The 71,188-nt window shown below is 48.4% G+C and overlaps 2 protein-coding genes and 1 long non-coding RNA gene across 4 annotated transcripts; 2 read left to right on the forward strand and 1 right to left on the reverse strand.

Annotated features, from left to right (window-relative positions):
• Positions 1–1,759: 1,759 nt before the first annotated feature.
• Positions 1,760–6,103, forward strand: neflb (neurofilament light chain b). The gene is made up of 4 exons (XM_048523181.1): positions 1,760–2,807; positions 3,156–3,280; positions 4,296–4,564; positions 5,470–6,103. The coding sequence occupies exons 1-4, from the start codon at positions 1,782–1,784 to the stop codon at positions 5,691–5,693; spliced, it is 1,644 nt and encodes a 547-aa protein (XP_048379138.1). The 5' UTR covers positions 1,760–1,781; the 3' UTR covers positions 5,694–6,103.
• Positions 6,104–20,355: 14,252 nt separating this feature from the next.
• LOC125447993 (neurofilament medium polypeptide-like) lies at positions 20,356–26,308 on the reverse strand. The gene is made up of 3 exons (XM_048522842.2): positions 25,172–26,308; positions 23,008–23,132; positions 20,356–22,090 (listed from the first exon to the last, which is right to left on the reverse strand). The coding sequence occupies exons 1-3, from the start codon at positions 26,225–26,227 to the stop codon at positions 20,914–20,916; spliced, it is 2,358 nt and encodes a 785-aa protein (XP_048378799.1). The 5' UTR covers positions 26,228–26,308; the 3' UTR covers positions 20,356–20,913.
• A 93-nt stretch (positions 26,309–26,401) lies between these two features.
• LOC125447995 (uncharacterized) lies at positions 26,402–54,430 on the forward strand. Of its 2 annotated transcripts, XR_007246633.2 has the most exons (4): positions 26,402–26,638; positions 46,746–46,961; positions 51,538–51,726; positions 53,225–54,430. It is a non-coding gene; the product is annotated as an uncharacterized LOC125447995 (long non-coding RNA). The 2 variants fall into 2 exon arrangements; XR_009443072.1 differs by lacking the exon at positions 46,746–46,961.
• Positions 54,431–71,188: the final 16,758 nt, after the last annotated feature.

The raw sequence follows: 71,188 nt of genomic DNA on the forward strand, positions 1-71,188 counted from the left end.
ACAGAAAATAGCCCCAGCCTATTCAGCCTCACCCTATAGCTTGCACTCTCCAACCCTGGCAACATCCTGTTAAACCCTTTCTGAACCCTTTCAATTTTAACATCGTCTTTCCAATTGAAGGAAGACCAGAACTGAGTACAGTATTCCAAAAGTGGCCTCACCGATGTCCTGTACAGCCACAAGGTGATTATCCAACTCCTAGACTCAATAACACTGACCATAATTTGTCATTCAGATCCATCTCCCCTCCAATGCCCACATGTGGTCAGATCGGTTTGGAGGAGCGAGACCATTGCTGGCTTTCCAGGACCACCTATGCAAAGAATTCATTCTTGAATTGCCCATTTCTGACTGTAAAGAGATCTCCCACTATTTTAGCTATCGGAGTAATGACAGTAGTCAATCTGTCTGTCTTTGCAGTGTATGGAATCTCTTTATAGGCTTTCAAACACCTCAGTTGAAATTTTTCCTGAGTCTATGGCACAGCAATCAAGATTCTCCTGCTCTGAAGCCTGGTAATGACCCTCATGGGGGCAAACAAAGTACTACTGGGGGTGCCATTCAGACCAGAGAGAAATACTGCAAAGCATCACCAGCAAGCGATATTCGCAGCTGAAGATAAAAAAGGAAAGGTCCAGATAAATTATTCCCTCAGCCAGGAGAAAGAGGCATGGGGCTGTGCAGCAAAAAGCAGCAAGGTGGGCTCTGGGATGAGGAAGGGTATGTTGGAGCTGTACAGGAGTTTGGTTAAACCACAGCTGGAGTACTGTGCAGCAGCTCCAGTCATTTCACTGTAAGAAGGAATTGATTGCACTGGAGAGGGTGCAGAGGAGATTCACCAGGAACATCCTGGGCTGGAGTGATTCAGCTACCAAGAAACAAAAAATTGGGATCCTTCTATCTGCCTCCCCCTCTCTCCCTATTTATTCCAGAATCCCCTTCCCCTGCCCCATTCCTGAAGAAGGGTCTCAACCCGAAACGCCAGCTTTCCTGCTCCTCTGATGCTGCTTGGCCTACTGTTTTCATCCAGGTGTACACCTTGCTATCTGGGATAGGGTGGGGTTGCTTCTCATTCAGTAAGGAAGCCTGGCTGGGAGGGTTAGGGATGGATCCGAATGAGGTGTACAGAGTACTGAGGTCCGTAGACAGGATAGATAGAGAGAAATGTTTTCCCCTATCGCCGAGGGAGGGGTGACGGGGGTGGGTGTCGATAACAGGAGACACAATTGTGAAGCAAGGGGCCAGGAGGGGATTTGAGGTGAAGATTTCTCGCCCTCCCTAGCTCACTTTAAGGGGCCCTGAAGAAGCGAACGCTTGAAATGCCACAGCAGACAAGGCTTGGGAGGGAGGGTGAAGTGGATGGGGGGGGGGTGGGTTGGGGAGGGGGCAACTGCTGGGAGATAGGATTCCTCCAGCATTCTGGATGTGAGTTTGCTCGCTGAGCTGGAAGGCTCGTTTTCAGACGTTTCGTCACCATTCTAGGTAACATCGTCAGTGAGCCTCCGACGAAGGCTATTCCTCCAGCATGTCAGGCTGTCTGCATGCCTTGGCAAACTGGCGTTGAGTGGCAGTGCTTGAAATATACCCCAACTCGCTACAGTCAGTCCCGCAGCTTTCCAGGCACGGTGGGAGTGGCAGCATATTTTTTTGCTGTCGAGCAGGACGGCGGAGGAATTGGGGGGGAGGGGGAGGGGAGGGTCTCCGGTTCGCTGTGGGCTGGGTCTGCTATAAAAGGGACCGTGCAGAGCGCTCAGAGCACACTCGAGCGAACGAGCCCAGCCATGAGCACCGTCAGCTACGAGTCCTACTTCCACAGGAGGCGCTATGGAGACAGCGCAGCGCCCAGGACCTACGGAGCTGTCCAGCATTTCAGGAGCAACTACGGCGGTAACGTCAAAGCGGTGTACAGCCCGTACTCCAGCCCGGCGTTCACGGCCAGGAAGGCCCACAGCATCTCGTCGGCCCTGGACAACTTCGACCTGAGCCAAGCCAGCGCGGTGAGCAGCGAGTTCAAGGCGGTGAGGACCCAGGAGAAGGCGCAGCTGCAGGAGCTCAACGACCGCTTCGCCAGCTTCATCGAGAAGGTCCACGAACTGGAGCAGCAGAACAAGGTGCTGGAGGCCGAGCTCTCCCTGCTCCGCCAGAAGCACGGCGGGCCGTCCCGCCTCAAGGGCATCTACGAGCAGGAGCTGCGGGAGCTGAGGTTGGCGCTGGACGACGCCAGGCACGAGAGGCAGGCAGCCCAGAGCGAGAGGGACCACTTGGAGGAAAGCGTCAAGAACCTGCAGGCCCGCTACGAGGAGGAGCTGCTCAACCGGGAGGACGCCGAGGGACGCCTGATGGAAGCCAGGAAGGGCTCGGATGAAGCGGCGCTAGCCAGGGCCGAAGTGGACAAAAGGATCGAGAGCCTGATGGATGAGATCGCGTTCCTGAAGAAGATTCACGAGGAGGAGATCGCCGAGCTGCAGGCTCAGGTCCAATACGCCCAGGTGTCCGTGGAGGTGGACGTGGGCAAGCCCGATCTGTCCTCTGCCCTGAGGGAGATCCGGTGCCAGTACGAGAAGGTGGCAGCCAAGAACATGCAGTCCGCCGAAGACTGGTACAAGACCCGGTTCGCCGTGCTGGCCGAGAACGCTTCCAAGGACAACGACGCGACCAGGCAAGCCCGGGACGAGGTGATCGAGTACCGGCGTCAGGTCAAAGCCAAGACCCTGGAGATCGACGGCGTCAGGGGAATGAACGACGCCCTGGAGAGGCAACTGCTGGAACTGGATGAGAAACAGGGCGGAGAGATCAGTGCTTTACAGGTAAGAGAATGGAACCTGGACCAACAGGGTAAAGGCCGATACGGGGCTGGGAGCGGGAAAGAGAGAGAGACACACAGAGGGTCCAGCGGGGAGAGACCGAGGGAGAGATTCTCACACAAACAGCCAGGATCTGTGGCAAGGGGGGGCAGAGAGAGAGAGAGAAAAATGGCGGAGGGAGTGTGTGCGAGTGGAGGGGGGAGAAGAGAGTGTCATTTAGAATCTAGTTCAGTCAAAGAGGACGTGGGCGCTGACCCTGAGATCAAAAAGAGAACAGAGCAGGAAACGACAGAGAGAAACCCAGGGGCTCTCTGACAATCTCTCTCCTCCCACCCATGTCCCCCTCCACAGGACGCCATCAGCCAGCTGGAGAATGAGCTCAGGACCACCAAGAATGAGATGGGCCGCTACCTGAAGGAATACCAGGATCTACTGAACGTGAAGATGGCCCTGGATATTGAGATCGCTGCTTACAGGTAGTTGACGGCGGTCCCCCGGTTATGGGTGGGACTGGTACAGGGACGGGCCGCTGGGAACTTACGCCCCTTTTCCCACGGATGGCAGTGTCCCTTCCTTGATGGGTGGAGTGCCATGCTTCTGCCTGTTTGATTAACCAGCCGGGACGTGGGGGTGGGGGGGTTGGGGACGGCTTGGTGAAGAGGACCGACCATTCGGCCCTTCCATTCTAGACCTCAGCCCCACCCAGAAGCCGGTGACAGAGCCGCTGGGTCCAATGGTACCAGCCCCTCTCCCAGCCCTTTGCCCACACCCCACCCCTCCCCTACTGCAGGGGGCTGCATTGCACCAGTAAGGTGCGCCGCAGGGGGGCGTATCCACACAGGTCTGGCGCAGTCTTTCAAGTAGCCTGAGGGTGTGCCAAGTGTGTTCCAGAGGAGAGCCCCGCAGGCTGAAATACACCATTTCAATCGGGAAGGGTTGGTCTGGGTTGGGGTGCGGGACAGAGGCCGAGGGGGTGAGATGGTTGAACGTGACAGCCTCGTTGTGTCAGGTACGTGTTAGCCTCCACTGTCTCTCACTGTAAGGCCAACATTCCCATCGTAGAGCCCCGCAACGTGGGGTTTCACAGGCGCGGTGCGGGGGTGGGGGGCGGGCGAGGTTGGTGACGATTCTGAAAGGCTTTACTCAGTGCCTTTGCGGGGTAGAACAGTGAACAGCTGAAGCCGTGAGCAGGGTAGGAACAGTCGAGCTAGACACGAGAAGTGGGCAGTTCGAGAAACAAAACGGGCTGAGCGGTTCCTGCGTCGAACGCGCACATTCACTGGTGTAACTCCCGAAAGGAAATGTGCAGTAGATAGCAATATACAGCGACACTTCAAAATAAACTACCTGACCAGGCTGCGGGGAAAGAAAAAGGAACTGCCCCCCCCCCACCCCCTGACTATGTACGGACACAGGCACAGCGCCATGTCATTGTACAAGCCTGCAGCACGATTCTGAAATGCTCTCACCGCGTTGCTGTTCCGCCCTCAGGAAACTGCTGGAAGGAGAGGAAACACGCATTAACTACGCCAATGTGGGCAGCTTGATCGGTAACTACGCCCAGACTGCCACTGCCCCGGTCTACAGCCGCTCGAGTTACTCTCTTCAGACCAGTGCCTACGGACTGTCCAGCAGACCCGTACTGTACAGTTCCTACGGCAGCAGCAGTCAGATAGAGGAGGAGGAGGAGGTGGTGCAGCAGACCCGCGCTTTGGCAGCACAGCTGGAACCCCCTGCTGACAAGGCAGAAGACATGGAAGGTAAGAACTTTCTCTCCAGGCCAGCAGCTCAGCACCGAGCTGCCAACTCAGTCGCTGGCACACCCCAGAGCCAGAAGGGGCGGTTTTGAAGTGGCACTAGAGGGTACTGCTCCCAAATCAGTAAGTGTAAGAGAGTTGAACCATTGTAGGAACGTCCCTTAATTGAGATGTGAAACTCAAGACCCTTCTGGTCTTGCAGTGAACATCAAAATAGTGTCTCACTCCTCTTTCATCAGAGAGCAGAGTAGATCTGTCTCCTGTCCTGGGAAAAATCGATCTCACAACAGTGAATCACCGATACAAAACATTGTATCCCTAGCTTCACTGTCTTTCCTGGCATTGTGCAAGTTGGTGTACCCCAACATGACAGCTGTAACTGCACTTCAAAACTACACAGTTACCTGTAATATTTTGTGATTATAGAAGGTTATCCCAGTTGCTGAGAGAATTTTCACTCATTGAAACAGAATGCATTTCCTGCAACATGCAATCACTTAACACTCATTCGACATGGAAACAAATTGTTAGGTCCAACTTGTCAATGCCAAACTACATCCATTTGTCTGAAAATAACATTAATAAAATCTAAGGACCAACGATGTTAGGCCAGAATTAGCAGTTTAAATCTGAAATTTGCTTGGTTGTGGACTAGGGGATAACTTTTTGACGTGGGATTATTTGTGTATGGAATGAGCTGCCAGATGAAGGAGTAGATGCAGGTACAGTTACAACATTTTAAAAGACATTTGGACAATAGACACTATTTGTATTCTTGGGTATCAGCATATACACTCATGTGTGCATGGTTTCATATCTACAATGCAATCTTCAATGAGAAAATGCAATCTTCGGAGGGAACATGCTTGGCACTAACATTCTGCCTTGATTGCTGTTTTATTTTTCAGATGAAGAGCAGGAAGGAGGAGAAGAAAATGGTGAAGAGGCAGAAGCAAAGGAGAATGGAGAGGAAGAAGAAAAGGAAAATGGAGGGGAGGCAGATGAGGAGAAGGAGGAAGGTGAGGCTGAAGGAGGGGAGGAAGAAGGGAGTGACAAACAGGAAGAAAGCGAAGAAAAAGGAGATGATGCTGATGATGAAAAGAGTGCAGGGAAGGAGGAAGAGAAGAAGTAGGCAGGCCAAAATATGGTCAACAAGGTATTGAATTCAGAGTGGGCAAACAAGTCCAGCCATCCAATCAAATCTGAGCCAAAGATACAAACAAAGATGATCCACTGAAAGGTTATGCTTTATGTGTTAAGATTGACTCCATAAATAATTTAAGAAAAACAAAGAAATGCTTGTGCAGATTGTGAATTTAATGATGCGTAAGCATGGTTAACTTTTGAGGAATGCAAGCCATGTGATGTATTGAAATTCTAAAGTACCTGGTTATATTATCTTGTCATTATGCAGTCATTGTTAAACAAGGATCAATGTGCAATTATCTAGAAAAGTAACACAGGACAATATGATATAATTTTGTGACGGGGTCAATCACAATGGATGGTGCAATCAACAATAAATGCAACTCTCAGCAAATACATCTTGTCTGGTTGTTTAACTCAATCCCAGCCACATAATATTTATATACACAGTCTCTCATAAATGTGTTCAAATTACAACATGGGCAATCATTCTAGAAACAGGAGTGGGATGTTATTCACAATTCAATGGGATTGCAGTGTCAGTGACTGAAACAGAGGCAATTGAACAATGTGTGTTAGATAGTTTGAAGGGATATGGCCAAGTCAGTTGTAGGGGTGATCAAGATGATTTACATGGGGAATAATAACAAATATGGTCTGTTTGGGTCCAATGGCCAATTTAAGTCATTTTTCTTTCCTGATTGTGTTTCCAAACTTGGTCTAAGTTGAAATAAAAAGACCTCAGCACGAAACACACAAGTTGAGGATCTAGCCAGTCCTTGGAAGTTTACATCTGCACTCATTAATGCAGTGAAAAAGCAGAATTATTTGCAGTGACCCAGGAAATGTTGAGGGATCCATGTTCAATTTTTCATTTCAGCTTGTCGCACAACACATTTCAGAGATGAGACTCCTAATTCCGAATTCTCAATAATCTCAGTTGACATTAGACATGACTTTGGATTCCATCTCCCAGGACAAGTAACAAAATTCACATTGAGCAAATGCTCCAATCCAATTTTTTAAACCCAGCATACATTTTTGTGAGCTTTTCAATGCATGAGATCTCTTAATTTCAGAAGGGAATTATCAGTTCCTGAGTTACTACATTAGCAATTCAAAGCTAGAACCACCTTTAGTCATCATCACCTTTCATTTGAAACTCAATTTTGAAAATATTTTGTTATCTAGGAGTGCAGTCCTCTGCAGAATTTACCCAATTACCAGAACACATCTTCCGTCTTAAATTCTAGATGGTTTTGTTTTATTTCTTTCCTCGGAGACACTAAAAGCACATGAAGAAACAGAAAGATAAAAGAAATTGCCAGGTCCATTTTGATTTTTCCCCATCAATCATATTTCTCCTGAAAAGCACACTTGCCTAGATCCTGAGCCCATATGATCTCACAGAAACAAAGTCACTGAGACATATCATGGAAAGGGATCCTTCAGCTGATGAAAAGTGACTTCCAAAAGAGAGCAATGTTCATGAGGAGCACCTCTTGTCCCCTTCATATACATGGATACATAAACATTGACAGTTACTCTACATCTGCTGCATGAGTCAGCAAACTGATCCAACCAGTAACAAGTTTTATAGAAAGGAATCACTAATATCCAAGCTGGTCCCTTGTTTCTGTAAAGTATAAACATGTACCAAGCATTCTTCTCAACAGAGAAGCAAATAATCTGTGTGAACCCACACTATTTTCCTCAACTAATTCAATCATGTTACAAAACTCACATTCTTCTCTTGACAACTAATCCATTGCTTTATAGCTATTATGATTACCAAATATAGTCAGACTGGTTCTTAATCTTCAGTTGTCTAGGAGTTGCAAAGGCGTTTTTGATTTTTCACTTTTGGGTGACCTGAACTGGACAGACTATTCTGGATTTTTAAACAGTTAACCTTGTGTCTGCAATGCTCCTTTCGTGATCATCATGCAGTAAACATATTGAGGGCTCTTGTGATACAGTGGTAATGACTTTTCCTTGGAGCCAGACGGACCTGGGTTCAAGACTCATCTACTCCAACATTTCTGAACAGATTGTTGGAAAATACAGCCAACAAGCATCCAATGATATCTCCATACAAAATTTCAACTTCCAAGTAAAACCAACAGTGTCAAGAACAGTTTCTTCCCTGCTGTTATCAGACTGCTGAATGGACCCCCTAACCTCAAATAATGTTGATCTTGTTTACTGCACCTCCTGCATGGCCGTAACCTTGTATGCATCAAATTGTCTAAGCACCCTATGGTCTGTACTTCCTTGTTTGATGTGATCTGCCTGGACTGCTCGCAATACAAAGCTCTTTACTGTACTTAGGTACGTGTGATTATAATAATTCAAATCAAATCAAAATTGTCACTAATCTTTAATATCAGTCCAACATTAAACTCACTTCAACTGCCAAAGTTAAGCATCAATGTAAGGGGTTTCAATTTCTGAAATTGCAGACCAATGTCACCTCAATTTGATTTGAAAATCCCTACCTCCTTCAAGACTGGTTCTGCATCAACTTCACCACAATTAACTTTAGTGTCAACAACACACAATATAAACAGTAACTACTCACAGGCTACAGGGGTGAGGACAATTGCAAAGCACCCATTTAGAACCTGCACCCTACCTCCAAAACACACCAGAAGTTACACTGGGAAATCTTTCCATTGCCTTGTAATTCACTCCCATTTGACTGACAGCCACAACCAAAATATAACAGCTGACTAATTCCATGATTTTCAACAATTTAGTGCACTGACCTTGTGTCCTCCTGCAGCAGCTTACAATGCTTTAAGAGCAACAAATTATTTCTTCTCCAAAGTGTTTCTTTTTACAGTGCAAATGTATTTCTGTTCAAATCCTCAGTGATTTCGCACATGACCAGTCAGCCATCTTGTTTTTATCTTGCGACCTATTTTGACTAAAAGGGACTACGCCAGTTCATACTTGGAATACTTTATACGTGTTTTATTTCTCATCTGCTTTTGTGCTAACCCCATTAATTGCCCCATTTAGATTTGATTCCTTTAGCTCCTGCAAATCAAAAACTGTGGTTGACTATTCAGGTGTTGTACTGAGATCACATTACTGTGATTCACATAAACTTTGAACTGATCACAGAACCTTACAAATTAAGGTGAAACATTTGGCTATGAATGCATGAATCTGGAACAGAGGTAGTCCATTCGGTCTCTTGAGCCTGTTTTGCGATTCAATGATATCAGCGCTGTCTGATTGTAAGCTCAAATCCACATTCTCACCAAAGTCAGATAATATTTCACCCTTTACTTCAAAAGAATATATCTACCATTGCCTTTAATATGATGAAATATTTCACTTCCATCACCTCTTAAGGAAGAGAATTCCAAAGACTCTCCACCTTCTCAGAGATATAATATTGCCTGATCTCCCTTTTAAATTGATGACCCCAGATTTTTTAACAGTGAGCCCTAGTTTTGGACGCTCCCACAAGAGGAAATATCCTGTCTGCATTCACTCTGATGTGATCAGTTGGGATTTTACTTGTTTCCTCTCGCTCTTCGAAATGCCAGCAGAAACATGCCGAGCCAATTCCAGCTTTCTCATTAGACAATCCACCCATTCCAAGTGTTCATCCAGTACACCTTCTGCTGCTTTTATTTATATCCTTCCTAAAATAAGATGACTAATCATCTAATTGGGGCTCCAAATTCTGCTCCGGGGAAAGGAGCAGTGCTCTCTACAACTGAAGAATAATTCAAATGAGGTACGGAACAAACATTCTGCCACAACTCAGCACTAAAGCCATTTCAGCATCACACTCCTTTCTTGTAATACTAGCAATGACATGAGATGATAATCTTGTTGGAAGATGCTTTCTGATGAAGGGTCTAGGCCCGAAACGTCAGCTTTTGTGCTCCTAAGATGCTGCTTGGCCTGCTGTGTTCATCCAGCTTCACACTTTGATATTTCTATTGTTGGAAGATGCCTTGTTTTTGCCAGCTGATTGTTTGCTGTTCAGATCTACTTTACTGCAATATGCAAACTCATTCATCTGAGGTATGACTGTACTATGGCTTGAGAGGTCTATTTTGTCCTTTTTTCAATGAAGAGGGGTAAGACAAAGGGAGAGAGTAGTCTGTTCAAAGCCATTAAAGTAAATAGCTTGTGACACCTTGTGGTTTTTCAGAAGCAGCCTGAATGGGTGGCGACAAGCTCCCACAGAACCAGGATGTTTAGTTTTAGCTTTCTGCAATTGCTGGGGTCTTGAAGCAGAATGTGGAATCTCTTTTTTCTCTCTCTCTGTTCCTGATGCTAGAATTGCATGTGAGACAATCTATCTTACTGAATTTACCTTTGCCAAGGGTGTGTTTATGGGATGTTACTATAATGGAACAGTTAATTAGTAGTCATTAATAAGCCTATTACTTTGTTAAGCATTGTGATAGTTACAGTTAAACTTTTAAAAATGTTTTTTTCTTGGTTTTAACTGTAGTGTATAAATAAAGTGTATTGAGTAATTTGACCAATCAAATTGCATCTGGAGTGCAATGCCTTATACTTATCATTAAAAAAGGGTAAAGTTGGGGTTTGGATATCTTCTTCAGTTATTTTGAAGGGGTTGGCCTGGTCCCTAACAGAGGAATTTGTTTCAAATCTGTTTAGCTGCTTCTTTCAGTGATCTTGTTTTTCTTAACTATTTAGTGTCCCAAGTAGGCATTTACTTTTCTCATCCTGTTCATGCAACGTTAGCCGAAAGTTAAACACCCCGGCACCCACCTCAACATAGAAAAGTGCCATCAACACCGACAGCCCATTCTGGGCAAAGGTTGGTGCACAGATTGTGTGAGCAGAGGACATGGTTTACTGATGCCAGATTTAATAAAGTTGGAACAATGTTAATTTTTCAGAACAGGAAGGAATACCATCAGCCTTTTTCATGGCTTTCAATGATAACATGGTTTCAATGGTCAAACACAGTGGTTTAGTTTCCCAAGCATTATCATGACTGACAGCCTGGGGATTCGATTGGAGGCCATTAAAATCTTGCTAAAATGTGAAGGGAGATCACACTTCTTTCAATCTCTGACAATCTTTTCTTTGACCATTGTACAAACTGTTACCCATTCCCTTGTTGTCTCTTGCTTTCTTTAACAGGGGAAAGCAGAGCACAAGAATTCTTTGTCCCAAGAGGACTGAGCTGCCTAGGATTCTTTCAATGGTTCTCAATTCGACAAGTTTGACCCTATTGTTCTTTTTCTCCACAATATCTAACACAGGTTAAACAGTGTTCTGCAAGCAATCATTGGAAAGCAAGTATTGACAAGACTATCATTCATAATATGAGTGGGATTAAACTTTGATATTCATGCCTGGCCTCACTGAGTGACATTTACCCCTTATCCAGCAATACTTGGGTTTCTAAACTCCCATCTCCATGCTTAAATTCCTTCAATGTCTCATCTCCTCTCTATCTCTGCAAACTCTTCCAGTTATTCAAATGTCTCAGAATTCTGTATTGCCCAATTCTGGTCTCTTATGCCTTCCCAGTGTCCATTTCACCACCAGTGGAGGCCATGCCATCAGTTTCCTACACCTTAAACTCATTCCCTGTAAGTAATTCCTCTGTGCACCCTCACCAAGCTGATATGTCCACAAACTTTCTCCATCTTTAAAGAGTTTGATGAAGCCTTCTCATTGACCACATTTCTGATCATTTGCCCAAATGTCATTTTTTTCTAATCTGGCAAATTTTATTTGATGACATCCTTGTGAAGCACAGCACAACATTTTGCTACATTTCAAGTAGAAAATAAATCTAGGTGTTTACTGAAACAATAATTAGGACAAGATGAAGTACAGTCTGAAAGATTTGGTCAGCTCATGTACCAACACAGAAACTGTAATGCACTGTTTCAAATGATCAAACAAGTTAATAGGTTTGAGCAACAAAACGCACTCAGAATATTTGTACAGATCATATATTTTAAATATATATTCATGTTATATTTATATTAAAGTGTCTTGTTCAGTGTATTGTCAATAAGGATGCAGCTCTATTGCACCATCACATACCAGCTACTCCTCCCAAACATTTAACTTTCAATCACAACAAGAAGACAGTGAAGCTGAGAACTAGCAGCAGCGGCCTCAGCATCTTTTTATTCTGCAGACAGCTGTTCCGTTCTGTGTGAAAGGAATGTGACTTTGCATACAAGCAGTACACAGAATATTTAGTTCAAAAACAAGCCTTCCAGCACAGCGAATCAATGCTCCACCAACGCTATGCCAATGAAGGCAATCAACGAACCCCTTCATTCTTTCTGCTTTCTGTTTGTAACTAGCTGTGGTTATGGGTTCCACATTTTCACCTCTCAAAATGCTGTAAAGGTCAGTGCAGACAATGGGCTGAAGGGCCTCTTCTGTGTTGTGTGATTCTGTTCTTTTCATCCACGTTCGCTTCCAATTTAATGTTTCTCTCCATCACCAAATCACCCGTGTTGCCTCTTTTTCCGTCTTGCCTACCGGGGAGGAAGCTCGTCCTGGATTCTCGACTGGATTTCTTGAAGACAACCTGATATTTATTGGTATAACATTTAGTCTGCTCAGAAGTAGCAACATCTTCTCTGCATCTACCCTGTCAAATGCATTGCTCACATTTTGTTTTCATCTGCAGTCTGCTTCCATGGCGAAAACCCACTTTTATTTCCTTCTGATCTTTGAAGCTTTGCTGGGAGGCAATTAGTCCTTTAGCTTTTCTCAAATCAGTCTTAGCTCTCCGTGAGTTTCCAGACTTTGCTCTCTCTCACTTACTTAGAGAGGTCCCTTGCTGAAACAACAGAGCGCATTTGTACCGATTTTTACACCCCGGGGACAGGATAACGATGTAGTTGGCTAAACATTTCATGGCGCGGTGATGGGGAAATCACAGGGCGAGGCTCCCCATCTCAATTGGCCTAACGGATGATGAGGGGCTAAATTTCAGTTCACAGTGTCTTGCTTGTGCAGGAAGTGATCGTGAAGCCGTGCATGCATTCTGCAAAAAGACAGGTTTTTACCAGCCCCGCGGGTATGCGTCTGTGTGTGTGTGTGTGTGTGTGTGTGTGTGTGCGTCTGTGTCTCTGTACGTGTCTGTATGTGCGCGTGACTGTGTCAGTGTATCTGTGTGTGTGTGTGTGTGTGTGTGTGTCTATCTCTCTCTCTGTCTCTCTCTGTTCGTGTGTGTGTGTGTGTGTGTGTGTGTGTGTGAGAGAGAGAGAGAGAATCGAATCGACCTGCCTTCTGGGGGTCCAGTTGTAAAGTTTTCAATCTGCCCGCTGATTTCATTTGTCAGCACGATTTCAAAAATGGTTCCAAACACAACGCGGGAAATAGATAATAAAATGTGAGGCTGGATGAACACAGCAGGCCAAGCAGCATCTCAGGAGCACAAAAGCTGACGTTTCGGGCCTAGACCCTTCATCAGAGAGGGGGATGGGGAGAGGGTTCTGGAATAAATAGGGAGAGAGGGGGAGGCGGAGCGAAGATGGAGAGAAAAGAAGATAGGTGGAGAGAGTATAGGTGGGGAGGTAGGAAGGGGATAGGTCAGTCCAGGGAAGACGGACAGGTCAAGGAGGTGGGATGAGGTTAGTAGGTAGATGGGGGTGCGGCTTGGGGTGGGAGGAAGGGATGGGTGAGAGGAAGAACAGGTTAGAGAGGCAGAGACAGGTTGGACTGGTTTTGGGATGCAGTGGGTGGGGGGGAAGAGCTGGGCTGGTTGTGTGATGCAGTGGGGGGAGGGGACGAACTGGGCTGGTTTAGGGATGCAGTTGGGGAAGGGGAGATTTTGAAACTGGTGAAGTCCACATTGATACCATTAGGCTGCAGGGTTCCCAGGCGGAATATGAGTTGCTGTTCCTGCAACCTTCGGGTGGCATCATTATGGCACTGCAGGATGCCCATGATGGACATGTCATCTAAAGAATGGGAGGGGGAGTGGAAATGGTTTGCGACTGGGAGGTACAGTTGTTTGTTGCGAACTGAGCTGAGGTGTTGTGCAAAGCGGTCCCCAAGCCTCCGCTTGGTTTCCCCAATGTAGAGAAAGCCACACCGGGTACAGTGGATGCAATATACCACATTGGCAGATGTGCAGGTGAACCTCTGCTTAATGTGGAAAGTCATCTTGGGGCCTGTGTTAGGGGTGAGGGTGGAGGTGTGGGGGCAAGTGTAACATTTCCTGTGGTTGCAGGGGAAGGTGCCGGGTGTGGTGGGGTTGGAGGGCAGTGTGGAGCGAACAAGGGAGTCATGGAGAGAGTGGTCTCTCCGGAAAGCAGACAGGGGTGGGGATGGAAAAATGTCTTGGGTGGTGGGGTTGGATTGTAGATGGCGGAAGTGTCGGAGGATGATGCGTTGTATCCGGAGGTTGGTGGAGTGGTGTGTGAGAACGAGGGGGATCCTCTTTGGGCGGTTGTGGCGGGTGCGGGGTGTGAGGGATGTGTTGCGGGAAATGCGGGAGATGCGGTCAAGGGCGTTCTGGACCACTGTGGGGGGAAATTTGCGGTCCTTGAAGAACTTGGACATCTGGGATGTGCGGGAGTGGAATGTCTTATCGTGGGAGCAGATGCGGCGGAGGCGAAGGAATTGGGAATAGGGGATGGAATTTTTGCAGGAGGGAGGGTGGGAGGAGGTGTATTCTAGGTAGCTGTGGGAGTCGGTGGGCTTGAAATGGACATCAGTTACAAGTTGGTTGCCTGAGATGGAGACTGAGAGGTCCAGGAAGGTGAGGGCTGTGCTGGAGATGGTTCAGGTGAACTGAAGGTTGGGGTGGAAGGTGTTGGTGAAGTGGATGAACTGTTCGAGCTCCTCTGGGGAGAAAGAGGCGGCGCCGATACAGTCATCAATGTACCGGAGGAAGAGGTGGGGTTTGGGGCCTGTGTAGGTGCGGAAGAGGGACTGTTCCACGTAAGCTACAAAGAGGCAGGCATAGCTGGGGCCCATGCGGGTGCCCATGGCCACCCCCTTAGTCTGTAGGAAGTGGGAGGAGTCAAAAGAGAAGTTGTTGAGGGTGAGGACGAGTTTGGCGAGGCGGATGAGGGTGTCGGTGGAGGGGGACTGCTCGGGCCTGTTGGACAGGAAGAAGCAGAGGACCTTGAGGCCATCTGCATGCGGAATGCAGGTGTATAGGGACTGGACGTCCATGGTGAATATGAGGTGTTGGGGGCCAGGGAATTGGAAGTCCTGGAGGTGGTGGAGGGCGTGGGTGGTGTCATGGACGTAGGTAGGGAGTTCCTGGACCAAAGGGGAGAAAATGGAGTCCAGATAGGTGGAGATGAGTTCGGTGGGGCAGGAGCAGGCTGAGATGATGGGTCGACCAGGGCAGGCAGGTTTGTGGATTTTGGGAAGGAGATAGAAACGGGCCGTGCGGGGTTTGGGAACAATGAGGTTGGAGGCTGTGGGTGGGAGGTCCCCTGAGGTGATGAGGTCATGAATGGTGTTGGAGATGATGGTTTGGTGCTCGGGTGTGGGGTCATGATCGAGGGGGCGGTAGGAGGTGGTGTCGGAGAGTTGGCGTCTGGCCTCGGCGATGTAGAGGTCAGTGCGCCATACTACCACTGTGCCACCCTTGTCTGCGGGTTTGATGGTGAGGTTGGGGTTGGAGCGGAGGGAGCCGGCTGCCCGTTCTGCGGGGGAGAGGTTGGAGTGGGTGAGGGGGTGGAGAGGTTGAGGCGGTTAATGTCTCGACGGCAGTTGGAGATGAAGAGGTTGAAGGAGGGTAGGAGGCCTGTAGGTGGTGTCCAGGAGGAGGACTTGTGTTGGAAGCGGGTGAAGGGGTCAGTGAAGGGAGGGTTAGGTTCCCGGTTGAAGAAGTAGGCATGGAGGCGAAGGCGGCGGAAAAACTGCTCTATGTCCAATCGTGACTGGTATTCCATTGTAACTGCAGCTCCTGCGCATCATTGAATAAGCCAGTTAACGCTGACCATTACTGCAGCGTGGATGCCCCCAGCGGAGGGCAGGACGGCATTGATCCCCGCCTTTGGTGGCTCGTAGCACCGGAGCTCAGAAGTGACTCTGCTTGGGGCTGGAGGAGGAAGGGTGTTTAAAGACACGGCTGGAGAAGATGTGTGGCAGCCTGGGAGGTACCACTTGACCACGAGCCGCTCACACCGACCCCCAGTTCCCGCAGGATTGGTGATGCCTGGAAGTGGAAGCGAGCCTTTGCTCCCAGAATGACGCGGCAGATTCGGCGACGGGAACTGACAGCTTCTGCCAGCCCTTCTCTTTTTGTTGCTTTCACTCAGAGCCACATTCAGTCGACGTCCTTTGCAATTTCTCACACGCCGTCAGGCCGCCTTCCAGAATGAATTGGATTTCATTCAAATTCCTCCGCTGGGGGCATCCACGCTGCAATAATGGTCAGCGTTAACTGGCTTATTCAATGATGCGCAGGAGCTGCAGTTACAACGGAAGTCCCATCTTCTCCTTGCCTGAAGAAGTGGTGACCCCCAACTTAAACTCACGACTGGTCATCTGTCTCTCTCTCTCTGTCCCTGAGGAGAGCTCGGTTCTGTGGCTTTAGTTTTACCTTCCGGACCAAGCCTTCTGTCAGCCCATGTTACTTATCATGAACCTCCTCCAAATCTCCCCTGCCCACATTCAAATTGGTATCATGCCCTGTTCACCAACACGATTTTGCTGAGTCATGTTGGCTCCCTGGCCAAGTTGAGAGCGACCTCATGCCTGTTTGAATCCCTGACTCCCTCTAAAGACTCACAATCTGAGTCGCACCATCAGGCAGACTCCTCCTGTCCCCCTACCCATCCTTGCCTCTTTCGACCTCAGATCGTTCGAGGCGACCCCTTTCTTGGACTCGGATTTTGCAGATTCCAATTCAGCAGCGTTGCCCTGTGAGGTGCCTCGGTGCAATGGATCAGGTTAAAGTGGCCTGAGAGCAACATGTCGGCCGAGCCATCATAACCTGCAAACTCCTCTCCCTGCTCACCTCCCTCTGTGAGTCGGGTTTCTTGTGTCTGCCTCTACGTCCCCTCCGCCAGGTCACTTGGTGCTAAACTCTGAGGGACCAGAGGCATGGCCCGGAATAATTCTCCAGACTTCAAACGGGGCACAACTCGCCCGCCGAAAGCGGCGCAGTGAGTTGCATGGGGAGGTGGCACTGAACCAACAAGCTCAGGGAAGGGAGGACAAGCCTCACTTTTCCGGGTTTGGGGATGTCGGTGGGCGCCTGCACAGACTCAGAGAGAGAGAGAGAGATATGAGGGCGCGGCCCGTTTAAATTCTGCAGTTGCCATTATCTCTAAATACTGCTGCTCCCGGGGAAGTTCCCAGTTCCTCGGAGAGCCAGAAAGCAACATTTTGTCTCGATGTGTCCAGCTGTCTGACTCATTGACAGCCAACTATTGGGGAAATTCACTGCAAACTCACTCACTCCCCAATGCCTCCTTCGTTTAACCTTATCACACTCAAGATTATGGCTGGGGGGTGGGGGATTGTCACATTTCCTTCCTTTGTCATAACCAACATTCCGCATTGCTGCTGCTTCTGGTGGGGGTGAGTGTTCGCTGCTGGCCTCCGTGCGTGTGTGTGGGTATGTATCTGTGTGTGTGAGAGTGTGTGTGTCTGTGTGTGTGTGTGTGTGTCTGTGTGTGAGTGTGTGAGTATGTGTGTGTGTATGTGTGAGTATGTGTGCGTGTGTCTGTGTCTGTGTGTGTGTGAGTGAGTGTGTGTGAGTATGTGTGTGTGTGTGAGAGTGTGTGAGTGTGTGTGTGTGTGTGTATTGGGATTTGGGGGACAGCCCCCTCTCCCCATTTGACCATCAGAATAGAGTGAAAATTGCAGCCTGGCCCACTTTTCTTGAAATAAGCAAACGGCTCCAAACGCATTTGAAGCACCAACACCGCTCTCCGTTTCCTTTTGCCTCATGTTGACTGTATCAAACTTCAGCTGATCGCGTCCCCTAAGCATCACCCCAGACCTCCCACCCAACCCCACTAAACCCCTCACACCCAACCCCAAAACGGAGCTATGGCTATCAGAGCAAGTGAGGCCGGTTGGATGGGAAGCTGTTGGCTGCCTGGCGGGGCAGGGCAGTTCACAAGAGCAGGCTTCCAGCCTGGAGGAGGACCCTGGCACAGAGCCAGGAGACAGCGAGACGTGCGAAGGGGAATGCAGACATTTCATCTCTAGTCCCTAAACTCAACTTCAATCCGTCAGCCAGTGGGCGGCCCGCCTTTCTTTGGGGGGGGGGGGGGGGGGGGGCGTGGCATTAAGAAATTTGCTGCAGTCAATGCATTTTTTTTAGAAAAACGAACGCCCCTTCAAAGAAACGGACGGGGGATAGGAGAGATTGCGGCCGGTTTATGAGATAATTAAAGGGCCAGGGAGGAAAGTGCGGGAAAACTTCACTGCTGCAGCCTGGGAACTGCAAAATGTTTACGAAGTCTGCAAATGCTAGGATCTGAGCGGCAATAAACCCCAGAGTGGATCAGCAAGTCCGGATTTTTGCTGTGCCACACCCCAGAAATTGTTGGAGCTGTTCTGTAGGACTGGCAGCACCTTTGTGGAGAGAGTGTCCGGTTACACTTCCTCAGAACCATATTGTTGCTGGTCTGGCGAGCTCAGCTCAGAGCGTCTCTTGTCTGGTTAGAAGAGATAGTGGAAGAGATCTAATCACTGCGGTAAAAAAAAAATTCTCTTGCGCTCCCCCTCACTGAGAACTGCCATGGGACAGCAGAGAGCTGAAAGCCGTCAGTTTTAAACCTATAATGGGAGAACAATGAGTCTTGAGAGACTGTGCACAATTGCAGTGCGTTGGCGCTTTGCCAAGCTGTGGAAGTACTGGTTTGCGGTACATCAATGTATTCTCTCGAGTAGTTCGCCTCCACCCCCCCACCCCCCCCCCCCCCCACACACCCTCTCGTTGGACCTGTGCTGTTTGATTAAAGTTCAAAATCTTCCTGTCTGAGTGGCTCCTGGGACACGGCCGGATGGATAACACTGTACAAGAGCTGACAGGAGCACCGGTGGGAATCCCTAATGGATTTTCCTGGTTGGTTTGTTTGGGTGTTTGGTGGGGGGGGGGGGTAGTGTAATAAGGTGGAGGGTTTGGATTCTATGTCAGGCCAGCTGGTCCCTCAGTCCGCAGCCATAAGTAACTCACTAAAAGCGAGGGAAAGCTTTCAGCTCTTCCCCATGCGGTTTCATTTTTTCCTCATGTGGGAATCCTTGTCTCTGTTAGGACTGAGCCCTGTCGGATGGTGCTTGACTGTTAGAGCACTCCTCACAATTCCTATCCAGTGGGTTTACCATCAGGGTTAACGGGCGTTCTGCTCGAGTGGTCGATAGCACGTTTCAGAATCAACTCGAGTACCACGGCTGCACTGCGGTGTCCGGGCTGCCCCTCACCCCACCCAACTGGTTACCGAGGAAGAAACAGGAAGGACTGCAGATTGCTGGAGTTAGGGGTAACACAGTGTGGAGATGGGAGAACACAGCAGGCCAGGCATCATCGGACGATCACTTTGCCTCCATCCCTCAGGGAGCTGTCCAGACAAGCGTGGTGCTGATACTTCTCCGAGCTTTTGAAAGACCGAAACGCCGCGGTTTGGGTTATCCGTCGTTCAGACGGGGGAGGGATGGGGGCGTGGGGGGCGCTCCTCAAAAAAAAAATCTGCGAGAGCCCACAGACCCTTTTAACTCTCTGACACGATAATGGTTGAATACCTACTTCTCACCTCTTGAGGCATTGCGGCCGTGAAACGGTTAATTCCGCGTTAGTTCATGTTTATTGCTGCATTGACAGCCTGCACTGCTTCACGCCCAGCTGGTCTCCAGCAACCCCCGCCAACCCACTGCCCCCAAAGCTGCAGGAATCAGCAGACACGTTAAAGAGAGCCGGGTGTGATTTTTAATTACATTCGCATCCAAAAGATGCGAGCCAGCTACAAGGAAATTAGAACTTCAGAAAGACCCATTTTGCAAATTGTGACTAGCTTCGGGAATGTGTTCCAGGTCACAGATGTTGTATTGACACTATATCATTGTACATTGCTGATGACGGCGTTGGGAATGGAAAAGGAAGTCGTGAAAGTGGTGTTCAAATGCTTGAGAAAGCAGAGTGGAGGCTAGGTGAAACTTGATTTATTTCAACTGGTACTATATCAGAATGACCCTTATTTCTAATTCTGAAAGGACACGAAGCTGGAACGATTTTCTGATGTTTATTCCCACTGACAAATCCTGCAGACTGCATTGCCAACAGAATCAGATTCACGTTAGTGAATCCAGAATTAAATCGAAACAAAAATTTTACCTTGATGCATATGCACATGTCAGCAGCAGCCAGTTTCAAAAACTAACACCTACATTTTATTTGGAATCTCCCCAAATGTAAGAGGGTGAGATCGAATACTGCCTCATCTTTCTTTCAAGTTAATCCATGAATAAACTGGTTAAAATAGTTCACCCATGATTTGGCAGCATGGGAAATTGAAGGCACTCAAGGGAATAAGATTGTTCTGAGATTGCACACAAATTTTTGTCTCCCTCTTTACTCATGATGTATCAATGAAGCTTAATGAAGGGTAAGGGATGTTTATAAGTTAACAAGATCCCACCAACTCCTCCCTCCTCTGCATTTATTTGAACTAATAAACCAGACATTGAGATTCAGAATATGACTTTTATTCAGCAAATACTGCAGTGAAGTTGCACATGGGGCGATACAGTGTGACGTGTTGGTGAATGATCAGTAGTCCCTCCCTCCAATGGAAGTCCATTTTAAAAGCACTCGTGAGGTAAACATAGATTAATCAATGAGCAGTTTAAGGCTAAGGATTTTTTTTAGTTTTTTTTTAACTTTTTGACTTAGTTTATTCTTTGCATAATACATCTTTAGACTTTCTCCAAAGCACCCCCCAACAGCTCACAACCTCTCTTGAACATTTTGTTGTTTGTTCTGAATCAGTGCATATGCCCTCCATGCAATTGGGTTTTCAGTTGTGTCGGATTTTGCCCATTCTGTGGTTCCTTGTGTTTCAGCACTGTGGAGGGCACATTTTTTTAAAACTTGCATGCAGTTTCTTCTATTGCACAAAAAGGAAAAAATAAACAGGAAGTCTGGAGCTCCTCAAGGGAGGACCCACTCTGCTCAAGGCTCGAAAAGCTGTCACACCCATGCATCTTTAGCTGTCAAGTGTCATCCCCTTTGCTTCGTGTGGTTCACTTCACGCGCTGTCCTCCTCCTTCTTTATGACTGAGTGTGACGTTTTCTCAACCGTCTTAGTGGACACTATTGTCTCCTGGACAACCTCTTCTGTCTCCTCCATTGTCTGAGTTACCGTGACAGATTTGGTGATCTCCTTGATGTGTTTGGTCATGCCCTCATCATCATCGATGACTTTATGGATAGTTTTGGTTGCGGTCTTCATGTGAGAGACTATGTCAGAGTCCTCCTCCTTTGTAGGACTCTGATCAACACCATTGGAAATGATTTGCGACTCTTCCTCCTTTTTCTTGGTGTCATCCCCTTTCTCTTCGACCTCTCCATTGATGATTGTGCCTTCATCTTTTGACTTGGCTTCATCCTTCTTTTCTTCAGCTTCTGGGGCTCTCTCTTCTTTTGGTGATTTGTCCTCCAATTCTACTTTGACCTCCTCTTTCTGTGGTGATTTGACTTTTGCAGATGCTTCTTTGACCTCTTCAACTGCCTCAATCTTTTTCTCAGAAACCAGCGTCTCTTTAACTGCTTCCTTGCTCTTCTTAACATCTTCCGGTGCTGCTTCCTCTCCATTTTCTACGAGTTCTTTTTTTGGCTCTTCACCAGCTTCTTCTTTCTTGATGACTTCTTTTTCTTCCTCCTCCTCACTTGCCTCCTTTGCCTGATCCTCTGGCAGAGCTTTCGATTCCTCCAGCTTCACACTTTCAATCTTCTCCTTGACTTCTTCACTTTCTTCTGCCCCCTTGGCCTCACCTTCTGCTTCTTCCTCCTCCTCCTCTCTTTCTTCCTGGTCAGCACCCCCTTCTCTTTCACCTTTCTCCTCTTCCTCCTTTTCCTCCTCCTCTTCCTCACCCTTTGCTTCTGGCTCAGGCTGAATTGCAGCCTTGACTGAGCTTACAACTACCTCCTTGACCACCTCCTCCTCCTCAGCACTGGATTCGGCTGCAGACTCTTCCACTGCCACGGCCAGGTCCAGCTCATCCCGTTCTGCTTTCTCATTCTCCACTTTGGTTTCTTCAATGATCTCTTCCACGAATTTGTGCTGCACTTTCAACTTGGGGGCTTCTTTGGTTTTCTGCACTTTGACCGGGGCTGTGGGTGTGGTCGGAGGTCTATAGGGGAAGGAGGGGCCGGTGATGCTTCCAGAGAAAGTATATCTAGATTCTTCACCTTCCAACAGTTTCCTGCTCAGAGACAGAGGGAGAAAAAGGGAGAGTGGATAGAAGCGAGAAGGTTTAATCCTTACAGTAGGAAGGGGGATACACACTGGGAGCACAGATAGGGACTACGTTGCCAACCGAGTGTGCTATTCTCCTGAAAGATTCCTGTAAAGGACCAGTCTATAGCTTTGGGGCCGAATGTCCTGTTCTTGCGCTGTTAGATTCTACAACTGTCATGGCCCGTTATTGGTGCAGGGTGGGATAGTTCCCGAAGGGAGTGGCTTTCAGAAGATAGGCTGCAGAAAGGCGCACAGAGGAGCTTTTGCATTTATCAGAAGCTGGCGGGATGGGGTGGAGGGGCGGGGGGAATTGTAATGGGAGGGGCGAAATGCGGCGCAGAGACACACAGAGAGAGAGATCAGAGATGGTTTCGCGTCATGATTTGGGGAGCGCCTGGTTATGGCTGGGGGACAGACGCGCTCGCTGCCGAGTGGCCTGTTTCAGTGACACTCGCTTCCCATGCACCTGCCCCCCAACCCCCAGCAGAAAGCGGTGGGCCCTGAGAAGTAGTGTAAACGGGAGAACTGTCTGCCCCCGCCCCGCGCTACACGGTACTCCGGCTGAACTGAGACACTGCACAGCACCGTCACCCTTCTCCACCTCCATCAACCCCACCTCACCTCTCTTTCCCCCTATTCCTTTGCAGAACACCCAACCCGGGAGAAAGGTCAGCCAAGCAATCCCACCCCACGAAACGCTGTAGCCTGAGTGGGAGGGGGTGGTCCACCTGTGCCCCACTCCCATTGATGGTCCCGGGACAACAAGCTCAATGACTCGCCCATTTGCCCCGAATGGCGGCCCCGACACCGCTCGCTGGCCGAGCAGCGCCCCCGGGCCCCCAGATCCCTGTTTTTTTTAGGAGCCGCGGACGGTCCGGTTACCTGTAAGCGGCAATCTCGATGTCCAAAGCCATTTTCACATTCAGCAAATCTTGGTACTCCCGCAGGTGACGGGCCATTTCCCATTTGGTGTTGCGGAGCTCATTCTCCAGCTGTTGGACGGTTTCCTAAAATATTCCACACACACACACACACACACACACACACAGATAAGAAACACATCCATAAACTACCAGCGACGAAGCCCCTACGACCCTCTCAGCCAAGCGGAGCCCCGGGAGCAGAGCGTACCTTTAGCTGGGCAGGTCTGAGAGCACGCCTTCCCCCCCGGACACTGCTCCAGCAGAACCGCCCAGCTCCGTTCCCGGCAAATCTTCCGGACAAGCCGGAGCCCCGTGAGCTACAGGCGGACAGCGCGACTCATCAACCGGCAGCGGAGCTCCGGAGGCCAGCAGTTTCCTCACCACCGCCCCCTGCCCCCACGTCCTCCTCCCGCCACTTAGGGAGGCGCTGAGGCTTGCAAACGGGTGGAGGGAGGGGGAGGGAATGGCCGACTTATGAGAGGACTGGGGAAGAGAGAAAGACAGAGAGAGAGATGAGAAAGGGAGAACACACAAGAGGGCACACACACACACACACACACACACACACACACACACACACACACAGAGTGAGAGGGAACTTGGGAAGGCCGGGGTGGGGGGGGGGCGGCGGTGAAGCTATTACCGAGTCTTCTACCCCGAGGTGGGTGAGAGGGTTGGATGGACGTGGGGGAGGTGGTGGTATCTCACGTATTTTGAGGGTCATTCGGTGGTAATTTGGGGTTTGGGTGAGTGGGCATTGGGAGCGTCGGGTGGGATATTTGGAAGAGTTGTCGGATGGATATTAGGAGCGGTCCCACGGATACTGGTGGCGGTGGGAGGGGACTGGATAAGTGCTGGAGAGAGGGGTCCTGTAGTGGGATGGGGGTGTTGGATAGATACTGGAGAGAGGGGTCCCATCGTGGGGTGGGGGAGTTGGATAGATGCTGGAGGGAGGGGGTCCCGCGGTGGGGTGGGGGAGTTGGATAGATGCTGGAGGGAGGGGGCCCCGCGGTGGGGTGGGGGAGTTGGATAGATGCTGGAGGGAGGGGGTCCCGCGGTGGGGTGGGGCAGTTGGATAGAAACTGGAGGGAGGGGGTCCCGCGGTGGGGTGGGGGAGTTGGATAGATGCTGGAGGGAGGGGGTCCCGCGGTGGGGTGGGGGAGTTGGATAGAAACTGGAGGGAGGGGGTCCCGCGGTGGGGTGGGGGAGTTGGATAGATGCTGGAGGGAGGGGGTCCCGCGGTGGGGTGGGGGAGTTGGATAGATGCTGGAGGGAGGGGGTCCCGCGGTGGGGTGGGGGAGTTGGATAGATGCTGAAGGGAGGGGGTCCCGCGGTGGGGTGGGGCAGTTGGATAGAAACTGGAGGGAGGGGGTCCCGCGGTGGGGTGGGGCAGTTGGATAGAAACTGGAGGGAGGGGGTCCCGCGGTGGGTTGGGGGAGTTGGATAGAAACTGGAGGGAGGGGGTCCCGCGGTGGGTTGGGGCAGTTGGATAGAAACTGGAGGGAGGAGGTCCCGCGGTGGGGTGGGGGAGTTGGATAGATGCTGGAGGGAGGGGGTCCCGCGGTGGGGTGGGGGAGTTGGATAGATGCTGGAGGGAGGGGGTCCCGCGGTGGGGTGGGGGAGTTGGATAGATGCTGGAGGGAGGGGGTCCCGCGGTGGGGTGGGGCAGTTGGATAGAAACTGGAGGGAGGGGGTCCCGCGGTGGGGTGGGGCAGTTGGATAGAAACTGGAGGGAGGGGGTCCCGCGGTGGGTTGGGGGAGTTGGATAGAAACTGGAGGGAGGGGGTCCCGCGGTGGGTTGGGGCAGTTGGATAGAAACTGGAGGGAGGAGGTCCCGCGGTGGGGTGGGGGAGTTGGATAGATGCTGGAGGGAGGGGGTCCCGCGGTGGGGTGGGGGAGTTGGATAGATGCTGGAGGGAGGGGGTCCCGCGGTGGGGTGGGGGAGTTGGATAGATGCTGGAGGGAGGGGGCCCCGCGGTGGGGTGGGGGAGTTGGATAGATGCTGGAGGGAGGGGGTCCCGCGGTGGGGTGGGGGAGTTGGATAGATGCTGGAGGGAGGGGGTCCCGCGGTGGGATGGGGGAGTTGGATAGATGCTGGAGGGAGGAGCCGCCCTGCTCCTTACCTGGTAGTTGGAGACATCGGCGTTGTGCCGCTCTTCGATGTCGCTGATCTGCCTCTCCAGGGACTCCTTGGTGCTGCGGACCGACTCCAGCTCGATGCACGTGGACTGGAGCTGGCGCCTGTACTCGCCGATCTCCTCGCGGGCCGTGCGGATCGCGTCCTTGTTGAGCTCGGCCGCCGCGTTCAGCTTGGCATAGCGGCACTTGTACCACTCCTCGGTCTGCTGCAGGTTCTTGGACGAGTGGCCCTCGAGCTGCGAGCGGATCTCCTTCAGCGCCGAGCTCAGGTCGGTCTTCAGCCCGTCCTTGCGCTCCACTGTGACCTGGGACGCCTGGATCTGGGCGAAGAGTTCGGCCAGCTCTTCCTCGTGGTTAGCCCGAAGGAAAGCGACCTCGTCCTGCAGGGACTGGGCTTTCTTCTCCATCTCCAGCTTGAGCAGCGCTGCGTCCTCCGCCTCCTTCCGCAGCCCCTTAATATTGGCCTCGGTGTCTTCCCGGAGCCTCGCCTCGTCCTCCAGGCGCTCCCGTAGCCGCTGCAGGTCATCGTCGAGGTGCTCGCTCTGGAGCTGGAGCAGCGCCTTGTCGTGGTTCACCTGCTCTATCAGGCTCCTGAGCTCCCTCAGCTCCTGCTCGTACACCTCCCCCAGCTGGCCCTGGCTAGCTTGTCTCTGGCGCTGAGACTGAATCTCAGCCTCCAGTTGTCTATTGTGCTGTTCGAGGGAGTGCACCTTGTCGATGTAGCCCGCGAAGCGGTCGTTCAAACCCTGCAGCAGTTCCTTCTCGTTGCGGCCCCCGCTTCCCCTGTAATCTCCATTCAGGCCGCTGGACTGACTGAAGTCCAGGCTCTCGGAAGAGCTGTAAGCCCGGGGAGCCTGCACCGCGCCAGCCAGGCGCCGATAAGACACAGACGTGGACGAGGTCAGCACCGGAGCGGGTGCACTAACCCGAGACCACGGCTGAGGGCGAGAGGAAGCGGCGGCCCGGCTGCTATAGCTTTTGCTCTCCAGCCTCCGGTACGAGGTAGAAGGATTGCTCACCGTCTCCAGGATGTAGCTCATCTTCAGCTGGGAGGGTGAGGGGGAAGTCAGGGAGGGAGAAATGTGTGTGAGTGTGCAGGAGCCGGCCTCGGTCCGCGTTTTATAACGGAGGCGCCAAGCGGCGGAAATAGGCTGCTGAGGTGGGCGGGAGGAGGCAGAGCCGGGAGCCGGTGATTGATGCGCCCAGCTGCAAGGGGAGGGCACCGTGGGCACGCTGCCAATCCAGTCCCGTTGGCCAGCAACGCGGCCAACAAGCCCGCAGTAATAACAGCCCCCACCCCAGTGAAACGATGATCAGGGAGGGGCGCGTACATATACACACTTACGGAACTGAATATTAAAGGGCGGCGGGTGGGGGGGGGGACAGAAAATAAACAACATCATCTTTCAGGAGGGTCAGTTTGAGTCTGAAAACGCCCTTTATTTCCCAAGGTAAGATGTCACCGTGTTCTGGGTGTGTGTGAGACAGGGTCTGTGTGTCAGTCAGGCACGGTGTCTGTGCGACTTGGGGTGTGGCAGAGACCGGGTGTATGAGAGAGACTAGGTGTCTCTGACCATGTGTGTATGCGACTGTGTGTGCGTGTCATTTTGGGAGTGTGGGATCGCGGGTGCGTGTGTTTTGTGAGACTGAGTGCGTGTGTGTGCGTGTCAAACTGGGCGTGTGTGTGTGTGTGTGTGTGTCTCAGTGTGAAACGTGGGTCCAGCGTTTGTTACCCACCTCTATCTGCCCTTGAACTGCTTGGGCCATTTCAGAGGGGGGTTAAGAATCAACCACATTGCTGTAGTTCGGGCGTCACGTGTTGACCAGATAAGATCGGCGGGTTTCCTTCCCGAAAGGACGTGAATAAACCAGATTGGTTTTGACAATTGACAGCAGTTACCTCGACCCCCACTCACAGCCATGTCCCCAGAATACTCGTGTCTCTGCATTATTAGTCCAGTCACATTACCACTCCACGAATGAGTGTGTGTGTGAGTGGAATATGTGTGTGTGTGAGAGAGAGGGGAATGTGTGTCTGAGAGAGGGGAATGTGTGTGTGTGAGAGAGGGGAATGTGTGTGTGAGAGAGAGGGGAATGTGTGTGTCTGAGAGAGGGGAATGTGTGTGTGTGAGAGAGGGGAATGTGTGTGTCTGAGAGAGGGGAATGTGTGTGTGTGAGAGGAGAATGTGCGTATGAGAGAGAGGGGGGAATGTGTGTGAGAGAGAGGGGAATGTGTGTGTAAAAGAGAGGGGAATGTGTGTGTAAAAGAGAGGGGAATGTCTGTGTGTGAGAGAGAGGGGAATGTGTGTGTAAAAGAGAGGGGAATGTCTGTGTGTGAGAGAGGGGAATGTGTGTGTCTGAGAGAGGGGAATGTGTGTGTGTGAGAGAGGGGAATGTGTGTGTAAAAGAGAGGGGAATGTCTGTGTGTGAGAGAGGGGAATGTGTGTGTCTGAGAGAGGTGAATGTGTGTGTGTCTGAGAGAGGGGAATGTGTGTGTGTGAGAGAGGGGAATGTGTGTGTCTGAGAGAGGGGAATGTGTGTGTGAGAGAGAGGCGAATGTGTGTGTGTGTGAGAGAGGGGAATGTGTGTGTGTGAGAGAGGGGGGTGTGTGTGTTAGAGAGGGGAATGTGTGTGTGTGAGAGAGAGGGGAATGTGTGTGTGAGAGAGAGAGGGGAATGTGTGTGTGTGAGAGAGGGGAATGTGTGTGTGAGAGAGAGAGGGGAATGTGTGTGTGAGAGAGGGAAATGTGTGTGTGTGAGAGAGAGGGGAATGTGTGTGAGAGAGAGAGAGGGGAATGTGTGCGTGAGAGAGGGGAATGTGTGTGTGTGTGAGAGAGGGGAACGTGTGTGTGAGAGAGAGGGGAATGTGTGTGTGTGAGAGAGAGGGGAATGTGTGTGAGAGAGAGGGGAATGTGTGTGTGGGAGAGAGAGGGGAATGTGTGTGTGAGAGAGGGGAATGTGTGTGTGTGTGAGAGAGGGGAATGTGTGTGTGAGAGAGGGGAATGTGTGTGTGTGTGAGAGAGGGGAATGTGTGTGTGAGAGAGGGGAATGTGTGTGTGTGTGAGAGAGGGGAATGTGTGTGTGAGAGAGGGGAATGTGTGTGTGAGAGAGGGGAATGTGTGTGTGTGTGAGAGAGGGGAATGTGTGTGAGAGAGAGGGGAATGTGTGTGTGAGAGAGGGGAATGTGTGTGTGGGTGAGAGAGGGGAATGTGTGTGTGAGAGAGGGGAATGTGTGTGTGAGAGAGGGGAATGTGTGTGTGTGTGAGAGAGGGGAATGTGTGTGTGAGAGAGGGGAATGTGTGTGTGAGAGAGAGGGGAATGTGTGTGTGTGAGAGAGAGGGGAATGTGTGTGTGAGAGAGGGGAATGTGTGTGTGGGAGAGGGGAATGTGTGTGTGTGTGAGAGAGGGGAATGTGTGTGTGAGAGAGGGGAATGTGTGTGTGAGAGAGGGGAATGTGTGTGTGTGTGAGAGAGGGGAATGTGTGTGTGAGAGAGGGGAATGTGTGTGTGAGAGAGAGGGGAATGTGTGTGTGTGAGAGAGAGGGGAATGTGTGTGTGAGAGAGGGGAATGTGTGTGTGGGAGAGAGGGGAGAATGTGTGTGAGCGTGTGTGGGTACGATTGTTTGTGTCAGTGTGTGGGAGGGGGATGTGTTTGAAGTTGGGGATTTGGGGGAGGGAGTTTGGGATTGTGCATGGGGGTATTTGAGACTGTGTGTGGGAGGGGGATGTTTTTGAAATTGGGGATTTGGGGGAGGGAGTTTGGGATTGTGCTTGGGGGTATTTGAGACTGTGTGTGTGAGGGGGATGTTTTTGAAATTGGGGATTTGGGGGAGGGAGTTTGGGATTGTGCTTGGGGGTATTTGAGACTGTGTGTGTGAGGGGGGGGTGTCTGTAGTTGGAGATTGAGGGGTGTTGTTGGGGATACTTGAGGCTGTGTGTGCGGGGGCGGGTGAGGGGTGTTTTCGGTTTTGTGTCTGTGTGCGTGTATGGGTGTGTGTGGTGGGACTGTGTGTTTGGAGGGATAGGGGTGGGGTTGACGGGGTGCGTGGCGCTGTGTGTGTTTGGGAATGAGGGTGTGTTTGGGGACTGTGTCTGTGTGTGTTTGGGGTGGAGGGAGGGGTGTGGACAGTTGCGTTCCTTTGAAGGCGCGGGTACAAAATGCGGCACGGTTCTCCTCAGTGCATGAGAGCGAGCAGCTCTTCACCATCAGGTTTGTGTGTGTGCGTGTGTGTGGCAGGCTGTGAGACCTCCATTCCCTCTCCCCTCCCCTTCAGGGAGTGGCCTGCTGACCACAGACCAGCATCCTCACGGGATCCACCACCCCCACCCCCCTCACTCTACCTGAGCCCTGGGGCTGTGCTGAAGCTGTTCCTGATGCAATGCAGAGACTGAAGCGGAGACAGTGAAGGGAACATAACAGCCTCATTGCATTCAGGCAGAGCCCACCCGGGACTGCTCAGCATCCAAACAGCTTACTGAAACCACCGAGTGTTCTCAGAGGGAATATTCACCATCTGCCCTACCCCTTCCCCCCACACACAATACCCCTACCGCCTTCTAGGCTGCTCCAGTGACCAGTTCCACGCTGAACCCTTTCAGTTTTGTGCCCGTGGCTTTCCGGCATTTTGCTGAGTCATCTCTCACTCCTGCTGAGACCAAGTTATTTTCTCTCTGCAAAAGAATTCACTCCAAAACAGAAAAACGGAGGGAGGAAACGGAAACTCATACAAGAACACCACAGGGTCACTTTGTGTGTCATTATAAATCTGTGCGCGATTCTCTCAGTCAAATTCCAGTGACACCGATTCCAATATTCTTTCCTCTTTCTGTATCTTTTCACATTTTCTCTCTGAGCCAGATTCCTGGGCGAAGGTCATAGAGACATAGAGATGTACAACATGGAAACAGACCCTTCGGTTCAACTTGCTCCAACTACTCCGACAAATTAATCTAGTCCCATTTCCCAGCATTTGGTCCACATCCCACGAAACTCTTCGTTTTCATGTCCCTATCCTTTTAATTGCTGTAATCGTACCAGCCTCTACCACTCCCTCTGGCAGCTCATTCCAGACTCACACCACCATCTGCATGACTCTCGGGTCCCTCTTAAATCCTTCCCATCTCACCTTATTCCTATGCCCCGCTACTTGTCCACCCCACCGCTGGGAAGCGACCTTGTCTGTTCACCCTATCCCCATGCCCTTTATGATTTTATAAGGTTACCCCCGCAGCCGATGCTCACATGCAGCGTCTCCCTGTAACTCAAATCCTGGCAACATCCTTGGAAATCATTTCTGATCCTTTTCAAGTTAAGGGCTACGGGGAGAATGCGGGTAAGTGGAGTTGAAATGCCCATCAGCCAAGATTTAAATGGCGGAGCGGACTTGATGGGCCGAATGGCCTTACTTCCACTCCTACGTCTTATGGTCTTATGGCCTAACATCTTTCCTATAGCAGAGAGTCTTTGAGGATAGACCGGGGCAGGTCGGTGTTAGATCGAGCTCCGAGTGTCACGTCAGCCATTGTGAAGCTCAGAATGGAAGCCATGAACTCTTGTCCCCAACAGCTGCCTCGGGGTTCTGGGTACGGGGAACGGGTTTTCACCCTCTTTGCAACCCCTGTCGCATCCTGGCTGACCGTTTCTCGGTGCAAGAGACAGTAGGAACTGCAGGTGCTGGAGGGGTGCAGAAGTTTCAAAGTTTCCGAAAGCCCCCAGTACTGAACTGTGCCATTGTCACACACCCCAGGCGGGGATTATGTTCCAAACCAGGAAACTGTGGGTTTAGCAAGGGCTGACGCCTCGTCTTCGGCCTCCACTGCCAGGAGCTGTTGGTCTCAGTTAGACCTGCCCGACACGGTTCGGGAACCAGGAATAGACGAGTCCTGCACCTGGTCAGCTGCTCCCACTTGGGCAGGAGCGCAGGGCAATGGGTACGTTGGCTGGTTTCCGTGTGGAGTATTTGGAGGGAGAGCAGAGGACTGCTCTCTCTGCGGCGTCCCACACAAAATCATGAAAACAGGTCAGCTGGCCGCCCGTGCCTCTGCTGCCGGTGGGATCTTGCTGTGCACGCATAATTGTCCGCCCCGTTCTCCGTCACTGCCTCCACTAACAAACACAGCTTTGATACCAGGCGCATTTGCTGAAAGGCACTCCGGGTTAAAAAAAAGAAAACCGAGAGAACTGCTGGAAATCAGGAGCAGAAACAGAAGTTGCTGGAAAAGCTCAGCAGGTCTGGCAGCATCAGTGAAGGAGAAAACAGAGTTAACGTTTCGGGTCCGGTTCTGAGGAAGGGTCACCGGAGCCGAGACCTTAACTCTGAGATAATGGGAACTGCAGATGCTGGAGAATTCCAAGATAATAAAATGTGAGGCTGGATGAACACAGCAGGCCAAGCAGCATCTCAGGAGCATCCTGAGATGCTGCTGGGCCTGCTGTGTTCATCCAGCCTCACATTTTATTACCTTAACTCTGATTTTCTTTTCTTTGAGATTCAGAGCCTGTGACGGTTCGATCCCGCTTTCAGAGGCGAAAGCGACGGCGCCGATTTGTAGATGTCATTAGGTTTGAGCTCACCGACTTCATGTCTGCTCTGAGTCCCCAAGCCTGTCTACAGTCGGATCAAAGTCTGACACAGTGAACATTATTTTTCCTCACAGAGGTCGGAAATCCTATCTTGTTTGAACAGCTACAAGACCTGCATGAGAAATTAAATTAGTCTTGACCTTCATGTCTGTCGCACCATTCTGTTAAGTCTGTTTTCAGGCTTTGAGTTATAATCCCTGTCCAAAAGGTGGGGCCATGCTCAGAGCAAGATGCCTTGAAACAACTGAAACACCTTCAGCTGGAATGAACAGCAGATGCAGATGCGAACTCATTTATGATTCACATCTTTTTACAAACTGTTTGCACAAGCTGATAAGCTTCTGTAACTGCTGGAGCTTTGAAATGGCAAGAGCATATAGTTCTGTGATTCTAGCTGCTTGCTGAACAGTCTGCAGAATCTTGACCATCTGTTCAACACATAAAAGACTAAAATTATAGAACTCATCGCCTGGTACAAAAGGCTCTGCGTTTATTTATCATGACCTCAGGACACCCAGTATTGAATTAGCTACTTTTAAAAAGTGCTCTCTGTTGGCATGTTGGGAAATGTGGCAGAAATTTGTGCATCAAGATCCCACCGACACCAGTGAAAACACTGAACCCTGCCTCTGCCATGTTGCTTGAGGGCCAAATATTGGGCAGGAGACAGGGAGAGCTCTCTCTCACTCTCTTGTTGAAATACTGGCCTTGGAATCCTTTACACCCACCTGGGAGGATAGATGGGGTGTTGGTTTAACATTGCATTCAAACTAAGGCACCTCACTTCCCTAGAGCTGCACAGATGGGAAAGCTGAGACTGAGTCAAGTGCAGACAGTGGGATTTGAACCTACAGCCTCAAAGCCAGGTGGGTCAGTGAACCATACCAGGCACCTTTACCAGCTGCATTTGCTGCGACAAACTCTGCTGCCATGTTATGAGTTTCCGTGGTTATTGCCCAGGTCCGAGCCACACTCTTCACAACTGGCACCTTATTTGACTCTGAGCTCATGAATGCATGAACCCCCATTGCTGACCAGCACTTCCATTCGATCACCTGGCTCTGCAGTTTCTCAATCCATGTGCTGCTGAAGTCCTCAGCTGTTCCAACAGGCTCACCAGTTTGAATGCTCTGCTGGCCAGCCTCCCACCGTCCACTCTGCAGAAATTCCAGCTCATTTAAAATTCTTCCACCTGTATACCAAATCACTCCCAATGAAATTCATCCATCAGCTCTGTGTGGTCGGTGACTGACATCAGATCCTCGTTCACGAATACTAAAATACTCATTCCTCCATTTCTCCACTGACTTATTTTCCTGTTTTATCTCCTCCAAACCAACAACCATTCTCTCTGCAATCCTCAAAACCTGAGCCCCACGTGCACTTCCCCAATTCCTTAACCTCATTGTTAGTTATTGGCTGTGCTTTGTGTTTTCATGCATTCCTTGTGGTGATGGGGAAAATGGGCAATACATTTGTTCACAGTAATGTTCCATGGTGTACTCACCCATTAATGAGAACAATGTTGGCTCAGGAATGAATGTTAAACTTCCAATAGTGGCCATGAAATACTTCCCTTCTTCCTTCTCCTTAAGAGGCAAGTCTGGTCCTTGGTTTGAGCTTTCACCCAAAAACACAGCACCTCTCTGCTCTGCACTAGATTGTCAGCCAAGATTATATTACTGGCTATCAGGAGTAGGGCTCAGAACCCATTAGCTTCCGATTCCGAGGTTGGAATGCTGCCACAGAGTCGGGGCTGACATAGAAGAAGGCTGGAAATGGCTTGTTCAGTGATTGAACATAAGCCATGGCTGGGAACAACACCTAAGAGAGACTAATGGTGATACTTTGCAATTGGCACAACAGGCTTGATAAGGCAGACAAGCCACACAGGAAATCTTTGACCCACTATTCTGATACAGATAAACATGCTAAAAGCAACCAGAACGCAACCCCCCCCCCCCCACTAATATTCCAGCCTTCACAAACCATTTATGGCTTCTGATGCATATTTCTCAGCCGACTCCATCCCAAAAAGACAATTTCCTTTTCTTCTGCAAGTGAGTGTTCAGTTCCCTTTTGCTAATTAATACTGAATCTGTTTTGACCACCCTATCAGGCAGTGCATTCCAGATCTTAACAATGTCCTATCTAAAGGATTCCCTCATCTTGCTCTGCACTTGTCGCCAATCAGCTTAAGTCTATGCAATCTGGTTCCTAACTCTGCCACCAGCTTATCCTGATTCACACTCTTGAAGCCCTGCATGGTTTTGAACACTTTATACTCAATCTCACCTGCATCTTTTTGCTTGAAGGGGAACTGGCTCCAGTGAAGGACACAAGAGGATAATTGGAAAATAATTATTTAGTGTACAGAAAACTGCAGGCTATGGAAGCAAGAAGAATATATTCTTTAGAAAAGACTCCAAGCAATCAAAAGGCACAACAACCATAATGAATGGTTAATGGTGCTGTTCATTATAGTGTGGAACGAATAATGTGTTTCACTTCTTAGATGGGTAATTGCTGTCAGTGCGAGTATTGGTTGTTGTATGTCAAATAGCTTCAGAGACGGTCACCATTTTGAAAGATTGGCATCTTTAAATCTAAATAAAAGGATATTTAAGTTACTCATATTACATTCTGAAAAATTCATGTATGGCTTATACAAGAACAAAAGAAGTCATCCAGCCTGACAGCTCCAGGTTCCACACAATCCTTCTCCTCTCCTTTCTTTAACCCCATTAATAGATCCTACCATTGCATTCCCCCTTATCTATGGAACTAGATTCACCTTCAATGCATCTCTGCCATCAGTCATTCCATGTGATAATCCATTCCTCATTCTCACCACTCAGGGGAAAGTCATAGCCCATTCCCCGCACTCCATGGAAAGTCATAGCCCATTCCCCGCTCTCTGCGGAAAGTCATAGCCCATTCCCCGCACTCCGTGGAAAGTCATAGCCCATTCCCCGCTCTCTGCGGAAAGTCATAGCCCATTCCCCGCTCTCTGGGGAAAGTCATAGCCTATTCCCATTTTCATCACTCTCTGCGGAAAGTCATAGCTCATTGCCCACTCTCATCACTCTCTGGGGAAAGCCATAGCCCATTTCTTACTGCCTGGGGAAAGAAGGTTCTCCTGAATTCTTTCCTAAATTTAGGAGCAATGTTGTGACATATTAATGGGCCCTACATTTGCTCTCATTCAGAAGTGCAAACATCATCTGCACAAAAATCCTATCAAAGACCTTCCTAACCTGTGAGGTCTCTATGAGGTTATCCCTCAACTTTCCCTTTTGGAATGATTGGGGCTATTGGCTGTTGAAATGTTTCTGACTGATGTTATCTAACAGGCTGATACTATCCTGGTCAAACTGTTCAGCAGTCCCATTTCTCCCTCCTCTTTTGATAGCATGAAGATCAGAATGGTGGACGGCATCCAATATCATGTAACTAAGCTTCTCTCTACATTTGATGTCACTTCTCAGTGTTTCAGTTCCGTGCCTTGAGAAATGAAATTGGGACCTTTGTGTTTGTTGAATGGCCTCACTGATGTGCAACATCACTTTGTGCACTGTTTCCCATCTCTCCTCCCGTTCCTTCACCTCATTCCAAAATGTGTGGTCTTCTTAATCTTCTGGTGAAAAGGTAGCCACTCACTTGTATCAGTTTTGTAATTGCAAACTGGTGGTTCGCCAACTGGCTGTGCTAACATGCCAGCAAATTGGCTCCGATTGAAGGTCTTTCTGACTCCAATTTATGATCTGGTTTATTAGTCATGGCTCACATATCCAGGTCCAATGATCTCTCCATTTCATGGTGGATTGGCACAGCTAGTGCTGCTTGACAATTACTGAGACTTTGGCTGGCAGGAACTCTGCTACTGATGACACTTCAGTGTAAAATGTCTCACACATTCAGTTAAAACATGACAATTTTCAACAAAACACAGGGAAACACAGATTGTGTCTCTCTTTCTCACACACACACACACACACACACACACACACACACACACACACACAAATTCACTGTCTCTCACACGCTCCGACACCCTTCCACCCATCTCTTGCACTGTTACTTCTCCAACTGCATTCCAATCCAATGTGTTATGATCTCATTGTGTTGTATCCTTCATCAACTCTGTAATACACAGAAACAACCATTTCACTGCAACTAAAAGACATTTAATATTAAATCAACGCTTACTTGCAATAAAAAAATACAGGTAACAACTGAATATCACGGTCCAAAATGTTTCACGTGGCTAACGGGCTGTTGACTAGCCCAATACTTGGTGTCAGTTTGCCCCATTATTTTTACAATGTGTAGGCATCGCTGGCCAGATCAGCATTTATTAGCCATCCTTAATTGTCCCTTGAGCAGGTGAGCCATGAACTGCATTCTTGCACCGCTGCAGTCTGTGTGCTGCAGGTTGACCCACAATGCCCTTAGGGAGGTTATTCTCCGATTTTGACCCAACAACAATGAAGGAACAGTGAAATATTTCCAGGTCAGGATGATGAGTGGCTTGAGGGGAACTTGCAGGGGCTGATGCTCCCATGTATCTACTGCCCTGGACCTTCTAGATGGTGGTGTTTGTGGGTATAGAAGATACTGCCTAAGGAGCCATGGCAAATTCTGGTGGTAACATCTGGCAGATGGTACCACCAGTGGGAGCGAAGACAGTGAGCAGTTGAGGGAATAGATGTCATCGTGCTTCATGTTTAGTGTTGTTGAAGTTTCATAAGGGGCAGGTCCGAGTGCCATTTTTGAATCGATGAATGATTCACATTTCAGAATCTTTAAGGACCCACAGCTTGCCATCAATCAACATGAACAGAGAAGGTAATTTAAATCTTAAACAGCTCCCCTAAAGCTCCAAATGGGCCATGCAAAGTCTTATAGATCACTCCATGAAGTATTGTCAGATCTGTTGTTGTCAAGTTTTCATTGAAATCCTTGAAGATTTTTTGGATTTGAAAGAAATTCAGACTATTTGTGTGCCATTCCCTTAGAAATTTGTGATGGTTCTCTTGATTAGATTCAGCATGGTTTAACATTTTATTTTCTCGAAAGAAGGGAAAGTTGTTGAATTTTTCATTCCCATTGGAAAGGGAACACCAGTGCTCCAAGAATTAACCTTGGACGAGCCTCAACCTCTCATGAGTCAGTAGAGCATTCAAAAACAAAAAACAAAGAAAATTACAGCACAGGAACAGGCCCTTCAGCCTTCCAAGCCTGCGTCGATCAAGATCCTCTATCTAAACCTGTCACCTATTTTCTAAGCGTCTGTATCCCTTTGCTCCCGCCCATCCATGTACCTGTCCAAATACATCTTAAAAGACACTATCGTGTCTGCGGCTACCGCCTCCGCTGGCAACGCGTTCCAGGCACCCACCACCCTCTGTGTAAAGAACTTTCCACGCATATCTCCCTTAAACTTTCCTCCTCTTACTTTGAACTCATGACCCCTAGTAATTGAGACCCCCACTCTGGGAAAAAGCTTCTTGCTATCCACCCTGTCTATACCCCTCATGATTTTGTAGACCTCAATCAGGCCCCCCCTCAATCTCCGTCTTTCTAATGAACATAATCTTAAACTACTCAACCTTCCTTCATAGTTAGCACCTTCTATACCAGGCAACATCCTGGTGAATCTCCTCTGCACCCTCTCCAAAGCATCCACATTCTTTTGGTAACGTGGTGTATCCCAAATGTGGCTGAACCAAAGTCCTATACAACTGCAACATGACCTGCCAACTCTTGTACTCAATACCCTGCCCAATGAAGGAAAGCATGCCATATGCCTTCTTGACCACCCTATTGACCTGCGTTGCCACCTTCAGGGAACAATGGACCTGAACACCCAGATCTCTCTGTTCATCAATTTTCCCTAGGACTTTTCCATTTACTGTGTAGTTTACTCTTGAATTAGATCTTCCAAAATGCATCACCTCGCATTGCCCAGATTGAACTCCATCTGTCCAACTCTCCAATCCTATCTATATTCTGCTGTAATCTCTGACAGTCCCCTTCACTATCTGCTACTCCACCAATCTTAGTGTCATCAGCAAACTTGATAATCAGACCATCTATACCTTCCTCCAAATCATTTACGTATATCACAACAGTGATCCCAGCACAGATCCCTGTGGAGCACCACTGGTCACAGGTCTCCAATTTGAGAAACCCCTTCCAGTACTACTCTCCTGTTGCCCAGCCAGTTTTTTTATCCATCTAGCTAGCACACCCTGGACCCCATGCGACTTCACTTTCTCCATCAGCCTGCCATGGGGAACCTTATCAAACGCCTTACTGAAGTCCATGTATATGACATCTACAGCCTTTCCCTCATCAATCAACTTTGCCACGTCCTCAAAGAATTCTATGAAGTTGGTGAGACATGATCTTCCCTGTATAAAACCATGTTGCCTATCACTGATAAGCCCATTTTATTCCAAATGGGAATAGATCCTATCCCTCAGTATCTTTTCCAGCAGCTTCCCTACCACTGAGGTCAGGCTCACCGGGCGACAATTACCTGGATTATCCCTGCAACCCTTCTTAACAAGGGGACAACATTAGCAAGCCTCCAGTCCTCCGGGACCTCACCCACATCTAAGGATGCTGCAAAGATATCTGTTAATTCAGGGATGCTGCAAAGATATTCAGGAACAGGAGCACGAGGACATTCTGCCCATCCTACCAGTTCCTCCATGCAATTCATTCCTGGCTGATCTCTATCTCTCCTCAATATACCCATCACAGTTATGTGTCCATTCACACACTTTCCCACACGATAAACTCTTTGATTCAGCCTGCAGTAGTTGCAGCCTTTACAGGGGGAGAGAGAGTGTCCCAGATGTGAACAATTATTTCGAGTTTTCGCTGAAATTCATGGTTCTAATTTAAAGATTGTGCCTCGATCGTTAGGGAATAGTGCCTCTTTAACAACATGACAGAATTTTTTCTCATTTAAAGAAAGTTAATTAGATCACATCTCAACCATTTAAACTCCAAGGAAATAAGAACCAGCTTTGTGGGACTTGTCTTTATGATATAATTCTCGTCACAACACAGAACACACACACTCACTTCATCTGACTGAACGCGCTGGGGCCCCTGGTCACTCACCCAGTTTACCAGATCTTGCTGTGCACAGATTGGTTGCTCAATTCTGACACCAAACAAAAGGCTGGATTTTTCAACATAACTGGTGTGTCCGCTCCCTCTATCCCTCATTCACGGGATGAATGCCTTGCTGGCTAGGCAAGCATTTGTTGTCCATCCCTAATTGCCCAGGGGCTTTTAAGAATCAACTACATTGCTGACCAGGCAGGAATGGCAGATTTCCTTCCCTAAAGGACATTCACGATTATGTCGGTTTTAGTATCACAGTCAGTTTGACAGCATTAGACTCACATTTTACTTCAGACTCTTTAAAAAAACTGAATCTAAATTTTACCACGAGCCCAGTGACATTGCCACAACCCTGATGCGAAACGCAGTATTCCACACCAAAACATCTGGCCCATCCTCTACTGCCCCTTAAAAAGTGCTCGTCATTTGAGCAGAGTGTCATGACTGTAACACGGTTAGGCAGGTGGACCTCTAGGATATAAATTCCCTGATTGGGGCTGTTAACCTGGTCCAATCAGGGAGCCCGGGCTGACAGATAGAAGCAGCAATGTCAGGGGTTCCAGAGTTAGTAGGAGCTGCAGATGCTGCAGAGTTTGAGATAACAAGGTGCAGAGCTGGATGAACACAGCAGGCCCAGCAGCATCAGAGCAGCAGGAAGGCTGATGTTTCCGGCCTAGGTCAGGGGAACTGTTCAGTCTGAGAGCTGGCTCGGAGGGAGTTGGATCACTGATAAGGATTCTCCACAAGTAAATATAGGATGACTTGGTGATGGGATATCGGCCTCTGTGGAGTTATTTTACAGAACACATGGGTCGCACTGAAGAAAAATCAGCTCGACAGGCCTGAACATAGAACATAGAACATAGACCATAGAACATAGAACATAGAACAGTACAACACACTACAGGCCCTTCGGTCATACTGTTGGGCTGAATTTTTTCCCTAAACCTCAGGTCTATCTAACCTTCACCCCTACCTTATACTATCATCCATATGCCTATCTAATAGCCGCTTAAATGCCCCTAATGAGGCCGACTCCACAACCCTCTCTGGCAATGCATTACACACCCCGACCACTCTTTACTCTCTGAGTAAAGAACCTATCTCTGACGTCTCCCCTATATCTACCTGCTGTAAACTCATTCAATCACAGTTGGGAGGCATCAATCTTTCAAGAACAGAAAACACGTAAACACCAGCAATCTGAAATCAAAACAGCATGTGCTGGAGAAACTCAGCAGATCTGGCAGCATCAGTGGAGAGAGAGAAACAGAGTTAACCTCTCGAGTCCCGATATGACTCTTCCTCAGAATCTTCTTCTTCAGCTCTTGACCTTCGACTGGCAACATTTATTCCTGTTTCTGTCTTCACAGACACTGCCACACCGGCTGAGGTTCTCTAGCACAATCTGTCTTGACTTCTTGACCACTGTACTGCAGAGTTCATTCTGCACACCCCAACTGCTGTTTATAGTGTCTGAATTACATGTTCTGTTCAAACTTTTCAAATGAATGAAACATCCCCAGCTTGCGAGAACAAGATTTTTGCTTGGCAATGCTGTATAAGCATGCCACAGGCTACAAGCTGGGCCCCTGCTCTACATTCTCCTCACCCTGGTCACCAACTCATTGACACTCCTTCTCTTAAAGTGATAACACAGTGCGGAGGAGCAGAAAAATCAGGGTAGGCCACTCGGCCTATTAATTTGCTTGAGATGACTTTTCCCAAAAGTGTCCCTGGTCCATTGAAACTCCTGGTCGGCCAGCCAAGGTCTGAGCTCACCTACCTTGGAGGGTCACCTGTGACTGTGATTCAAATGCTTCCTGTTGTGGGTGGGAAGGGGGAGAGGAAATTCCCGTTGGCTAACTGAGCCGGAAAGACAAATCGTGAGAAACGCTTTTCACATCATTTGCAAAGAGAAGAATCCAGAGAGGAGAAATGAATCTACCTCTCCCCATCGCCCCACCCCTGCCAACCCATCTCACTGCCCAGTGGAAGGTTTGACAGTCTGGGAAGCAACTATGTACTTAGGGACCTCCCTGTGCTTCTAACAATGTGACCACGGCACTAATGGGCAAAGTATGTATCTCTCTGAAAGGTGGCATCTCTGATAAGGTCAGGCTCACCGAGTGTGATACAACAGTCTCTGGCTGAATACAAACATTCGTGTCAAAGGTATACAGCCTCTGTGCATGTGTCTGACATTTGCCCCTTGTGGTCAAACACATGCAGCTGAAAGCTCCTTTGTGTTGTAACCCAGAGGCAGGACATGATGCCCCCACACCACTACAGTGACTATGTTTGAAATGGACTTTGTTTGTTGAGAAGGGAGATGGGGCCACGCTCTCTGGAGACCAATGAGAAATTTGGGAGAAACACTTTTCCCCTGTCAGTGGTGAGCAAAAGGAACTGTTCACCGCACAAAGAGATCACCGTGAATTGTACAGAACTTCTGAAAGGAGAAACACAATTAACACATAGGCTCAGAAGGAGATTATGTTGAAAGGGCTGGATACAGAGGGTTAGGAGGAGACTGGTCTGGACCATTGCTAATCTCCAAGGCCTGTCGGTGTCCTGCGAATTAAACTTATTACATAAATACAGGCTCATCCAGTTTTGTTCTATAGAGATGTTACAACATCAAGACTAACCTTTCACTGAATCTAATTTATTCCAAAACATGAGATCTCATTTTCCTCTCTGCTGAGCTTGCTGCCTGGATCAGAAGTAGAATTTTTAATCTTCATACCCAAACCACAAATCAGCTTACATTTCTGGCAACACCATGCTGATAATGGTTTGCAAAATAAAAAACCTCAAAAGCTCCAGCCTTCTGAGCATTGAGTTATAATGCAGTGCCTTTGTCCAAGCTTCAGTCAAGGACACGAAAGCTGGGGATTGATTGCAGCTTATGTGTTGGCAGATGTTTGTCACCTAAACCCCCAACCCCAACAATCACACCCCATCCCTCCCCAGAAAACCTCAATCTCCTAATGACCCACTCTAGACGACTCCTAAATTATAACTCAGCCACAGAGTAAGGTAATGTTTCAAAGCAAATATCACCCAGAAGAGTGCTTGGGTGGTGACTCAGTTTGGCCAGGACACCCTTGGCTATAGGAGAGGCAAAGAGACAGAATCTTTGAGTATTTTTGCGGCAGAGGTCGATCGATCCTTGACTGCTGAGCGGGAGGAAAGATTGCCATGGGTATGAGGTTAACTGATATTTATTGAATGCAGCAGCAGGCTTGAAGGGCTGAGTGGCCCCCCTCATTCCTTGTTTGTATCTTGTGAATTTGGATGCACTGAATCCAAAGACTGAGGCTTTTATTCAATTCAATGACGGTCATTTCAAAATGGACCCACCCCACTTTGCTCACTCTCCCACATTTTTTGGAAAGGGACTGTTGGATGGCATGATCCTCTGAAAAGATATAAAATTCACCAATTTGCCCCTGCTCCATGTTCCATAGCACTGACCCTGATCTTGGGCTATATCTGAGTAAGAGCCTGAACAGCTCTGCAAATCTGTGACTTTTCAAGTGCCTGTCCCATCCAACCCTACAGGGAGAACTAGCCATCTGGATACAGAACTGGCTGAAAGGTAGAGGACGGGGTGGGGCGGGGGCAGTGGCAGAGGGTTGCTTTTCAGATTGGAGGCCTGTGACCAGCAGTGTGCCACAGGGATCAGCGCTGGGTCCACTGCTTTTTGTCATTTACATTAACGATTTGGATGTGACTACAGGAGGATTGATTAGTAAGTTTGCAGGCGACACCAAAATTATCAGTGTGGTAGACAGCGAAGGTTACCTTAGAGTACAAGGGAGACCCTTATCAGATGGGCCAATGGGCCAGGGAGTGGCAGATGGAGTTTAATTTAGGTAAAAGTGAGGTGCTGCATTTTGGAAAGGCAATTCAGGGCAGGAGTTATACATTTCATGGAGTGTTGCTGAACAAAGAGACCTTGGAATGTGAGTTCATTGTTCCTTCAAAGTGGAGTTGCAAGGAGACAGGATAGCGATGAGGGTGTTATGTATGTTTGCCTTTCTTGGTCAGTGCATTGAGTGTAGGAGTTAGAACATCATATTGTAGCTGTACAGGGCATTGGTTAGGCCACTTTTGGACTATTCCACACAATTCCGGCCTCCTTGCTATAGGAAGGATGTTGTGAAACTTGAAACGGTCCAGAAAGGATTTTTAAGGTGTTGCCGGGGTTGGAGGGTTGGAGCTACAGGGAGAGGCTGAATATGGTGGGACTATTTTCCTTGGAGCGTCAAGGTTGAGGGATGACCTTTTAGATGTTCATAAAATCATGAGGGGCATGGATAGGGTGAATGGCCAAGTTCTTTCCCCTGGGGTGGGAGAGCCCAAAACTAGAGGGCAGAGGTTTGAGGGGGGAGGGGAAAGGGCTTAAGGGACAACATTTTCATGCAGAGGGTGGTGTAGAATGAGCTGCCAGAGGAGGTGGTGGAGGCTGGTACAATTACATCATTTAAAAGGCATCCGGACGGCTATATGAATAGGAAGGGTTTCATGGGATATGGGCCAAATGCTGGCAAAAGGGACTGGAATAACTAAGGATACCTGGTCGGCATGGAGGAGTTGGACGGAAGGGCCTGTTTCCGTGTTGTACATCTCTATGATTCAGAATGTCACAAAGTGCCTCACAATGGTTGGGTGCAGCTGAGAAGGAAAGAGCCAGTTCAGGCACAGCAAGGTTCCCACAGGTAACAGTGCGATTGTGACCTGTTTAATCCAGGTTAATGACTCGAATGTGGGGGCAGAAGTCAGGCTTGTCAAATTTGGAGATGGGAGTGAAACTTGTAATGGAGGAGTAAGATGTTTTACAATAGGCATGGGTAGGTTTGATGAATGGGCTCAAGTGAGTTGAGCAGTTTAACGTGGACAAGTGTGAGGTTACCAATTTTGGCTGGAGGTATAGGCAAAAGGAGAGAAACTTCGAAGTGTTTTGGTGCAGAGAGATCTGGGCGTCCTTGTGCATGAGCTGCAGAAAGCTGTGAGCAGGTACAGCAGTTAATAAGGATGGCATTGGAGGTTTGGCATTTATTTCTAAAGGAGTAGATGGATTGTCTAAGGCACTGTTCAGACTGCAGCTGAGAGAATGTAATTGAAGCAGAGTTCAGTTCACTATTAATTTCAGAGATTACAGGCTTGCCTTATGAAGAGAGATTCAGCAGTTTAGGCCTGTATTCTGAACAACGAGAGCAGATCTGGCTGAGGAGTAGAATTTGCTAAAGGAGATTGACAAAGTTGAGGTAGAGTGGAGTTTTCCACCTGAGGGCAATCCAGAACGAGATCTGGATTGGTTTTCAGATATGGGGGTGGCTGGTTAAAACCAGAGATGAGGTGAAATTACTTCTCTCAGGACACTGAATAAGCTTAAGGAGGAGATCGGCACGTTTTTAATGAAGGGACACGGATGGCAGGCAGACAGGCGGAGCTGAAGCCGCGATGAGATCAGCTATGATTGTATTGAATGGCAGAGCAGGCTTGAAGGGCTGAATGACCTGCTCCTGCTCCGAGTCTGCGGTTTGGGCTCTGAGCTTGCAGCTGGCTGGGGAGAAATAGTGTTCCCTTTCAATGTGCTTCCAACATCCTTTTCACATTCAAGGTCATCGCGTGTCACAGCGTAAAAACTTCCTTCTTCTCCACACTCCCCTCCTTGTCTTTTAAGCATTTCTGTTATGCCTTTTAACACCATTAGAGCACAGTGCAGAATCTCAACACACAAGAGGAGGCCATTCAGCCCAACTGGTTTTGTCGAAAGAGTTTTCCAGTGCACCACCTCTCAACCCTGCATTCCACGCCATAACATTGCTTTCTCTTCAAGCATCTTTTTTAATTTCCTTGTGGTAGTTTGACTGACTATTTCAAAGCCATCTGTTCCAGGCGACACGTATAACAACTCACTTTGTTCAGAATGTGCAAATTCTCTTGGTTTTATTTACTTTTGTTTTGAAATCTCTGGTTATTCCTCTGGTTACTGACCTTTGATACAAATAACATCCCCACAGTTACACCCCTTGGACTGCAATGGTTCAGAAGGGGAGGTCACCATCACTTCCTCCAGGGCAACTGGGGACGGGCAATAAATGCTGGCCCAGCCACGCCCCGTGAGGAATTAAACATAACGATTGAAATCCCTGTTAAGCACTTTGCCTCCTGGCCTCTGCTGTAAGGAAAGCTTCTCTCACGCTCTCCATGGAACTGAGCACTGACTCATCTCCTCTGCACTATCTCCTGGGCCCACTTTCTAAAGTGAAGCTAGAGCCCGATCAGTGTTTAAGAGGCAGACGTCCAACTGGTGAACGAAACAGGAGAAGACTTTGAGAGATTTATGACTTTAAGCTATGGTACGAGTACTGGTTTCTCCCTTTCCCTTCTGGAGCCTATCCAGAAGCCAGCCCCCCCTCCTAGGGATGAACCCAGCTCTTTTTTTTACCAAACCAAAAACTAAAACCCAATCACTAAATGAGCAAAAAAAAAACTCACTAGGGACACAGTAACTTAACAAAAAATGTTGAACTCAATCACAAGTTCACAGGAACGGGAAATGATGTATCCCAGTCCCCATGGTGCCCGCCGAACCCGAGTTGCATTGAAGGGGATGCGTGGACACTGCATGCTCCCCCAGCAGGGGCACAAGGAGCTGCGAAAGAGAGGCAGGCATTCAAGCATTATGAACATCCTCCTTATCCCACTGTCTGGACTGACTGATGGTGTCTTTAGGCCAGCTCTGTAAGAACCGAGCTCTATTTCGCCAAGCAACTGAAACATTGAACTGTTTATTCTAGCATCAAAACTGAGAGGAGGAGGGCGTGTGGACCCATTCTTGCTCCTCTCCCAATTACCCTGGAACATCAATCCAGGCTGTTTTATTACTGCAAAGGTGTCTGCTTCCTGCACAGCAGAGCTGTCGTGGCACATCCTAACCCCCTTAGTCTAGGATGATGTTGGCAGTACACATGTAAACTGGGATGTCACAAAGAAATTCTATGCTCCAAGTCTGAAAAGTATGCAGTTCACTTCAATAGTACTCCATCAGGAGGATAATATAACATTCAACAAACTCTCAATTTCTGATGAAGGTTCTAGGCCTGAAACATCAGCTTTCCTGCTCCTCTGATGTTGCTTGGCCTGCTGCGTTCATCCAGCTCCACACTTTGTTATCTCGAACTCTCAAGTTGTTCTGGTTGATCCTTAAAGTGTATCCTAACAGTATCAACCAGCCATTCCGGTTTTCCTACACAGGATTCCAAAGACTGTTCTTAATCCTGAGTTGATGAGCTTCAGATTTGTTCAGATCTGCATCCCATACATATAGAACGCCTAGAGGGTGGAAGCAGGCCATTCAGCCCATTGAGTCCACACTGCTCCTCTGAAGACCACACCATCCAGACCCACCCTATCCCTGTCCTCCTGCCTAACCCAAACATCCCTGGACACTGTGGGAAATTTAGCACGGCCAAAGCACCTAACCCACACATCTGTGGACTGTGGGAGGAAACCCACACAGATGAGAGGAGAACGCGTGGAGTTTATATCAGGAGAACGTGCAAACTCCATACAGACAGTCACCCGAGGGTGGAATTGAACCTGGGTCCCTGGCGCTATGAGGCTGCAGTGCTAACCACTGAGCCACCGTGCCCATCTAGCGTACTCTTCAAGGTGGCTATGCTGGTAATGCTTGGTGGCACAATTCAGGGGGAGCACGAGGGCATTGGCCTTTGAGGATTTGATCTGTCGGTCGATGTTAAAACCCGTCCATCAAAGCTGTGACCTTTCATCACCACAGTCAATTTTTTGCCCACAGGACTTTGTTGCATTCTGAAGAAGCTTCTGGGGTCGGGCCAGTGATAAAAGTTTTTCTTTAATCCGTCAAAGCCAAGTTTTGAAAGTGAAGGAGGAGAAACTTGTAAAAGCATTGCTAACTCCTTCAAAATCGATCATCATGACGGGAGCCCAAATCTGATTGCCAAATCTTGGCAACGAAAATGCATCCCCATCAGCATCGCAGTCTTTAATGAAGGTAATTTTTCAGATTGATGTAGCAGCCAGTAGTTTGTGCAATTCAGAATAAAGCTTTTAAATATAATTGCTTGACATTTCAGCCTGGCTACATCACAGGCAATGGCAAAGGAACACTCACAGCGAAATATTCCTCTGGGTCAAAATGAAATGAGACACTTTTAAACTACAAAATATTGATTGGTTCTCTGAGTGAAATAACTGGTCGTACATTGACACAGTGTGGTGACAGAATTTTTTTTTCCCTAGAAAGGCTGAAATTAGCTTGGATGATGACTCAACTATTGGCACGTCATGGTGTGTTCTGATAAAGCAGGGCGCCAAAGAAAATTAAACGAGCTGGGCTCACTGTTCATTTAAATATTCAGTGGCTGCATTCCGTGATTTACAGCCAAGGTGTAATTTATTTTCTCTCAAGGCCCTGGGTTCCATTCTGTCTTTGCTTTTGTGACTGTGTTCCCCAGGTACCTCACCCACAAACTGAAAAGCAGAGTTGGGGCTGCTGTTTCATTGACTTTTCCAGGGGATACAGACATTCTGACAAAGCCAGCTGCCTCGAACCAGCCCTTCAGGAGGAGCTGCTTTCTTGAACTGATGTAGCTCCTGGGATGGCAGGTTCCACAAGGAGGTGGGGCTGGGGTGGGGTAGTAGGTTTCAGGATTCTGATCCTTCGATGCTGAAGGAATGCCTCCAGGGCAGGGTGGGTGGGATGGACAGAAACGTGCAGGTGAAGCACGCTTAGTGTAAGGGACTCAGAAACATAGAAGGGAGCAGCAGGAGTCGGCCATTCAATCTCTCCAGCCTGCTCTGTCATTCAATTCCTGCTTCCTTCGGGCAGATGGCTTTCTCTCCCTGGTCATGCTGCATCACATCTACAGCAGTGAGACAGGCCATTCAGCTCCTGTGGCTGTTCCTTCACATGATTCTCCTTTAACCTTACCAGCATACCCTTCTATTCCTTTCTCCTCCCGGTAGTCATCCAGCTTTCCTGAAACACACTGGGGCTATCCAAGACAACAAAATGTGAGGCTGGATGAACACAGCAGGCCAAGCAGCATCTCAGGAGCACAAAAGCTGACGTTTCGGGCCTAGACCCTTCATCAGAGAGGTGTGTTTAAATTTGATTGGGAAATGCTCATGTCATTTCATTTCATATACGAATCAAGAGTGAGTATTGAAGAATCCAACAGAATATTTCAGACAGCTCACTGATTTAGCATAAGGCTTAAGCATAAGTATTATACACAGGAGCCCAACATCAATGGCACGTCATGCTTCTAGTGGTTAAGATGGAGTCTGAGATCCCATTGCTCTCAGATCAACAATCTCTGATTTAGTGACAGTGTCGTGACAATGTCTCTTAAAGGTATATTGACATCCTGAGAGTGTGAAAGAACACAACATTAACACATCTCAATTATATCCTGTAGCACCAAGTTCCACCTGCACTGAGTAAAGGAGCCTCTCCTGAATTCCCTATCAGATAGTTTGGAATTGCATCAAGCTCGGGAATTTATGTCCTTGTTGTAATGAAGTACAAACATCCTTCACAGTAAACAGGATACCCAAAAACTTTACAAAAAGACTGCTCCATCAAGACAGAGACTCATCTCCAGTCCACAAATACTTTTGGAAAAGAATTGGTCAGTGTTAACCCCGGCCCCAAGCAGTAACTTTAGCGCTGGAAGTGAATGGAATCTATTTCCAGGTGAATTGTCAGTAGCCAAAAGCTTTGTCTGCCCTCCGCACTATCTGTTACCAAGGATCTCTTCCCTAACTCTTCTGTGCTGCAATCAATGTGATGTGATGTGCAGACACCAGTCATCACTGACGAAAAGCAATGTACACCTGGCCTGGGGAGCTTGATGGATAGGCACAGAGTCAGCGCTGCAGCAAGAAGATTTCCAACTGTCAGCCCTGTTTCACATCAACCCACAGTAAGTCCAATTCATTCCTTTGGGTTTTTCTGATGTCAGCCTACAGATGAAGCCTGAGTGTTAGCTTCCGCTAGTACTGCTCTGAAACTGGTTGCCAGGAGAACCCAGGAGGTTCACAGGGTTGTCCTCTGAACTTTCACCTCCACTTGCTGACAGCTCAGGGCCGTGGGGTCTGATTGGGCATCACCCTGAAGGCACGACCTTCTTTGCAACTGTCCCGGCAAATTCAAACTATTCAATTTCTTAAAAACAGAATCATTTCTCGAGACCTTCAAGAATTAACAGAGGCAATTCTCCCAAGAAAAGCACTGCAGCTATATCCTTATCGAAAGGCCATATTATTTCATCCCTCAGAATTGCTGACCAACCTGGAAACTAGTTCGAGCCATTGGGTCATCGTCATAGAGTCATGCAGCATAGAAACAGGCCCTTCAGCCCATGCTGGCCAGATTTCCCAAACTAAACTAGTCCCATTTGTCTGCATTTGACCCATATCCATCTAAACCATATCTTATCCATGTACCTATCCAAATGTCTTTTAAGTGTTGTAACTGTATCCTCATCCACCACTTCCTCTGGCAGTTCATTCCACACACGCACCACCCTCTGTGTGAAAAGGTTTCCCCTCAGGTCCCTTTCAAATCGTTCTCCTCTCACCTTAAAATTATGCCCTCTAGTTTTGAACTCACCCAGCCTCGAAAAAAGACCTTTGCTTTTCAACTTATCCATACCCCTCATGGTTTGAAAACCTCGATAAGATCGCCCCTCAACCTCCTACACTCCAAGGAGAACGGTCCCAGCCTATCCAACCTCTCCTTATAATTCAAACCCTCCAGCCCCAGTAACATCCCTGTGAGCGCTTTCTGCACCCTTTCCAACCTGGTGATATCCCTTTTGCAGAAGGGCGACCAGAGCTGTCTACAGTACTCCAGACGTGGCCTCACCAATATCCTGTACAGTCGCAACATGACATCCCAACTCCTATACTTCAAGGTCTGAGCAGTGGAGAAGAATTGACATGGTGGTCTTGTCAGACATGAGGAGTCAAACCCTTCAGTATTGAAAACCCCTCAATCTCATGAGAAATACCACTGCACTTTGATGGGAGAAGGTTGAAATTCCTCTCACAGCCCAAACAAAATCACTTCCCCTGCAATGTAATTAGTGACTGGAACACTGCCTTCCCAAGTAACATGTTTCAAAGCCAGTCAGATTTGGCAGTCTGCCACTGGGTTGAAGTCAGGGATATTTATGACAAAGATGAGCTTGCATGCCTCCTGGACAAACACTACATGAATTCAAACGAGAAAGGGACATGTTGCATGAACTCCTCTTATCAAGACAACAAAGTGATCCCAGTCTGCGCATTTGTGTAGAGCATACGTTTTCACAGAAGCTGCACATTACAAATCTGCTATCAAATGGGACCTTCAATGCAAGAGGCCATTCTGGCCCAAGAGCATTCTATGCTATTTAATGACTGATCTGTAACTGTAAATTGTGCTCCTGAGATGCTGCTTGGCCTGCTGTGTTCATCCAGCCTCCCATTTTATTATCTTGTAACCTACACCCATCTGTTTGTCCTGGCTGTTTCCTTTCTTAGCACTGCCTCCCCCCAAAAAAACAAAGATCCAGCTCCAGTTTTTAAATTTACAATTAATCCCTAGTCTCAAGAGTTTATCATGCAGGCAAAACTCCAGAATTCCATGCCCAGTGTAATTTTTTTACAAATTCACTCATTGGATGTGGATTTGGCCAGCTGGGCCAGTATTTATTCCTCATCCCTAATTCCTCTTGAGGAGTTGGTGGTGAGCTGCCTTCTCAAACCGCTGCTGATCTTGGGCTGTAGGAACACCCAGAGTATGTGGGAATTCTAGGATTATGACCCAACAACTGTGAAGGAATGGTGACATATTTTCGAATCAGGATGGTGAGTGGCTTGGAGGGGAACTTGCAGGGGATGGTGTTTCCATCCAGCTACTGCCCTAGTCCTTCTAGATGGTAATGGCCATGGGTTTGGGAGGTGCTGTCAAATGAGTCTTGGTGTGTTACCTCAGTGCGTCTTTTAAACAGTAAACACTGCTGCTACTGAGCTTCGGTGGTGGAGGGAGTGGATGCTCGTGAATGTGATGCCAATCAAGCTGCCAGCTTTGTCCTGGATGGTGTCGAGCTTCTTGAGTGTTGTTGGGGCTGCACTCATCCAGGCAAGTGGGGAGTATTCCATCACACTCCTGACTCATCTCGAGTTGCATCAGGGATTTCGCGGTGACATATAAATATGATTGTTTTTATTTAAAATATAAACCAGTCATGAATTACCGATAAGTAAATGCAACAAGTACAAAAGAGCTATGAACAGAATTCTGACATTTCTCATTTGAGCTCCAATTCAGTTGCAACAACAAAAGTCATTTCCCAATCCTGAAAGTCAACTATTCACATTCCCTTGAGGCTACTGGGGTCCCTGAAGAAATAACAGACCCTCACACTTTGACAGAAATGCCTTGGAGAGTGATCTCTCTTAAGACAGGAGCCATCCCACAGGAAGTGATGTAGTGAAATCATCCCTTTGCCCTCTGACATTCTGGTTTAAGCCAGAATCCTTTTACAATGTTAATAATATTCTTCTGTATTCTGCAGCTGACTCCAGCAGATTCAATGGAGGTCTGTTGGCAACACATTGAGACCAAAAACTGTTGAAGGTAACAGCTTGACACCGTCCAAGTCAGGGCAGCCCACTTGATTGGGACCACATCCAACTCCTTTGACCATTTCTGTGAAGAGACACTTTCTGAGAGCACCTCTGAATGGCTGAGCTGGGATTTTAAGGTAACACGCCTTTGTTCTGGACTTCTGTATCAGAAGGCATTGCTTCTCTCTCACTTATCAAATCTTCAAATCATCTTAAACAGCTCAATCAGATCACCCCTTAATCTTTTACACTTAAGAGAACTGAGGTTCCAGTCTACACAACCAGTCCTCACAGTGTCATCCTTTTTAATGACTAGTACTATTCAGCTTGACTCTGCTATTTCAATCTGGACACAACTCAAATGATGATTCTCAGATTGTCTGCTATCGCTTGGCCCTATCACACACTGTATTACCTATCAGGTTCCCAGAGCGCTGTCTGGGGAAATTTTAATAACATCTTGCACCTAACCAGAACACTTAGTGCACAGGAGGACATAGAATCATAGAATCCCTACAGTGTGGAAACAGGCCATTTGGCCCAACAGGTCCACACCGCCCCTCTGAAGAGCATCCCACCCAGACCCATTCCCCTACCCCCACATTTCCCATGGCTAACCCACATAACCTAAACATCCCTGGGCACTGTGGGCAATTTAGCATGGACAATCCACCTACACTGCACACCTTTGCGATTGTGGAGGGAAACCGGAGCATCCACACAGACACTGGGAGAATGTGCAAACTCCACACAGACAGTCGCCCGGGGGGGTGGAATTGAATCCGGGCCCCCGGCACTGCGAGGCAGCAGTGCTAGCCACTGAGCCACTGTGCCACCCCAAAAGGACATGTCTGGAGGCTGGAAGACAACCGAAAGTGCCTGCAGAAGGAGTCGCAGTTACCTCCTGGGCACCGCTCCTCGCTGTGAGACAGTGATAAATTGATCATCACAGAATCAAAGTAGTGTCAGGGAACAGAAGGGGGCCATTTGGTCCATCGTGCCTGCACTGGCTCATTAAGTGAGCACTTGGCCTCGTGTCAATCTTCTGTTTCTCTCCCCATACCCTTGCATCCCATCGCTTTCCAAATTGGTCATCTCATGCCCCTCTTGAATGCTCCAACTGAACCTGCTTCCACTAGGCAGTGCATTCCAGATTTTAACTACTCTCGGTGTGTAAAAGATTTCCTCACTTCGCCCTCGCTCCTTTTGCAGATCACTTTAAATCTGTGCCTGTTTGTAAGCTCAGATTCCTATGGCTATGTTATTCGTTTATTCCGAGTAACCATTCAGCAGATAGGACAAGGTTGTTTGATTTTAATATCATGTTCTCGACTCTTGTCATCGTCACAAAGAAAATCTTAATTCATTCGAGTGAGGAAAACATCTTAAAAAAATACGCACACTCCAAGAGGGTCTAGGCCCGAAAAGTCAGCCTTCCTGCTCCTCTGATGCTGCTTGGCCTGCTGTGTTCGTCCAGTTCCACACCTTGTTATCTCACACTCCAAGGTGTCCCTTTGTGTTTTGTGAGTTGCTTTGTAACGGCACTGTTATAAGAAAATTAACTCACTCACTATTCTTCAGTTAATGTTTCCTCTGATGAAATGATTATCTTCCTTTCTCATTTTCCACATATAGCTGTTGACGTTGATGGGTGACAGACCAGAAAGCTACCTTTTCATCAGCCTTTCAGAGGCGCTGTACCTCATACTGCAGAACTGACACGTGAGATGATTTATTCAAGCCCAGAGACTATGAACCAATTCTAATGCAGAAGTACTGTGTCAAACATATTGATGGATTTCGACTTTTGTGTTCAATGTCGATGACAACGGTCACAGGACATTGTCACCATATCCCCTACCTTCAGTGATCGGGGAGCCCAACAGACCAGTGCAAAAGTGCATTTGCAACCATCTTCAGTCAGAAGTGCCAAGTGGATGATCTATTTCAGCCTTCCTCCTCCTTCAGTGGTCCCCAGCATCATAGATGCCAGTTCTCAGCCAATTCAATTCATTCCATGTGATATCAAGAAATGGCTAAAGGCACTGGGCCCTGTCAGTTTTAAAAGACAGGACCAAAGACTTCTGCTCCAGAACTTGCCGCTCCCCTAGCCAAGCTCTTCCAGTGCAGCTACAACACTGGTATCTGTCTGACAATGTGGAAAATTGCCCAAATATGTCCTGTACACAAAAAGCAGGACAAATTGTGACGATGCTGTGGCTTTAAGAGATGGGTTTTGTCCTGGTTTCTTTCACAGAGAGATTGGGGGGCAGTTGCCCAGCAATCTTTGACAAGATAAGCAACTTGCGAGGCCTTGGGTGTTTTTCTTCAAGTTAGCAGTCACACGATACCAGGTTATATTTGAAATCACAAGCTTTCCGAGGGCTGCTTGTTCATCACCTTATGAAGGAGCAGTGCTCCAAAAGCTTGTGGTTTCAAATAAACCTGTTGGACTGTAGCCTGGTGTCATGTGACTTCTAACTTTGTCCACCCCAGTCGAATACCGGCACCTCCATTTTTGTTTAAAGCTGGAACAGTAGAAACAGCCTGATTGGGTGTGGTCAAGCTCTCACAGAATCAGGGGCTTTAGTATGGCTTTAAGCAGTTGCTTCTGTGAGCTTGAAGAAGTGGAAGCTATTTTTCCATCACTCAATTACAGCCAAATACTGGGGGTTCCCTTTGCAGGCTGCTGATTGCATGTGAGACAAAATATGCCAGGGGTGTGTTTATGAGATGTTACCATATTGGAACAGTTAATCAGTGATTGTAACTGTATCAATCATTCTGTTAAGTTTTCCAATAGAGTTAAGTTATACAGAGTTTTTGTCCCTTTTGTTGTGTATTAGTTATAGTGCTCGAATAAATTGTGTTTTGCTTAATGTCATTTTATCAATTGTTTTGCATCTGGAACTTAGAACCTGACATTTACCTTTAAAATAAGAAAAGCCTGCATTCTAGGCTACCTTCTTAACATATTTTGAGGGGTCTGGTCTGGTCCATTACAAAATCCAAGCCAGCCAATTCTGCCCACATCACAAAAAGTTGTTTAAGACATGATTTGATCTTGCCATGACCCTCGAGACTGATCTAACTTTGCGTTGGGAAAATAGCTGGCCGCTCGTTGGTGACACTGATTCGAGTAAAGTCTCATTGTCAACTCAGCTCTGAAGAGTAATCCTCCTCCGAGGTTAATGTGCATGCGGCTGAGATTCCAGCCTTGTTTTCCAACAGCAGCAACATCAGTGCCTGTGTTTGTTCTTCCAACAATTCAACTCCTTTCAAGAGCAGTTATCGTATCTGGAGCTTCTCATCGCAAAATTGAAACCTTAGACAGGGCTGAGGGGGCCCAGTCCCAGCCATCTAGATTGTGTCCTGCTGCCCAATATCTATCAGCCTCAACTTCCACAGGGTTATGGTCATAAAAGCTTTAGATTGTGCAGGGTCACAGGTCACCCAGGATTAGGTCATGCAGGGGCACAGGTTAGATGCTGATTCAGCAGAGGCTATATTGGGAAGGGTTGTTGTTTAAAATATTGGAATGGGGAGGCAGTTCAGCCCACTGAGCCTGCTGCATCACTCTAGATTATAGCTGATCGTCTGGTTCAACATCACATTCCTGTATCATGCCGACATCCCACAGTCTGTCCAGAAGGCTACCAATCCCTGCCTTAAACACATTCCGTGACTGAACCTCCACAGCCTCTGGGATACAGATTTCCCAATGTTCCTCCTGAAATGGCCAAGACCCTTCTCCTGAGTTGTCAGCCCCTTCTCTGACATTGGAAAGCTCTCTTCTCCATCTTCCCTGCCTCAGGCCCTGTCTGAATTTTGTCAGCTCTGGACAACACAGCTCCACGTTGTTTAAATGTTCCTCATGCACCAGTGCCCTCTCACCGTCCCGGGAATGAGACTGGCGAACTTCGCTGCACTCCCTCCCATGAAGCTGCCTGCTTTCCTTTGGCAACTGATCACAAAATCCTCCACATGTGGTCTCACCCCCATTCGACACAGCTGAGACCAGACATCGTGACTCCTGGGCACAAGGCACAAAGCTTGACCCGCCAGGTGTCTAGGTCACTGAATCCCTATGATGCAGGAAGAGGCCATTTGGCCCATTGAGTCCACACTGCCCCTTCAAAGAGCATCCCACCCGGACTCAGTTTCCCTCACCTTATCCCCATAACCTATAATTTCCAGTGGCTAACCCGCCTAACCTGCATTGCCCTGGATACCATGGACAGTTTAGCATGGCCAATCCACTTTATCCTACACATCGTTGGACTGTGAGAGGCAACTGCGGCACCCGGAGGAAACCCACACAGACAGAAGACAAATGTCCACACAGACATTTACCCGAGGGTGGGATCGAACCCGGGTCCCTGGCGTTGTGAGGCAGCAGTGCTAACCACTGGGCCACTATGCCGTCCCACAAGGTCACATGGATTAGGTTGAGTACAGGGACCGCGTGACACATAATCCAGATGGCTGTAAAATGCAATGGCTGGAGATTATAGGCTGCTCGCTTGTTAGGAAACAGATCCAAACCTTGCTCCCTTTCCAGTTGCAAAAGCACAGTGACCTCTGGGTTAACATGCCCACCCCATCCCAAATACCCACTGGGATTAGTGTCGGGAGGTGATGGCTTCATAATGATGGTGCTGGCTTGATACAATGAAAGGACCCTCACCGTATGTCTCTGTGTCTCTCTGGCCTGGGCCACTTCCAGCAGGCTGACAGCTTGACATTCTGGAGCGCTTTTCAATCTGAGCAAGGGGAATGAACAATACCTCACTTCCTGAAACAAGAACAGGTTCAGACACTTGTCTACATCTCTGAGCCCAGAGTGGGCGGTTTTTTTTTGTCATACACTGGCTCAATGCCACCAGCCTGCCAGGCAACGCTGCTTCCCACAGTGCTCCTTACTGCCTCGTACCAATGTCCCGGCGCCCCACACCATCTGAGGTCTACAACCACAAACTCACAGCAGTCGCCCACGAGGACATAGGAAAACAAAGGCGCACACACAGAGACGCATACACAAACACACAAACAGTGGTGCGCGCACGCGCGCACACACACAAACACACACACACACACACACACACACACACACACACACACACACACACACACACACACACACACACACACACACACACAATCATCTTAAAAAGGCACACAAAAACATTCAAAATCATAGCACATGTCGGCCATTTGGCCCTGAAAGCTCTCTGCAGAGGCTGATATCCCATCACCAAGTCACCCCTTTATTTACACGCGGAGAGTCCTTGACACTGATCCAGCTCCCTCAGAGCCAGCTCTCAGAGTGAGCAAACCCTCTGCCCCTCCTGTTTCTACCCGTCAGCCAGGGCTCTCTGATTGGGCCAGATTAACAGCCCCAATCAGGGAACTCACCTGACTGACCTTGTTACAATCACTGTGGGCCCCTTGATCCTGCATTGCTGTTCAGTCTGATCATGTCTGCTGGGCTTGTGTCTCGATATCCACATTCCTCCCCAACACCCTTTGATTCCACCACGCACCCCCCTCCCGCCCACCCTGCCTCACTGGAAAGTCTCTACCTCCACCTTGAAAACACCCTTCCTCTGCATCCTGAGGCAGAGAGCTCCAAAAAGGCCCTCAGTCCGGTGATAACAAGGTGAGCTTTGGAAGAAAGCTTTGTTCTGAAAGCCTTTCCAGGTGCAGCGATCTAACTTCTGTCAAGGTCTTGGAGCTGTTCAAGGGCCCACCTCTGACATCTGTGAACCAACTGTCAAACTGCATCGGTTTGGTGTTCAAGAGATAAGGAGCAAAGCATAAAATTCGCACCAACGCCTCTCAATTTTGAAGAGGGGTCTCCTGACGTAGGGGCTAAAGGAATTGTCACATCTGTATATCTTTGCAGGTTTCTGACCGGGGAGCCAGTTCTTTTTCATGAAATTGTGGATCTGAGGAATTCAATCCCTTTGTTCCCGACCTCTATCAATTCATCTTGGGCTTTCCATTCCCCTTCCCCCACCCCTCTCGTATGTCACCATCTCTTCAGGCTGATCTGAATACTAATGGACTGGGTGGGGAAGGCAGGAGTATGCTTTACTCACACTGAGACTGACGCACAGCATAAAATATAGATGCCCTGGGACCAGGAGAATTGCTGAGTCAGCCTCTTCCAGCTCCATTGAAATCCAATAAACATTCAAGGACATATTAGGCAGCAGGCCTTGAAAGAACAATGCATTTCTGCAGTTCAGGCAGAAACGTTTTGCAACATCTGTGCACTTGCGATGGGTTTGTTCAATGCCAGAACCATTAACCCTCTGTCGGGCCACTGCCAGTTCGTTCCCTCTTCCCAGCTATGAATTGCTTTCAGTCGGTGTTGACTGCAGCACCATCAGGATGGGAGGAGTACAGCGGAGCTAAAATCATTTGAAAATATTTTCAGCTGGAGTTGAGCTGGTGATCTCGCGTGGTTTAGTTAGAACATCGAATTCACTTCAGGGGGCTGAATGGCCTCCTTCTCTTCCTGCGTATCAGATGGGCAATGAGGCAGACATATTTGTGGATCCCACTGCTGCTCACCAAAGCCTATTCCCCTTGCCCCTTGAGCCAGTCTTTCTGTTATCCACACACTCAGGCAGAGCATTTGCCTGTTTCCCAAGATAGGAAGCTGTGCGTTTGTGTTGAAACTTTTTATGAGGTGTCCCAAACCGGTTTACTCCCAATGAAATTGCTTTTGTGGCATGGTTGTGGCCATAATATCGGAAGTGATGCAAGCAGAACAAATCTCAGCATGCTAAGTGATAACTATCAGGCAGTCCCATTGATTTGAAATCATTGTCGTGCTATGGACGCAAGGGAGATCTCCCACTTCCATGTCAAATTGTACCATCGGATCTTTTTTTAGGGACGAAACAGTGCCCCCGATTAACATCTCATGCCAGAAACAATGCCCCAGTGCTGCAGTGGAGCACAAGCCCAGCTCTCCATGCCTCAAAACAGCGTCCATGTTTTAAACATCCCGTCGTGGGATGTGGGCGTGGCTTGCCGGGCCCAGCATTTATTGCCCTGTCCCTAGTTGCCCCCTTGAGAAGGTGGGGGTGAGCTGCCTTCTTGAACCGCTGCAGTCCATGTGCTGTGGGTTGACCCACACTGCCCTTAGGGAGGGAATTCCAGGATTTTGACCCAGTGACAGTGAAGGAACGATGAGATATTTCCAAGTAAGGACAGTGAGTGGCTTGGAGGGGAACTTGCAGGGGATGGTGTTCCCATATATCTGCTGTCCTTGTCCTTCTAGATGGAAGTGGTTGTGGGTTTGGAAGGTGGTGCGTGAGATCTTTGGTGAATTTCTGCATCTTGTAGATAGTACACACTGCTGTTACTGAGCGTCAGTGGTGAGGTGAGTGGATGCTTGTAGATATGGTGGGCTGCTTTGTCCTAGATGGTGTCAGGCTTCTTGAGTTGGAGCTGTCTCCTTTCGGCCTTGTAGATGGTGGATAGGCTTCAGGGAGTCAGGAGGAGAGTTACCTACTGTTGTATTCTTAGCTTCTGGCCTGCTCTTGCAGTCACTGTACTTCTGTGGTGAGTCAGTTGAGTTTCTGGTCAATGGTAAGCCTCAGGATAGTGGGGCATTCAGTGATGGTAACACCGTTGAATGTCAAGGGGTAGTGGTTAGATTGTCTCTTATTGGTGATGGTCATAGCCTGGCATTTGCGAGGCACAAATATTGCTTGCCACTTGTCGTCCTAAGCCTGGATTTTGTCCAGACCTTGTTGCATGTGAATATGGGCTGCTTCAGTATCTGAGGAGTTGCGAATGGTGCTGAACACTATGCATTCATCGGCGAACATCCCCACTTCATGTTTGAACCAAGGCTGTAATGAGGTCAGGATCTGAGTGGCCCTGGCGGAACCCAAACTGGGCATCACTGAGCAGCTTATTGCTGAGCAGGTGCTGCTTGATCGCACTGTTACTGACACCTTCCATCACTTTCCTGATGATCGACAGGAGATTGATGGGGTCATATTTGGCTGGGGTGCATTTGTTCTGCTTTTTATGTACAGGACAATTTGTCACATTGTCAGGCATACATCAGTGCTGAACTGTACTGGAACAGCTGGGCGGTATGTTCTGGAGCACAAGTCTTCAGTACTATTGCCAGAATATTGTCAGGGCCCATATCCTTTGCAGCATCCAGTGCCTCCAACTGTTTCTTGAAATCACGTGAAGTGAATCGATTTGGCTGGAGACTGATATCTGGGATGCTGGGGACCACTGGAGGAGGCCGAGATGGATCAACCATTTGGCACCTCTGGCTGAACATTGCTGTGAATGCTTCAGCCTTATCTTTCACTCTGATGTCCTGGGTTCTTCCATCATTGAGGCCGGGGGTATTCGTGGAGCCTCCTCCTCCAGTGAGTTGTTTAATTGTCTGCCGCCAATTCATGACTGGATGTGGCAGATTAGCTCTGATCTGCTAAATGTAGGATTGCTTAGCCCCTGTCTACCACTCATTCTTTATGCTGTTTGTTATGCAAATAGCCCTGTTCAGTAGCTTCATCAGGTTTTCACCTCATTTTAAAGTCTGTGTAAAAATCGGACTAAAATGGCACACTATTTCTTACAGACATTGACAATGTGGTGTCCCTGTTGGGAAGTGGGTCGAAGCTTGCTTGTAGTCTAACTTATAGTGTTGATATTCCTGAGTCAACGAAAGGAGCTATACCATCTCTGTTACAATTTATACCTCCTCACAGGCAAGTTGTCTGGGTTTTTACAAACTCGGTGTGATTTAGCAGAGCGTTGAATGAAGATGAATTGTAACACCAGCTCATTCTGGCAAAATACAACCTGTGTGAAAAAAGCTGCAAGATGCGACTGCTCACATCTTCTGCAATTTGAAAGCCCAGGAAGCCTCATTCATAATTCACGACTGCACATTAAGCAAAATCAATGGAAGGCCGATCTGAAGCAAGGGGAAGAAAAAAAACCTTCGCAGCCAATCTATTTTGCACAAGACATCAATAGAGCAAGAAGGAAATTGTCTTGCTATGCAGGTTTTGCCGGATGTTGGATTAGGCTGCAATCATTCCAAAATTAACTACTGCATGGGGGTTTCAGTCAGTGAAATGCAACATGTTTGACTGATCTGATCGAGCAGAGTGGACTTCAGTCAGAAGAAGGAAGAGGCCAGTGGGTGGGCGGGGTGGGGGGGTGGTGTGGAGTGTCAGATGCCCCATTTGGACTGTGGTCATACTGGAAGATTGAACTGCACAGACCAGAGCCAATTTTATTCACAGACGTTTGCCAGAAGTAACATCCATTCACATGCACAGACCCCCTCTCTGCAAACAGAAGGAATCAGTTCTAACTTGGGTCATTTCTGAACTCCCCATGCGCTTGGCGGCCTATTGTTATTGTTGCTTTTCCATGGCAATGCTTCAGCCAATCAGAATCAAAATGCCAAGCAATCAGCACCCAGTCGTAGAAATGGTTGTGATTAGTTGAAATTTTGGCATTCTTGCATTTGTCCTGAAGACTATAAGCTTTCGCAAAAAGTGAAAAAGCCTCCGTAACATGTCTCTCTTTTTCACAATGTACCTCTATTTACCGAGTCACCATATTCAAATTTATTCAAATATTGTTATCTTTAGTTACTGCATTGCAGGGGTGAAGTATTGTGTTCACATTATGCAGCATCCTACAGTTTGCTTCATCTTAGCCCGTCTGTATCTCTTTCTGTTTCTTTCTCACGTATGGTCATGTTTCCCCATCGATACATTGATACTCCTCACCCCAAGATTTGCTGTGGCCATAAAGCCATGGAGTTTCACAACATGGAAACAGACCCTTTGGTCCAACTCATCCATGCCAACCACATACCCTAAACTAATCTAGTCCCTTTGCCAGCATTTGGCCAATTTCCCTCTAAACCCTTCCTATTCAAGTCCCCATGCAGATGCCGTGTAAATGCTGTAACTGTACCAGCCTCCACCACCTCCTCTGGCAGCTCATTCCATACACACACCACCCTCTGTGTGAAAGAAATTGCCCCTTGGATCCTTTTTAAATCTTTCCCCTCTTACCTTAAACTGATTCTCTCTAGTTTTGGACTCTCCTAACTTGGTAAAAAGACATTGGCTATTCACCTTATCCATGTCCATCATGATAGTATGAAACTCTGTAAGGTCACCCCTCAGTTTCCAACACTCCAGGGAAAATAGCCCCAGCCCACCTATGGCTTAAAATGAACATGACCAGTCGTTGGCTCCATTCAGAGTCAGGTACCAGAGTGGCATTATCCCTGATATTCCCACATTTTATACGTCAGCCAGGGCTCCCTCATTGGACCAGATTAACAGCTTCAATCAGGGAACTCATATTCCGTGAAGTCTAGCCGGCTGACCTTTTACAATTACTGCGCGTGGCTGAAGCTCCCTTCAGAACAGACAGAGATTATGTCTGAATCACACACTACACTGCAGCATTTCACCTCCTGGGGTGTATTCAGAAAACACCGCCATAGGCATTTATAGGTGCATAATGTTACGGCCCAGACTAAACCCCCCTCACATCATTGAGATACTCTAGACCCTAACTGTTACCTTCTTTCAAGGCAAGTGTAAGGTGCTGCATTCCGGATGTGATTCGATTTGGCTTTAAGCAAAACACACTTCATTCTTAAACCATAGTTAAAATACTGAGTCTGGGAGCTACTCCCAGAGTGTGTGGGACAGGTGATATGTTGATGCCCACAGAGACCCTGAAAGTCCACTCCGCTCCCTCGGCTGTGAAATCAGGAGTGAAAACCCGAATACCAATGGTGTTGTTCTCCCTCCCTCTACCTGTTCAGTGCTGCAAGATTGTGATGCATCCCCATTTCAACTTTCAGCCGGGCTCGAACGGCTGTCCTCCTGACCGGGTGAGGTCACTTTGCTGCCCTCCTCCACTCCCTGGTGGGATCAGCCCCCATTCCCGCCCCCACCAGGGGTCCTGGGGCTCAGTTGTGACCATTGGGTGAGAAGTGTGGTCTCTCATTCAATTGCCGGTGCCCCTGACAGTGCAGTACACCCTCAGCAGGGTGCAGTGAGCCTCGGGTGTGACTCCAGTCTCGACTCCACGCCTTGCGACGTTGGGTCATGTCAGGCAGTTAGACAAGGGGTATAAACAGGGTGAAGGGCAAGGAGGGGCGAAGGGTGAGGAGAGGGATGGGCTGAAGACAGCAGAAGGGCAAGGAGAGGATGAGGTGTAGGGGTAGGGTAGGTGTGAGGGAATGAGGGGCAAGGAGAGGGTCACGGGTAGAGTGGAGAGGGTGCGGACTGGAGTGGGTGTGACGGGCAGAGAAAAGGAGTACAGGACAAAGTGAAGGTGATGGCTAGAGGAGTGAGGGGGCAGGAAGGGCTGGGGTAAGAGGGTGAGGAGAGGGGGCCTGGTATTTGAAAGACAGTGGGCATCATTGGGGATTCCACACTCTGTGACTTAGAGACAGTCCCTGAATACAGCCCTGAGAATACCTGATGTGCTCCTAACAGGGGAGATGGTAGTTCCAATCTGCTCACTCTAGTCAAAGAGGACTCATCAGCTGAGGTGTAAATGGCCACCAGGCTCAGGTTTAAAGACAATGCGAGTCACTGTATAGGCACCATCTGACCTCGGATTGAAATATGTCCTTGGAGCTTTGCAGGGAACACAGTGGAACCAGACTACGCCAGTGCCCCTGCACCCCAACCCCTCCCCAACAGTGGACTTGGAGAAATAAACATCAGGCAGTTTGAAGATGAAAGCCATCCCCTCCAAGTCTATGAGAGATGGCTCGGAAATCAGCAGTGTATCACAATGCAGTGAAGTCGACAAATATAAAACCGACAGATATAATGCTGCAATCAATTTCTTACTGGAGCTGGTTATCTGCTCGCCTTGATGTGTGTTTGCTCTCCACTTCAACACAGACACTATTTTCTCGCTCCTCACTGAACTTTAGAATCCTGTGTGACTGTTATCTCATGCTGCTAATGGAGATGAGTTGCTTTGAGGGACTTTATGGATGAAAATATGGGAAACATAGGAGCAATGAGTCTAGTCCACTGTTCAATGAAAGTGCGGCTGATCTGACCATTCTCAACTCCGCTTCCCTGCCTTTTCCCCATAACCCTTGATTCCCTCACTAATTAAAAATCTATCTCAACCTTGAATATACTTAATGACCCAGCCTCAACAGACCTCTGGGGTACAGAATCCCACTGATTCACTCCCCTCTGAGAGAGGAAATTCCTCTTTCTCTCTGCTTTAACAGGGTGGCCCTTTTCTGAGATTACACTGTCTGGTCCAAGCCTCTCCCACAAAGAGAACTATTCTTTTTGCATCTACCTCACTAAGGCCCTATGAATGTTGCACATTTCACCCAGTTTCCCTCTCGTTCCTCTAAACCCCAGTGAGTACAGGCCCAACCTACTCAACCCGTCCTCAGTAGACAGTCCCTCGATTCTCGGGATCAGCTGAGCGAACCTCCTCTGGGCTGCCTCCAATAGCAGCTTATCCTTCCTTTGATAGGGGCCATAACTGTTGAGAGGATTCCAGCTGGGGTCTGCTTGGTGCCTCCCTGTTTTTATTCTCCATTCCCTTTGAAATCAAAGCCAACATTCCATTTGTTGCCCCTATTCCCACTGATATTGGGAGCTAGTTTTCTTTTGCGATTTGTGGACAAAGGCTCGTGAACTTTTTTGCAGTCTCCCTCCATTTTAATAACCAGCTCTTCTATTCTTCCTGACAAGATTGGTATGACAGGTCGGCACAACATCGAGGGCCGAAGGGCCTGTACTGTGCTGTAATGTTCTATGTTCTAAAGTGCATCACTTCACCTTTTCCCACAGGATATTCCATCTGCCAAGCTTCTGCCCTACTCACCTAAACACGAGTTATCCCTTCTTGTGTCACCTTCGCCACGTGCCTCCTATTTCTGCGTTGTCTACAAAATTGGTGAGCAATATGTAGGAGGAGGTTTGGGGACAATTGGGAGAGGCAGATGGAGAGGCTGGGAAAGAGACAGGGAGAGCGGGTGAATTGAAGGATGGGAGGGAATGACGGCGGCAGCAACACTGACCCTCCTGAGTCTGGTCTTAACCGAAGAGCTTCTGAGCTCTGTCCATGAGAGAGTGTGCACTGTTGCAGGCTCTCTCAGAGCAGGCCTTGCAGACTGATGACACTGCAGTGACACACAGGCTACTCAGACACACTGCAGTACAACAGAGAGATCCGTCTCGCACTGCAGCAATGCTCAGTCAGTTAGTTGATCTTTGGAGGACTCCTCAATGAACATAAAACAGTCTGAGTGGGGTCAAGAGCTGTCCTGGGCCATGCTAATGATTCCCCCCAACCCCCAAACCCAACACCCCCGCGCCCCCAGCCCCCCCCCCCCCACCCCCACCCCCAGCCAACGGTCTGGTCAATAACAATGCAGAACAGAAAGTCCCAATGGGGAGGGATGAGGGAGTGAAGAGGGGAGTGAAAGGAGTCAGGAAGCGAACATAAACTCTTGGTCAGACCAGCAAATACGAATGATGCAGCAGCAGACTCTAATCACCTTTATCATCGCAGTTCCCAACTTCTGTCTCAGATCATTTGTGGTTCCCACTTGTGCCTACTTTGTTTTTTTTAAACATTCAGACTTTACCATTCCAACACCCTTGTGGCTGCTCTCCCACATTCTACCCTCTGTAAAGTCCAGGCCATCTAAAACTCTGCTCCAGTATTCCCTTTGGAGGGGTGTTCAACATAAAAATGACCTCAGTTGCCTGATGTTGTCATATGGCCACAGACCCAGCCTGCACTGTAGTGCTCTGGGCACAGGCTGTGTCAGGAGATTGCTCCACTGGATATGTTAGTTCAGTTGTATACAAACCCACCAGCGATCTGCAAGTCTCTGGAACCCAACTTGTTTTTCGTTTAGATCTCAACTCTGCTGTCCCCGTGTCCCAATTCACAGCAAGCACTACATCTCTCATCACGTGAATTATTTCACTGGAGCACCTCCAGTTTAAAGTTCACATCGGTGGTTCCACACCCCTTCGTGACCTTGCTATCTCTGTAAACCCCTTCAGGCCCAAAACTCTTCAGACGCCTGTGCCTCCAGCCTCCACACATCCCAAATTTTAACCTCTCCACAACATTGTTTATGGTGTTTTCCGCACTTCATTCACAAGCCGTTAAAAAATACCTGGCATGACATTTCAAAGGTCTAGTAACATGAGGAGCAAACTGAATCAGCTTCGTGTCGTACTGTATAGGACTCGGGACATTTACAACTGCAGTTAATGTCGACAATATCCATGACATGTTGAACACCCAGCCCCCAAGGATTTTGCACAGTTTCCAGACTTGGGCTGCACCGTGGAGGGACAGGCTTCGACCGATGGCCTTTCCCCTTGGTATCTGCCCCTGGGGCACCCTGCGCTTATTGTCCCAGAGCCTGGAATGTGCTGACGCGCAGTACTGGCTCATCGGGAACTCTTTGCATTGGAAGAATAAGATGTTTGAGAGGGGCTGACTGACAAAATCTTCTCACTACAGTTGCTGAGTCGATCACTGAGTAAAAGGGAGGTGTGCTTGGAAATGACAGGGCAGGAAAATTGCAGCATACTTTTTATTCTAAAAATGGGCGATTAAGACCTATCCTTCGATTTGTGATCAGTGAACGCAGTCCTGTTGAGTATCCCATGTTTGGGCATCATGCCTTCAGGTGCCCTGGGTCCCTGAGCTCTGGAGTTCCCTCCCTAAACCCGCTCTGACTCTTCAGTTCTCTCTCCTCTCTTTCCAAATACTGTTTAAGATCTGCCTGAATATCCAAGCTCCTGATAATCACATCCAGCAACTCCTGATGCATCTCATCTCTGTTTCCTAGTGTTTCTGTCCAGCACTTCGGTTTGCCTGCTGACTCTCAAGGAGCCCAATAAATGTGGCTTTGATGGTGATTCTCCCAAGTGACTCCAAAAGGGTTGACAGCTGTGTCTGGGTGGCGGGGGGCAGGGGGGAGAATTGTTTTGTTTCTTTGGGTTCTTCCCCAAAAAACCGAACCTGCATGGGGTTCACATCCAAGCTGTATGTTCCAGTCTTACTTCAGAGCAAAAGGAAACTCAATGAACAGCAATGAACACTGACACTGAGTGAACACCAGACCAAGACTGAGCCTTCATGTTCAGTTCACATGGTGAAAAATGTTAAAAATCCCAACTGCTCTTGTTTCGGATTCCAGCTCTGTTGGCCTGGGATCCATTGTGGTCCTGTCTATCGGAAACATCTGGGATCTCTTTTGTTGATTCTGATCGGTGTCTGTCTAAGTACCTGATACGAAATGGCTGATTCCTATCCCTGTGACTGAAACATTCTGGTCCACAACTCAGTAACAATGCAACAACTTGACATGCCTTAGCCCCGCCCCTTGATCCCCTCGTGGGAGGAGTTTATCTTGTGCTCTCAGTTAACTCTTTCAGGTACTGCCTGAATATTAGACCGGCACCCAGTGCTGGGGGATCTGAATGACACGTGGGGCTTGTGACACATTCATGACAAAGCCCCAGCTCGAACATGAGCTGTTGTAGGTGACTCTATAGCCAGTGTCCTGTCGTCACACAGTATTTCACCAGGCTGTTCCTGGTCAGGTTCACACGTGCAAAACAGCAGGTTCCCAAAGCAGCCACGAGCCTCACAGACAACAGGGTGATAAAGGGCACAGATTTGACCCAGCGCCATGCTAACTCCTGCCTCTGCACGATCTGGTCATTCGCTCACCCACAGGGAATGAGGCCGGGACACTGGGCCATTCTATTTTGCCACAGTCATTCACGGATTAAAGGCCGTAAGCTCTCGGGGCTGGCTTTTGGATAAAAAAAAGGGGCTGTTCTTGATGTTCCATTTTTTCTAAAAAACGAATGGCTCCTGCATTGCAATGGCGGGCTTCGTTCACATTGCCAACAACTGATGGTTCGGAACGGTGGATTTAGATACCACTAAATACCACTAGACACCACTTGGCAGTCCTCCACTCCTCTCCAGTCCCTGCATGGCTTTGCTGATCAAACCGAACACATGCACAAGACACAAAACACAATCTCCAAACATTGCTGGTCTCCACACAGTTCACTGCTGTCCCCAGTGTGTCTCATTCTCGCAACTCAGCGATTGTAAGCCTTTAAATCAACACCACGCACTCCAATCGATAAACCCCAACAGTAATCACCATTTCAATCCATCTTATACCTGACCTGTCAATAAAAGCCTTCTGAATCCAATCAAATGTAAATTGCCTGTCAGTGCTGCAGGCTGTCAGGTTTAATGGCTGGGAGGTGGGGGTTGGGAGGGATTGCATTCGCTGAACCCATGTAAAAAGGTGCACTGGCAAAGGTCTCCCTCTGTCTCAGTATGCCTTGTCTTTCTAAGTGGTAGCTGTCATGGGCTGGAAAGGCGCTGTTAAACAACGCTGGGTTGCTGCAGTGCATCTTGTAGATGGTAGACACTGCTGCGACTCAGCCTTTGTGGTAGAGGGAGTGAATGTCGGTGAGGTGGTTAGTGCATCAATCAAGAGTGGGCTGCTTTCTCCTGGATGGTGTTAATCTTCTTGAGTACTGTTGGGGGCTGCACCCATCCAGGGCAAGTGGGGAGTATTCCATCACCCTCCTGACTTGTGCCTAGTAGATGGTGGACAGGCTTTGGGGAGTCAGGAGGTGAGTTATCTATTGTGTTATACAGTCATAGAGCGTGGAAATAGACCCTTTGGTCCAACCAGTCCATTCTGACCATAATCCCAGACTAAACTAGGCCCACTTGGCCCACATCCCTCCGAACACTTCTTATTCATGTCCTTATCCAAATATCTTTTAAACATTGTAACATACGAACATGCAGCACTTCCTCTGGAAGTTTATTTCTCACACAAACAACTCTCTGCGCCAAAAAGTTGCTCCTCATGTCTGTTATAATCATTCTCCTCTCACCTTAAAATATGCCCCATTGTTTTGAACTCCCTCACCCGAGGGAAAAGACCTTTCCTAATCACCATAGCTGTGCACCTCATGATTTTGGAAATCTCTATAAGGTCATCCCTGAACCTCCTACACTCCAGCGAAAAAGAGTCCCAGCCTATCCAGCCTCTCCTTATAACTCAAACCTTCCATTCCCAGAAATATCCTGGTAAATCTCCTCTGAACCGTCTCCAGTTTAATCATACCCTTCCTAGAACGGGACACAGTGCTGCAGAAGAGACCTCACCATTGTCCTGTACAACCTCAACATGACTTCCCGACTCCTACACTTAAAAGTCTGAGCAATGAAGGCAGGTGTGCAAAACGCTTTCTTAACCCCGATGTGATGCAAACTTCTCACCCTCAAGCTAGGAAAGATTTTGTTTCGATTTCAAAGCCATCAAGCGGTGTAGACGGATAAAGACGTAAAATAGCATTGAGCTGGAAGGTCAGGTTGAATGACAGAGCAGGCTTTGAAGGGCTGAATGGCCCACTCCTGCTCCAAATTTCTGGGGGTCCTCGAATGTATTACAATGTGGCATCCTGGATACTCTGCAAGCTGAGGTCGAACATGATGGTTCCTCATGAAACAAAGCAGCGCTCTTTAACACTCACAATGGACAAAGCTGAGTCCTTGGTGAGACGGTGAGACACTGTGCCCAGATTGAGAGGGCAGCCAGAAAGGGTCTGGGCTTGTGCCCCAGAACTGGTGACACATCCTCGGGATCCCAATGCTGCCACCCAGGCAGTGAGCTTGACAGGCTGATGGCAAAGCAGGAATTAAACAGACATCTCAAAAGTGCATGTTCCTCTTTTGTATGTGTTGTCGGGGAATTAAATGAGAGCTGCTCGGGGAATTAACTGGATAAGCAAATGCAGATCACGTTTCTTGCTGTAATGATGCATCTGTGATGTAGATTAATGCAGGCTGCGCTGTAACTAGAAGCTGGTTTATTGATCACATACTGCGGGGGGGAGGAGCGGGGTAAAATCAGTCAGGCTTCTGTTATTGCAAACTCAGATATCTCATTCACCAACGGTCAACACTGATGCACCAAACTCAGGGGACCCTGAGAGAGCAAGCTTCAGTTTTTCAGGTGGCTGCAGAACATTCAGAGGACTGGAAGGATTGTGCAGACCAAGCTGGTGCTTCATGTTGTGGGCAACATTCAGAGCAGTTCAGAGAAGCTCAGGATTTTTCCAGCAATATCGAGAGTAACAGACCCACCTCCAGATCCACATGTGTACACAGACCCATCAACAGATCCACATGTGTACACAGACCCATCTCCAGATCCACATGTGTACACAGACCCATCTCCAGATTCACATGTGTACACAGGCCCATCTCCAGACCTACATGTGTACACAGACCCATCTCCAGATCCACATGTGTACTCAGGCCCATCAACAGATCAATATGTATACACAGACCCATCTCCATATCAATATGTGTACACAGACCCATCTCCAGATCCATATATGTACACAGGCCCATCTCCAGATCCATATGTATACACAGACCCACCTACAGATCAATATGTGTACACAGACCCATCTCCAGATCCGTATGTGTACACAGACCCATCTCCAGATCCATATTGTGTACACAGACCCATCAACAGATCGATATGTGTACACAGACCCATCTCCAGATCCATATGTATACACAAACCATCTATAAATCCATATATGTATACAGACCATCAACATATCCTTATGTATACACAGACCCATCTACAGATACAAATGTATACACAGAACCATGTACAGATCCATATGCATATACAGACCCACATGCATATACAGACCCATCTACAGATCCATATGTATATACAGACCCATGTACAGATCCATATGCATATACAGACCCATATGCATATACAGACCCATGTACAGATCCATATGTATAAACAGACCCATGTACAGATCCATATGTATATACAGACCCATGTACAGATCCATATGTATATACAGACCCATATGTTGGACAAACCCATGTACTAGTCAAGACCATCTCTTCCTGCATCAGTCTTTTTCATCTGCAACTAACCTTCGACCATTCGATGCAGTATGGTTGTTGAAAGGAAGCAGGGGGCCCTGGAACCCTAATGATCAGAGCACTGTGTTCCACCAACTAAGCAAGACCAAGTTCAAGTAAAGACACTGCCTTTCCCACCCTGGGCATTTAAACATCCTGCAGTGCCCTGCCTCCCCCGTATGGTCAAATCCATCAAGGATAGCTGCTGTTATCCATTCACTGGGATGCTCAGGGCAGAAGTCTCTGTCCATGAAGCTCAGAGAATGGCACAGTTTCATGTGAGCCGCAGACTGGGAAAGAGGGCAGGTTTTGCTCAGATTCAGCTGTAAGTTGGAGGGTTTGCTGTTCAAAAGAGCTGGACCTGTCGAGGAGTTAGGCACAGGTCACCTGGCGGGATTGGTCCATCAAGGGAGAACTGCCTTTTTAATCTGGGCAGGCAGGCACATCCCTGTCCAGTAAGATCCCTCATGTGGTGGATGTGTGCTAGTGCTGTTTTCCCGTCAACTTGAGATGGCAGAGCTGTGGGCCACAATCGAGGGGCTGACTGGC

Source organism: Stegostoma tigrinum, chromosome 40, assembly GCF_030684315.1.
Source record: "Stegostoma tigrinum isolate sSteTig4 chromosome 40, sSteTig4.hap1, whole genome shotgun sequence".
NCBI lineage: Eukaryota > Metazoa > Chordata > Chondrichthyes > Orectolobiformes > Stegostomatidae > Stegostoma > Stegostoma tigrinum.

Bases quoted from the DNA above. Each gene is read 5' to 3' on its own strand.
- neflb (XM_048523181.1), top strand. From the start codon at position 1,782: ATGAGCACCGTCAGCTACGAGTCCTACTTCCACAGGAGGCGCTATGGA. The intron at 2,808-3,155 runs GTAAGAGAATGG...CCCCCTCCACAG, and splicing joins GAGAGATCAGTGCTTTACAG to GACGCCATCAGCCAGCTGGA. The intron at 3,281-4,295 runs GTAGTTGACGGC...TTCCGCCCTCAG, and splicing joins ATTGAGATCGCTGCTTACAG to GAAACTGCTGGAAGGAGAGG.
- LOC125447993 (XM_048522842.2), bottom strand. From the start codon at position 26,227: ATGAGCTACATCCTGGAGACGGTGAGCAATCCTTCTACCTCGTACCGG. The intron at 23,133-25,171 runs GTAAGGAGCAGG...GGAATATTTTAG, and splicing joins CCGATGTCTCCAACTACCAG to GAAACCGTCCAACAGCTGGA. The intron at 22,091-23,007 runs GTAACCGGACCG...GTCTCTGAGCAG, and splicing joins ATCGAGATTGCCGCTTACAG to GAAACTGTTGGAAGGTGAAG.